The sequence below is a fragment of the Parasteatoda tepidariorum genome, chromosome 7 (genome assembly GCF_043381705.1).
Source record: "Parasteatoda tepidariorum isolate YZ-2023 chromosome 7, CAS_Ptep_4.0, whole genome shotgun sequence".
NCBI lineage: Eukaryota > Metazoa > Arthropoda > Arachnida > Araneae > Theridiidae > Parasteatoda > Parasteatoda tepidariorum.
The window spans coordinates 26,354,430-26,413,575 of NC_092210.1; the positions used below are offsets into that span (position 1 = coordinate 26,354,430).

Genomic DNA, 59,146 nt, shown 5'->3' on the forward strand with positions numbered 1-59,146 from the left:
TATATATTATATTAAAATAAAATTAATTATAGAATAAAATATAGTTAAAATTATAGCTTGAGTAAATAAATCAAACATGTAAAACCCTGAGCCGTAAAAAGAATTAAACACTGCAATGGAATAGATATTTAATTACTTTTTATTTACTACCTAAATGTGTATTGTTGTAAAATGAATATTTATGGTAGTTTTACGCCTGCACTGCTGTGCTCATGATATATTAAAAGCAACTAGATAAACCATCACCATTTTACAAAGCGGTATACTAATAGCGATGTTATCGTATTCGATAATTAACGTATTTGATAATTATCATCAAAGATGATTATCATATATATGTTTATATTGAACATTATTCTAAGTCTTGACATTTTATGTGATGCATACCTTTCCTCCAACTATTACAGAATTTTTATGGATCCAGAAAATACTTTTTACAGTAGAAGCGTATATTATGTGTAAATACTTTAATAAATTAAATTGAAAGAATTCTGTCCACCACTAAATAGAAAATATTTAGACATACAGATGAAGAACGAATTTAAAAAAAACCGGGCCTCCAGTGGTTCCTTGAAATTGTTATAGTGCTAGTTAGCATATTATCTAAGCAATGGAAACTTACATTTTAGGAACCACTTAAATGGTACTTAATAATAATATTACTTAAATGCTCATTGAATTACAAAAATTCTGTCTACTACTAAATAAAAAAAAAATTGACTTAGGAATGAAATTTAAAAAAATCAAAGCGTTTAGTGATCCTTTGAAATTTTTATAGTGGTAGTTAGCATATCATCTAAGCAGTAGAAGCTTACTTTTTTAAGAACCTCTTAAATGCTATTTAAATATTATTGATTTGAATTAATTCTGTCTACGACTAAATAGAAAAATTTTTAACATATGCAAAGGTCGACTTGAAAAATTTAGGGTGTCCAGGAATCCTTTAAAATTGTTAAAGTGGTAGTTAGTATATCTGCCAACGACTAAATAGAAAAAATTTAAACATATACAAAGCTCGACTTGAAAAATTTAGGGTGTCCAAGGATCCCTTAAAATTGTTAAAGTGATAGTTAGTATATCACCTAAGCAGTAAAAAAAAACAGCCTTTTTAGGAGTCACTTAAATGCTATGTATTTCAACCAAAAAAACAACATAACTCATTACATGTGTTCGAGGTGTCGAATTAATTTGGTGATCAGCAATGTTTCATGTTTATTTTTTGAAAAATCTATTTATTTTAAGCATTCCAGCTTCAATTCCTTACCACTGGGATATATATTTCATGGGTTAACTCCAGAAAATTTTCAAGGGATCAACTCCGAAAAAAATTTCATTAAAAAATCTATTTATTTTAAACATTGCGGCCTTAGCTCTTTACCACTGGAATAGATATTTTTCTCAATGCTAAAATGCTGAAAAATATGGTGTATATAATAGCGTCAAAACAACACTATTTTTTTTAACTATTTATTTGAAGCTTAAACACGGCAGGGATACCAACTTCTCATCAAAAGTTATAATAAATTTGTAGCGAATTAAATAGCAAAACTTCCAGTATAAGGATACTTTTACTTTTCAAAACAGTCATCACGAGAAGTTGCATTTCTTATGATACTTTGAATTTTTGATATGTAGTGGTGGAAAAATTGTTTAAAATGAAAAATACCAAACTAAAAATAACTTACATTTCGTTACCACTAGAAAATATTTTTTTTACAATCCGGAGGAAATCGGCATCTCTGACCCTGTTCCGACTTGCTTATATTATAGTGCAAATATAATCCTTTTTTTCCTTGAACATTCTTAAAATATTTAATTTTTTTTTTCTTTTGAAGAAAATTTACACCCGTGAAATGCTTGCGTTAAATGAACTACTCCGTTCAGGCAGCAAACATTTGTTAGCTCAACTCCGCTATTACAATTGTAACTGCCACAAAACATTCATAACCATAACTGAAAAGTATGCAACTTAAATTCGAAAACCTTCATTTTGCAACAATTTAAAATTAAAGTAGTAACTAAAACAATAAACAAATCATTATTCTTTTTTAAAAATTGAAGACCTCATTATAAGAACACTGATAAAGCACGAACAAAAAAAACTTAACAGATTAAAAAGTTGACGAACAAGACAATTAAATACATGGGATTGCTTCTTATTTTAATTGCTACTTCGATTTTAAAAATTAGTGTCTTTAGAATTTTATAATTAAGTACTAGTTTTTTGACAAAGATTATTTCGCAGTATAATTAAAGTCTTGTGTTTATATTTCTCTTCGATTATAGTTCAAATCAAGATAATTATTCTACCAATTTTTTCTTCTAAAATTTCAAAAGTGACTTGCAAATTTTTCCCCAATAAGATGATCATAACTACCAACTATTCAAGATGAAACTTTCAATTTATCGCAACTAATGTGGAATATTTTAAGAAACAGATGTCCATAGGTGCTAACTTGTACGGCAATTGAGAAATATTTTTTATATTTTAGCATAAGAGTCTTAATTTTAAAAATTAAATCTTAAATTGCTTTACCTACCAGCTCTTAATGTCTTTTTGAATCACAGATGCGAGATATTTCTTATTTTTTATTTAACGTGATATCAAAATTCAGGCGTTTCTATTTCATTATCTGATCAAGTTTCATTTCAAATGATTTTGACCACTATTACAAATAGATAGCTATACATATAACTGTAACATAATCATATACGGTTCCAACTCTGACAAAATTTCATTTCAAATGATTTTGACCACTATATAGATAACTTAAACATACATAGAAATGTTATGATAATCATATACGGTTCCAACTCTAATACATAAGGCAGGTATCTCTAATACATTCGTAAACGTGAATGAATCTTTGTGATATCTTTCTCTAACCTGTTCTTCAAAGGGGTTTATAATGGTAGACGAATGTGCAACAATAAGTAAAATTAAATAAATCAAATCCATTCAAATAAGTTTTAAATAAAATTACGGGAGTAATCCTTTTTGAATGAAATTAAATTTCATTCAAGACAACATTTAAAAATCGCATATAGTAAAATATTTTGTTAAAACCTATGCACGCTTCGGTGTCACATTGGTACACCTTCATCAGTAGGTTAAGTATCCGAACAATGTGACACCAAAAGTACATTTATCCTACTGATGAAGGTGATCGAAATGCGTATTAATTAGATTACATTTCGGTATCACATTAGTACACCTTCATCAGTAGGATAAATTAAATATCAAAGTGACACCATGTGTACATTTATCCTACTGATGAAAGTGATCGAAACACGCATAGTTTTTCATAAGAAATTTTACTATTTGGGATTTTTAAAATGTTGCTTTCAATAAAATTTAGATTTTAATCATTAAAATTTTGATCATGGTCGCTTTTTTTACCTCAATTGATTCAAAACTTTTACAAATTTGAAATTATTTTTTCGTATCTTTGTATTGCATTTGATGAATAGTACTAAATAAACAATTAATCTGTATTAACATGAAAAGTAACTTCACCACCTACCTCTGCCATATCCATGAGTATGTTTTGCGAAGCTGTTGACTACAGCATCCACGGCTTCCTTTAGGATGGTCTTGGCCCGAGCGTCGGACACCGAACCCGTCACCGAATTTGTGCGGCGGCTCGGGGGGACAGGGGGTGCGGCTTTCGTCTTATGTCTTGCCATGTTAGACGTCATTCTATTTTGAAAACGAAAATAAAAGAACAAACTCAACTACTAGTCACAACACACAAAAATAAATTGTCAAGCTGCGAACCTAAAGCAGAAAAAACACTGCTTTCAGTTGCAGCGGACGTCTTCGAATTCGAGACTCTTTCGAACAAATTGTTATAAAGTTGTTATGAGATCCTTGGGTCACTATGTATAAAAAAAAAATGAAGGAATATAGAGGACTGTTCGGGACGCTTGAACCTACAGCTCTGCCTCGAACGCCCAACTACTTGTTGTATCTTGAGTCGTCGGATTAGGAGAAGATTTACCCCTGTTTCAGATAGGTGGCGCACGAAGTAAATACTTCTATTATAATTATTCAAGGTAGGAAGAAATTTGAAGGTAAGGTGGGAACATCGCGCTCGTAGTTTCTCGCCGTGTTTGGCGATCCGAAAGAATTTCTATAACTATTTTTTTTTTATAATTATTTGCTGCAAACTAGCATGATACGCATAATGTAATTACAACTACCGCTCTTAGCTAAAGTATATTTAAATTCTCAATTTCTATTTTCAAAAGAAAGCAATATTACATTTAGTTTTCAAATTTTATACACCTTAAAATTGAGGATAAATTGTTCTATTTCAAAGGAATTATGTATTTTAAATATATTATGCGTATAAAAATTTTCTACTATAAAAGTGTAATTATATATTATAAATATTCAATAATTATTGCACGACAATTAATAATTAATTAATAATTATTATATTATAGAAATACTATATTCTTTAATATAGTACTTCTATATTCTATAATATGGTACTTCTATAATGATTAAAGGTAGGAAGAAATCTGTATTCAAAGTGGAAACATTGCGTACAGTTTCTACCGTGTTTGACAATTCGAAAAAAACTTTTTTTTAATTACTATTTTTTGAAAACTACCATGATACGTACGATAGAATAATAATTTCCACTCTTGGCAATAGTCCCCTAATGCTAAAGTATACTTAAATTTTTAATTCCTTTTTTTCAAAAGAAAGAAATATTTCAGTTAATTTCTATTTTTTAACACCTTAAAACTGAGAATAAATTGTTCAACTTCAAAAGTATTATGCTTTTTAAATTTATTATGCGTATAAAATAATTCTACTATAAATGTATATTCATGTATTATAAATATTCATATTCTGCAATTAATTATTATTGCATGAATTAAATAGAACTTCAATTATAATTAAAGGTAGAAGAAATTTGGAGGCAAGGTGGAAATATTCGCGCACGCAATTTCCCGCCTTGTTTGCAATCTGAAAAAAAAAAATTTCTATATATATATATATATATATATATTGATTTATTCAGTCTGTTTCAGGTGAGCTCTACGGACATTTTAATAACTTTGCATACGAATGGAAGTACGACAAAATTTATTTTACAGGAATTGGTAAAAAAAAAACAATTTCTATCAACAGTAATTTTGATCACTGAACAGTCCCAAATGCAACGTATATTTATAGGTTGACCTCCTTGTTTTCTCAAGACTTTACACTTTTTAAATCCTTAAAAAAACATTTCGCACATCAATACAGAAAATTTCAAAATTGATTAGATAATTATTAAAAATATTTCGCCTGTTTTCTTTCACCAAAGAATTCAGGAAATCATTTATCAATGTGATAGTCCTCATGCACATATTAAAAACAGAGTACAGGTGTCTTAAAAGGAAAGATTTGTTCAACCTAGGAATCTGTTGTTGTTTTTTAAACAAAGGTACACATTTACGCATTGAATTTATCAAATAATATCAATGTATTTTTTTGAATAGCAGTAATTTGCAAATTTTGCAAGGTATNAAATATTATTAAATATTATAAATCCTCTATAATTAATAGTTATTTAACGAAGTAAATAGTACTTCGATTCTAATTATTTAAATCTTAAAAAAAGTTAAATTCTGAGTCCGTATTTTTGAAAATCAAATTACATTTTTGAAATAGCTTTCGAGTTTTATGCATCATAAAATTTAAAATAATTTGCTCAGTTGTAAATATATTACACGCTATGAATGCATTATACATATAATTGTATTCTATTACATTCTAAATGCTCATAAACATTTTTATGCATTACAAATTTTGTATAATTAAGTGCTACTGCAGGATGTAAGTTTTTCTATTATACTTATTGCCCATATCTGAAGTAGAATTAAATTGTATTTCGAATGTTTAAAGGGAAATAAATGTTAGAGGCAATTTTCGAATTTTATACGACTTAAAATGTCGAATAATTTAAATTGTGGAATGGGTTTTTGCACGATTTTGCATGTGTTATTCGTTATAACTCTATTATGAGTTTAAAAGTATTATAAATCTTCTAAAATCAATTATTAATTCCAAAATGAATGTTTTCAGTGTAATTATTCAAGATAGGGAGTTATTTGAAGGCAAGGAGAGGGAATAGAGAGAACACTAAAAAATTCCGGATCACATTACTGTAAAAAATACAAGCATTCAAGGTGCCTGTACTTCTTACCATAAAATCCATTTTCTCGGAACATGTTACGCAATAAAAAAACTGATGTACCCTAATTCTTACCGCAATAATTACCGTTAAATTTATTGAATCACTCTACTTAAATAAATATTGCTGTAAAAATTTCAATATAATATTTTACGGTAAAAATGGATTTTACGGGTGATACACATAATAAAAAAATCTGGATCAAATTACGGTATAAAGTAACGGCTTTTTGGGTGCATCATCTCTAAAACCCGTTTTATCGTAAAATCTATTTTTACCGTAAAATATTATTTTTATTTAAGTTTACTTCCTGTTCCAATTTTGTCTGCTAGAAACAAAATTAACTTTATATATTAAAATAGGAGATCAAAATTTTAAAGAGTTTCCGAAAGCTAATGAATTAAAATTCAAATATGGACTATAAAAAAATCGAATAGAAAATACCCAGTCGGATATCTTAAAAAGCCTTTGGCCATTTCTTACTAGCAATCAGTAATCATACAGAACAAAATTTTTGCTGTAAGGGAAGGGCCATTAGGGGAGGGTACGAGTTCAAATCGATGTCAATCACTTAACCAATAAATCATATCAGAATGTTTTATGCAACTGAGATTTTTTATTTGCTCTTAATAACTGAACTTATCATTGGAATTTAAATATCAAATAGAAGATATTTGTCTCATAACTAGATTTGTATGTATTACTATTAGTCGGTATATTTTCCTCAAACCGTTATATCATGAAAATATATAGCTTGGCTTGGTTGTTATTAGTTCGTTTTGGTTCCACTTCTAAGACTCGATCACTTCTTCAATAACTCTAATCACCGACCCAAACATTTATCCGTGATCATTTCAGTTTGTATATAATCTGCTTGCTTATTTTATTAACCATTCAAGTTTTTTATTCGGAGAAACTTTTTATTTATTTACTTTTTCAATTTAACGTGTATTATTTTACGGTAATTATAGTTTTGCCCTGCAATCAGAGAAAGTAAATATTTAATTTTAGCACTGTAGAGATGCTGCAAGTTTAAAATAAAGTAACTGTCAACTTTGATTTTTATTTAATTTTTAATTTATAAATGAATTTTTTTCTGATTATTTTTGATTTGTAATATATGACTTTGTTATTTTTAAAAAAAAAATATTTTGTCAAATAAGTCGATTTTGGGGTGGTGCGCTTTAAAAATTTTATCTCTTCCCCAGCCTACAGCCTAATCATCCTCCGTAAATAGTTTTTACATTTTTCGGAAAACATAACAATGTAGGAATACGTTGTTATCGCTAAGAACTTAACTGTTATTTAAAATTAGCAACATTAGTTTGTGACTATCTTTATGCAAAGCAATTCTGGCCCTTGTACAAAATATGGAGAGAAAAAATAATGCATTGAATTTACCTGTACCATATACCATTCATGCATGATTTCTGTTATTCATGTAAATAGAAATTATATTGTTGAAATGTAATTAATACTGGCGTAAACTTCTTGTTGCGGCATAACATTCCTATAATATTATAAACAATATTTGAAATGTTATAATTATTAGCGTAAACGTTCTGTTGCGCAAAACATTCCTATAATATTATAAACAATATTGTTGAAATGTTATTAATATTAGCGTAGGCTCTTTGTTGCGGCATAACATTCCTATAATATTATAAACAATATTGTTGAAATGTTATTAATATTAGCGTAAACTTTCTGTTGCGCATAACATTTCTATAATGTTATAAACAATATTGTTAAAATGTTATTAATATTAGCGTAAACTTTCTGTTGCACATAACATTCCTATAATATTATAAACAATGCTAGTTGGCCAGAGAGTTATAAAAATGTAAAATGCTTTTGTAGTTTATAAATAAGTAATCTAAAAATAATTAATATAATTTTTTTGGTAAAAAATGGTGAAAAATATTTTTAAAGAAAACAAATATTAATTCTTAATATATCTATTTCAAAATATCTTAATTAGCTCTATTTTATAACACAAAACTTTTAATAACGATAATAATAACCAAAATATTATAAATATAGCACAATCCTAAGGAACTTCTTTAAAATAAGGATACAATTTAAACGGAAAATTTTAAATTGGAAAAGTGTGTACAAACATTATTGGTATATATATATATATATTAATAAATCCTAGCACCAAGATAAATATATCTATTTTTTCTTTCAGTAAAAGATAATTCCATACAGCACGTGTTTTATTAGTATTAAATTAACTCCATGAAAAGTTTATAAAATATATATATATAACAGTAACTATTTAATAATTAGTTGTTTCGTAACTTTGCTCATTAATCATTTAATATTTGCGAATTGAAAAGCGGGGCAGAGGAGACTGATTTTAAGAAAATTTTCCCGAAATTGGAGTCTCAAAAATTTGCACGATTCTTACTGCCAGTAATTAAAAGTCAGTTAAAGTTTTTGATGTTATAAAAATTTAGACAAATATTTATTGAGCAAAACTATTATTCTAAAGAATATTATGACAATTATTTGAATCATTTAAATTATAACTTATCACAAATTTAAATTGTTAAACTTGAACATTTTTGAAGATATTTTATTGAACCATTAAAAAAAACACAGAAAAATTTTAGTCTTTTGAAGAATCGATGTATAACAAAGGAATAATTAATCTGAATACTTCCTAAATTCCAAAACTAAATTTATTTTACTAAAGTAAAAAATTAATTAAAAATATATGTGAACAAATTTAATACATGATTTGCTATCGTTTTCTAGTTTATGAATATTAATCTCTAAGTAAGAATATTATGTTGATTATTTAAATTACAATTTATCACGAACTTAAATTGTCACATTTGAACATTTTTTGAACCTATGTTTTACTGAACAATTGAAAAAGAACACAAAAATTTTTAAAACTTTTGGAGAATCATTGTAGCAAAGAAATTAATATATAATTTTTTGTTTCCTAAATTCCAGATCTAAGTTCATTTAGCTGAATTGAAATATTTATTAAATAAATATACAGATTAATTTAATATATATTTCTAATCATTTTCTAGTTTATGAAATATATCTAAAGAATTTTCTCGTAATAAGACGCTCATATGTGTGGGAGCGTGCACTGTTAAATATTGATGTCTAACTCTTTTCTAGTCATGATTTAGCACTATTTCAATATTTTGTATAAATATTTTTTTAAAATTTATTTCTTCAACTATTATCTTATAATAGGAAGTGTAATTTTTCTCTATATTAAAAAATCTTATTAGACCAGCTAACGTCGCTGTTTTGGGTGTTCAACTTAATGTTAGACTTAGGAATTTGAAATTAGACATGTGTTTAGAGAAGTGTAGTGGAAGTGTAATGAATTAAAAATAATTAACATTCAATAGTTAGTTCAAGAATTATTTCGTTAAACTTGTTGCAGAAATTATCATTCGTGTCGGTCTGCAGGCCAGAGGAATGCTACTACAGAGTTGAAGTTAGACGCGCCGAAAAGGCTATTTTCGTTTATAAACATAATTTGAGCTTTTTTTTAAATTCCAGTTAGTTAATTAGTTCGAAAATTATCACAATTTTAAGAGCTTTTTGTTGTGACTTTCATTTATTTATTTTTAATTTAAATAATGAGGCTGTAGATTCATGATAGCAAGAAAATTTGCTTATAGGTCTTAATATCTTTTTTTTTAAAGTCTACACTTTACTTGATGTAAAAAATAACAACTAAATCAAGTAATAGAACACAAATTGTAGTTACATATTGTTTATAAGTAAAATAACTTTTAATTTGCTACGTCTTATTCTGTCTGTATATTCCTAGGTTTAAACATTAGTTTCAATTACACCAAACATAAATTTTAAACACAAATAAAAATTAAAGCAATAAATTTTCTTACATAAAGACTTTTTTTAAAAAATAAATAAATACAGCCTTTTAAGAAAAATAAGTAAAGCCAAAGATGAATGAGAAGCAATTGCAAGGGATCGAGATTGGAGAACAATACAAATAGATTGCGGAGCCTTTAGTTAATTGAAATATCCTTAACTTTAATCATACTTTAAAAATAGAAATGTATCATTTATAATAAATTTCTACTTACTTGTCGAATTATCACTATCTAAGGATTCGGAAAAAAATTTCGATTGTATATAAAGTCTGGAGTTGTAGTCGGAGTCGAGATCTCGCAACTGTTCGGAGTTGGAGTCGAGCATTTTTTCTGAGGACAACACAGTTCTTTTGAAAAGTCAACTCGCTAAGGCCATTTCCAAAGTAAAGTATTTGTAAAAACGATTAAATGTCAGATTAATCAAAAGACATTTGTGAAGGACTTTTTGAATTCTCATAACATGGCATTTTATTTTATTTTATAACCGGCCTTAAACAGCCCACCCAATTCTGAGTTTACGACTATCAATGGTTGGCTATCTGGAGTTGCTCTTAGAACAATAGCATTATGCCTGAAGGGGGGATGGCGGGTATATGTCATCCCCTATAAATAGAAATCTCTACAGAGCCCCCTCAATATTTCAGACAAACAAAGTAAATTTTCATGAACTATCATCCATTTAAATTCAAAGTTAAAAACGAGAAAGAGATACAATAATTAATCTTTTATTCGATCACTTTGTTTTATAGCCGACGTTGAACTGCCGACCCAATTCTGAGTTTACGGCTCTCAATGTGCAACTACGTACCCTTGCAAATTTGAACCAGAAGACAAGGAAACTCCTGGATCAAGCATTGGGACAAACTAGCTTACGTGGAGGACTTCTTAATGAAACTTACCCGCATTTGCGTTATATGGAGAGGAAAGCGACGAAAACCTCCCACAGTTAGCCCGACTGCAAGGGGATTCTACCCCATGGTCCGTCTACCACTGCCGATATTTTACGTCAGCACGTTGATCGGTGGAGCTTTATTTGTACCAACCAGATACCGCCGGGAATCAAACTTGGATCACCTATTTGGGAGGCAAACGTACTACCGCCTGAGCTCAATATGAATTCATAAAAACTTGATTTTCACATGTGGTTATTAGAATAAAAGGCAATTAAGTGTAATAAATGTATTAAAAAATTTAAAAAATTCTTACATGTTCACACACTCCTCTTGTCAGAACTTTTAAACTCGTATTCATTGCTATAACCTGTCATCTTATGATTACATTTTAAAAAGCGGAAGAGTTGAAAAACTAATTAATTACATAATTGGCATTGCCATAGTGTAAACCTAAAATGAAGAGTTTTGTTTCTCACCTTTATTTTTCCATTTTTCTTTGCAAACTAATAGTTTTATATTTCAAATCACTTTTGTTTTCTTCTCATTCACATCTGGGAATTCTTGAAAATGGGAGCCTGTTTTTGAGAGCTTGAAATACATCGACTGTTATTTTCAATTTGTATATTTTTGAAGCGAAAGAAGTTTTTAATTAAGCAACATTGAAATGGAGTGATTTAAATATTCATAAATAACATGCTATTTGGAATTACTTTCTATTGAAGGAATATATATANGTTAACTCATTTGGAGGCGAATTCTCTATTTCCTCTCACTCCACTGCTCATAGGAAAATGATTGTGAACATGATAGACAGCATTTATTGAGAAAGTGTGAAATTAAAATTAACAGTAACTGCGAAAAAGGGTCAAGATAGATAAATATATATAGTATAGTATAGTATAGTCGTTACTTTATAAAGTATATATAAGGTAACGTCGTTGGGTAGTGTGGTTTAACGCGGTTCCCAGAGGGTTTAAAGAGGGTTCCCAGACACGGTTTAAAGACACGGTTCCCAGAGTAGAACACCAAAATCAAGCATCACTGGCTGCTGTCAGTAAGCGGATGGGTAACCATTGGAACGAGGGCTCGCGATATCGGTCCTCTTTAAACCATTCTACCTAAAGGTAACTGTTCTAATGATTTAGAGATCAGGTCGTCGGGCTACCAAAGCGGATGAGTCATCACCTCTGTAGAGGATCAAAATTGCGATGGCATGTCATCCGATCATCCTCCGGGATGTTTCACAAACCGTCGCCAATAGCTCATTATGCAATTCCAGTGTGACGTAAATGAAAGTTTGCCGACGGTAAGAGCTCCCCATGCCATAAAGTCTGAGTCCGTCTGCTGCTATGGAAGCAAGAATAGCGCATTTGAGATAGGGTAGCTTCTCTTCACTCTAGGGCAGACACAATAGATGGAAGAAAAAGATACCCTTTCTCACTCCGACCAGAGCCAAAACGAATGGCTAGGGGAGTTTTTACTCTAAACAAACTATACCTACCTTAAGTAACGCCGGTAGAATATGTTAAATTTCTAATTTTTATAATAAATGCATGCAAAAAGCTCTAAACCTTACCACCAATCAAATTCGGAGTTCGATTCAAATTAAAGAATCGGGGAAAATATAAAGAAGAGTGAATTTTGATTTAATGACCTGAAGCCAATCTTCATAATTCGAGGGGTTTACTTAGGATATTCTAATTATTTAGTATTAATTAAAAAGTTAGTAACGAAATTGTTGTTGTTGTAGTTCATTTACGTCGCACTAGAGCTGCACAATGGGCTATTGGCGACGGTCTGGGAAACATCCCTGAGGATGATCCGAAGACATGCCATCACAATTTTGATCCTCTGCAGAGGGGATGGCACCCCCGCTTCGTGTAACGAAATAAAACACAAGCAGAATTAGTTTTGTGAATAAATATAACTTCTTTCGCCGTTATTTGTGTTCTTACTTTTATATTTCCAATTTAAAATATATGTCTTCTTTGCCTTTTTAATGCGCTAATCTATTATAATAAGTGTTAACTTATATAAATAATTGTGAAACTCGTTTAATCAAAAAATTTTTATGCCAACACTTTTTAAAATAATTTATCACTTATTCCAAAATCACCAATTTTTGAATTTACATTAAAAGTTATGGAACTTTTGCTTTGTTCTGCTTCTATTAGTTGTAAAACCTTTTATATTGTACTAGGAGGTATATAGGTTGAAGTTAGCGACTGAGCGAAATAAAAATAATTTGAAAATTTAATATTTTGTGTGGCCGGCTTATAAAATTACCAGCTTCACAAAATTATACATATTAATAACCACCAAATATTTTAATGATAGAAAATAGTGCCGCTGAGTTAATTGCAGGCAGGCACTTTATATTACTGCAGACGATTATCAAAAATAAAGAAGAATTTTCCCTTTAGCAAAAACAAAATAGTGAAAAACTTGAAATCCTCATTCTGCTAAATAAAAATGATTTCTATAATTTTTGACAACCGTTAAGATTTTTTTTTCCTAATAAGTGTGTTGATAAAATTTAGAAATTGGTATTTTTATTAGATTAAAAAACTATTTTTAAAATTTTTAAATTTAATTAAGAAATACAAATGAGTATTTGTTTTATTAACCCTACCTATGCAATACACTAATGTACTAATGCTGTACAATACACTAATTGCATAAATTCGGGTACAAGATACAAATCTATATGATTCTCTAACCACCAGAATTGATTTAAAGAAATAAGATCTTTTTCAAAAAATTATGAATATGAAATATTTAGCCGGTTGAGAGATATTTCTTTTTACAAGATTACTGCTGCCATCTATTAGCCATTTAATGACACTAGACTTCATTCTAATAATAAAGCAACTTGCCTATGTATTCTGATTTAATTGGAACATTTTTCTTTAATATTTAAATGTTGCTAATATGATAGATTCAAAGATGCTAACTTGTACGGTCACTGGGAAATATTTTTCAAAGTGATAGTAAAACATTTAAATTAGGCTATATTTTCTAAAAACTCAACTACCTCACCGACACTTGAGCTTTCTGTCTAATAGAGCTCATATGATAAACATAATATCGAATTATTGATTTGTTGTAGTAGATAAAGCAATATTATTTCCAAATTTTATAAACCAATACAAAACTGATACTACCACTAAGAAAACATTTTCTTGGTCGATCGTAAAATTTGGCAGCCTAAAGTCGTCAATCAAAAGAACTACTAAATTTTGAGTTGGTGGTTAACTAAAATAATTATAACTCATTATTTGTTAATTAAAAACAGGCATGACAAACGTGATTTTAAAATTCGCAAAAGCATATTCTTTCATAAGAGTATCTTCGATTGTTAAAAATGATGAAACTATAGAGTTGTAATTGTAGCAAAAATTAAGAATTACTTTTCCACCATAATAGTTTTTAAATTTTCTAGTAAGTAATCAATTGTTTTGATATCTCATTGATTAAAACTAAAGCTTCCTTTTTTTATTAATAGTTTTATACTTTTATGTCTATAAGTGCATAACTCGTCTCACTTTGTTTAAATTTCAAATAAGTTTTAAAATAATTAAATGGTTATTATTGACGGTTTTTCGGATTAAAACTAATCACAGTGATAGCATAATTTATTGCAGCTTTATAATCTTATAACAGAAGATTCAAAGAAATATAAACTGTTGACGCTTTTTTTTAAAAAAATTTTGAATTAGTTTTCGAGTAATTAATTAAATTTTAGTTGTTTTGGTGTTTTTCAAAAGCTAACAAAAAATGTGCTTCTTTTTTTTAGTATTGTGTGGATACAACTATTCAAATATTCTCCTTTCATTTAAAATAAATAAATAAATTGGGATTTTTTTTAATGAGGGGGCTCGATTCCCAGAATATTCTATTTCTATACGGTAATCGACGAGATTTACCAATCACCAAATTATTTGTACAAGAAAAAATTGTTTTCATCTTAGAAGTTTTCATCTTTCTCCTTTTATGTATTTATTAATCAAATTGTTTATTAATTGTGTTGTTTATAACGAATAGAATAATTAAATATAAAATCATAAATTATTTATATACTAGAGGAAAAAATTAACATGTTGTGAAAATATTAGCAACAATAGTATTTTTATTTATTTACTTATTATTAGTATTATTATTTTTTATTTTTTTTATTTTTATTTTTTTTGAAGGTAGGGAATTGCACCTTACTTTATTCTTTAAAGACTACGGTTATTTATTTCACTTATTCGAATTTGACAAAAAAAAAAAAAAATAATAATAATAATTTCTTCTAAAAGAGTACAAAACATTTATATTCAATATTCAGGCACGTTAGCTGAATTAAATAGCATAGCAAATCTATTTCTCTAGCTGTTAGTGATTTTGGTTTTTTGAACTTTTTTTTAAAAAAATGCTTTTTTTGTTGATATTATATCTAAGAAATCATAGTTATTTCTTATTTGCCAACACATGAACATTTTGAGAAATTTTTTCGAGTGAGAGCGAAATAAAAATTGCAAGCAGAAATTTCTTTTATTTCATTAGCACCTAAAACCACATCAACGATTTTTAGATACTTTATGTATATTTAAATTAATTCGTCATATGATCATGAACATTTTAAATCAAATTCATTGAATAAAAAATAAAATATCAAAGCATAAATTTTGCTACCACTTTAAAAAAAAAAAAAATCTTCTGGTTGAAATAGGAACATTTTTTCATCTATGGCATGGTATGTATAGCTAATACTTGAGCCGATTCTGATGATTCTTTATTACATACTTAAGAGCTTATTTATGACTCGGTCGAATGAAGAATTTCATTCGGCAAAATGGAAAAATAATCCCTTTCTAAGATATAAAGTTCGCGGCACCCCCGGGTAATGTTGAAGTGGAGCTAATTTGCAGCATTTTTAGTAGCCCTGAGAAACCTTAGAACCACCTATTAATTTTTCAAACAGTAGCAACCTTGATTACATAACAGTGTTATGATAACACTCAAAATTTTTTAATTACTTAATTATGATTCGTGAATCAATTCATCTGAAAACACAAGCAGATGCTGACTTACATTAAGAAAGATATGGCCGCTGTTATGACGATAATTTCTGAAATACAGGAAATTCCGTCATGGCCTCTCCTAAATTTGCATTTTTAGAATCCTTCTAAAAAATAAAGTTTCGTAAATTGCACGTAAAATTTTGGAAATTCATATTGAAATTAGAAAAAAAAAATCTTTTTATTTTGACCAAATCATTATTGAGCTTTAGAATTTTTTCAATAGCAAAGGTGGTATTAAGTAATTAATAATCAATTTATACATTTAGGTGGTTCTTCGTGCAAAACGAACTTATTATAATCCCACTTGACAAATAAACTAGTTTTTGATGATTTTAATCTCTTCTTTGCTCTCCTCGAGCACATTAAAGATTGTTTGGAATTTGAAAACATTTTCGCATTTTTTCTCCTCAAACTTGAATATTAATTTCCGACTAGGGTTCAGAAGTGAATAATTAAGTGTGCAGGTTTTTTTTTTTTTTACTTACTGTGCATAGGTATTATTATTTTTTTTTTCCTTTCCTTTTTCTAATCAATAGAAAAAAATTTCAATTTCAGTTTCATATTAGTACTAATTTAAATTAAATTTAAACTTCCTACCACCCACATTTCAGCTCCAAGATCTTTATTTATTTTTCACCACGTTTATATCAACTTGCCTTCGTGTATGTCTGTTCGGGTGGAATTTTGTAATCGATTTTAAACTAAATTCCCGACTAACTACAGACTTCAAATTTGGCACATAGTTCAGAATTGGATGACAATGCATGAAAATGAAGAGAAAAAAGACATACAAAGTGAAATAAAATTTAAATTAAGGAAAAATTATTATTTTCGCGATTGTTTTTTGTTGTCGATTCGATTATTTCAAATTAGTGTCACATGTCAGTTGAAAAGTTTTGCGTACAGTGAGTGAAAAAATTGAGATTTTGGAAGTGAGTACAAAAAAAAATGAAAATAATATTTTTAAAAACGACGTTTTTGTAGTGGAGAATAATAATTTAAAAAAAATAATTTGAAAAACGAAAAACGTGGGGCTCATAAAATACATAGCACTACATATACACATGCGCATTTTCTTACTCATACACATGCAGAACCACATACACATGTGTATACACAAACATATTTCACATCCACATTCAGATACAATTACAGATATACATTCACATATTCTCATGAGCACACACACTGTTTCTGTTATGTATTTCATGCGCCCCACGTTTTTTGTTTTTCAAATTTTCGTTTTTTAATTATTATTCTCCACTGCAAAAACGTGGTTTTTAAAAATATTATTTTTATTTCGATTTTTTTTATAATTAATCAAGTGAATCTGAAGAATGTTTTTTCCTTTGTCCTTCTTGCTTTTTTTTCTTTGTTGTTTGTTAAATTTTTATGGTAAAAATCAAGCTTATAATTAAATCATCGTAATTATAATTGTTAAAAACTTAAAAAAAGAAAAATTTAAAAATATATATATGTTTTAATTGCAGAGTGAGAAATTAACTTTTTCATCCCCTCCCTTCACAAATATATAGGTTATAATTTTAAGCAATCTTTATTGGTAACAGTGGCGTAGCTACCAAGGGGCTAGGCGGGGCAGTGCCCCGGGGCCCTCAAGCTCAGGGGGCCCTCGAATCCTCAACAGAAATCTCGATCGAACTGAACTTTTGGAAATTTCTCCCATTTTCAAAATAAATATGACAGGTTGCAACCCCACTTTAATCATGACAACTCAGTTGAGAGAAATTCAAAAGTTATGCCTATGGAATTCCCCTAAATTCTTTCTGTAGGTTGGCAATGTTGTCAATTTGGCGGATATGATGTGTGCGTTTTATTATTCATCGATGTGCGTTTTATTGTGAATTCGAGTTAAGATTTTTTTTTCGAGAACGGTTAAAAAATTANATTTACGTCGCACTAGAGCTGCACAATGGGCTATTGGCGACGGTCTGGGAAACATCCCGGAGGATGATCCGAAGACATGCCATCACAATTTTGATCCTCTGCGGAGGGGAAGGCACCCCCGCTTCGGTAGCCCGACGACCTGAACGCGAAGTCGAGCACTTTACGGTAGCACAGTTCAGCGAGGACCAATACCGCACACCCTCGGCCCCTACGCAGACTGATCCAAGTGGTCACCCACCCGCACACTGACCGTAGCCAGTGATGCTTGACTTCGGTGATCTGCTGGGAACCACTACATGAACCTTTTGAGAAATTTTTTCGAATGAGAGCGAAATAAAAATGGCAACAATAACTGCAAGCCGAAATTTCTTATATTTCATTAGCACCTGAAACCACATCAACGATTTTTAGATATTATATGTATGTTTAAATTAATTCGACATATGATCATGAACATTTTAAATCAAATTGATTGAATATGATAAAACTGGAAAATTTTTAATTACTTAATTAAGATTCGTTAATCAATTCATCTGAAAACACAAGCAGGCGCTGACATACATTAAGAAAGATATGGTCGCTGTTATGACGATAATTTCTAAAATACAGGAAATTCCGTCATGGCCTCTCCTAAATTTACATTTTTAGAATCCTTCTAAAAAATAAAGTTTCGTAAATTGCACGTAAAATTCCGGAAATTCATATTGAAATTAGAAAAAAAAAATTTTTTTTTTGATCTAATCATTATTGAGCTTTAGAATTTTTTCAATAGCAAGGTGGTAGTAAATAATTAATAATCAATTCATACATTTAGGTGGTTCTTCGTGCAAAACGAACTCATTATAATCCCACTTGACAAATAAACTAGTCTTTGATGATTTTAATCTCTCCTTTGCTCTCCTCGAACACATTAAAGATTGTTTGGAATTTGAAAACATTTTTGCATTTTTTCTCCTCACAAACTTGAATATTAATTTCCGACCCTTAGGGTTCAGAAGTGAATAATTAAATCTGCAGCTTTTTTTTTTTTTTTTTTACTTAATGTGCATAGTATTTTTTTTTTCTTTCCTTTTTTGAGGATTCTAAAAATGTATAAATGCTTGATTTACTATGAATAGAAAAAAAAAAAAGAATAACAAAAATCATTTTATTGCAATTTTACTTTCATATTAGTACTAATTTAAATTAAATTTAAACTTCCTACCACCCACATTTGAGCTCCAAGATCTTCTTTATTTATTTTTACCACGTTTATATCAACTTGCCTTCGTGTATGTCTGTTCGGGTGGAATTTTGTTATCGATTGTAAACTAACTTCCCGACCGACTAGCTACAGACTTCAAATTTGGCACATAGTTCAGAATTGGATGACAATGCATGAAAATGAAGAGAAAAAAAACATATGAAGTAAAATAAAATTAAAATTAAAGAAAAATTATTATTTTCGCGATTGTCTCTTTATGTCGATTCGATTATTTCAAATTAGTGTCACATGTCAGTTGAAAAGTTTTGTGTACAGTGAGTGAAAAAATTGAGATTTTGGAAGTGAGTACAAAAAAATAAAAATAAAAATAATATTTTCAAAAACCACTTTTTTTGTAGTGGAGAATAATAATTAAAAAACAAAAATTTTAAAAACGAAAAACGTGGGGCGCATGTAATACATAGCAGTACATACACATTTTCTTACTCATACACATGCACAACCACGTATACATTCACATACACATGTGTATACACAAACATATTCCACATACACATTCACATTCAGATACAATTACAGATATACATACACATTTCTCATGAGCACACATACTGTTATGTATTTCATGCGCCCCACGTTTTTCGTTCTTCAAATTTTTGTTTTTTAATTATTATTCCTCACTACAAAAACGCGTGGTTTTTAAAAATATTATTTTTATTTTTATTTTTTTTATAATTAATCAAGTAAATCTAAAGAATGCTTTTTCCTTTGTCCTTGCTTTTTTTCTTTGTTGTTTGTTAAATGTTTATGGTGAAAATCAAGCTTATAATTAAATCATCGTGATTATAATTGTTAAAAACTTTTAAAAAAAAATATTAAAAATATTCTATATGTTTTAATTGCAGAGTGAAAAGTTAAATTTTTCATCCCCTCCCTTCACAAGTATATAGGTTATAATTTTAAGCAATCTTTATTGGTATATAAATAAAAATTATAAGACGCTAAATCAAGCAATATATAAATAAGAAAAAAAAATCACAGCTTCTTATATGTTAATCGAACTAATAAAACAAAATATGGTATACTCCAGTCCATGCAAAAATTATTTACTTTGGCGTATCTTTGCTTAAAAAATACTAAATCGATTTCCTGTTTTTTATTTTCACATTTTTAGTAAACTTCTTTACTTAAAAAAAAATTTTTTTTAACGGTAAATTTATTAAATTCTAAAAGCTAAAATGTACAATACAACGAAAGAACAGAAACAATGAAAGATTTTTAAAATCTATTCAGTATTATCTAAGCTGGCCATTTTAAAGGATAAAACATCTAACTCCTTTAAAGTCTTATTGCTTTTAAAAAAAATAAAGAAAAATATATCGATAGATATCGCAAGATAAAAAAAAATCATCAATTTAATAATTAAAAAAAAAGTTTTTTATAAATTTTTTCTTATATCCATCAATTAAATTAATTAAAATTTTATAAATGATATAATGCAACAAACAAAATACAAGAAATGTAAGAGCTTTTACACTATTCCATACACGACACAAATAAAGCATCATACATTGCTACAAAAATAGTAATAAATCATAACATTTCACTTCGGCCTCAGTCGATGTATTTCAGTTATTCATCAGTTAAAAATTATTATTATAAAGAAAAATTCCAGATTGTCTCCTATTACCCATTGTGCAACTCTAGTCCGACGTAAATAAAAAGTACCGTATAAAGATAAATTATAAAATAGAAAATAAAATAATTAAAATAATAATAAAATAATTAAAATTAAATAAAAATAAATTAAAATTTAATAAAATTAATTAAATTTTTAATATAAATAAATTTAAATTTAATAAAATGATTTAATAAAATGGTTAAAATTAAATTTCTAATATAAATAAATTAAAATGTAATAAAATGATTTAATAAAATAGTTAAAATTAAATCAATAATAAAAATTAAAAATAATTGAAAGAAAAGCTTTTGATACATCTTTCCAAAAAATACATATCTATCAATTAAATTAATTGAAAATTTATTAATGATTCAAAAGAATAAAACAAAATACAGGGAATGTAGAAGCTTTTACTTTATTCCCTACATGTCATCATCATTTATTACTATAAAAATAATAATAAATCATAAGATTTCATTTTGGATACTTTCGATGGATTTCAGTTATTCATAATAAAGAAAAATTTTGAAATTATTTAATGAACAAATGAAAAAAAAAATCTTTTAAGAAATAGAGCTTAAACAACTCAAATGTTTTAATCGATTCAACAGAATGTAAACATTGATCACGAGGGCATAACTGTCAGATCATGTAATGCCGAGAAGTTAGCACTATGATTCTCAGTTTCAGACAGATGTCAAAAGCAGCATTGCATAGCAACCTTGGATGCCGTTATATTATTAGGGCTAGTAGTCATATGCTTTCATCCTTTTTCCTCCAATCCTTAACCAGAGTTTGACACACGTGACTCGAATCAACCAATAGTGCAACTCCAGTTTCAAATGGCTCTGTCTCTTTGTCCTGAAAATTAGGAGATGTAAACTTTGATATTTTTTCGTCTATTTAATAATCAATTGTAATTTTTTTAATAAATTTATTTTTAAGACATCGCTTAACATGCACTTGATACTATTGAAGTGATTCATTTTAAAATCCAGGTAAGTTTTTCTTTATTATCACGTGCTTTAATGTCACTGACCAACCACAGTCTCGTACTAAATTTTTAAAATTAAAACATAAATATAACATCGTGTTGACAGTAATGAAAAATCATATGCTACAACCACTTTAGGTTTCTCGGTTCATCTGCTAGGTATGTATTATTCCTTAATTTCGTTTGAAATATAGTTACTATTATTTTAAATTATAGCACCCCTGTGAAAATGGTTGAAAATGAATTAGTCGAAATTGACAGATAGTCCCTTATACAGAAAAATAATATATTTTATCACATTGAGAGTAGGTTTTAAAAGTTGAACTTAACTTCGTTATTTGAATTTAACTTCTGTATTCATGTTCTTTTTTAATCAATATTTTTACTGGGGACAATTTATGTAAATAACATTCATTATTTACTATTTTTTAAGTGTATGGTGACAGATATTTTGTTTCGTTTCTAATATTGATATTATATATTTTTTAAATTGTTGGTTTTACATTTAACTGCATTGTTAGTTTTACTATAAACTGCATTTATGGTCTCATTTAAACCTAGAACATAATAATTATTTCATCTATGGTGTTGGCAGAAAAGTAATTATGATTGGCACAAATATTGGTTTCTGCGATCGTTTAAAGATTTAAATAGTGGTTCCAACGTTATTTCTTATTTGTTTTTACGAAAGTACTTATCCACTATTATGAATAATTCAAACAATACTTAATTAGCTTTTAATTACAATGTGTAATTAATTTTTAATTATAATGCTTTGTTTTAACAAAGTTTCAATTATTTGTGTGTACATTTTTATCATTGAATTTATGTTCCTTTATATTTTTGTGGTATGGTTAGTTATCATATTAAAACTGTTTATCGTATTTAAAGCTCTGTTCAAATGTTTTCTTTTTTTTTTAATCATAAAATGTTTAAAGTTTTTCTACAGTATTTGTCAGTTTTCTGTACATTCTATTATATCCAAACTGTTCCAGACTTTATTCCATTGAATTTAACAGTAATCAGTTATTTCTAAACAGTTTGCACATATTGTTTTAATATTAAACTGATATTAACATTGCGGCATCAAGTGTCTTTATAAATGTGGTTTTTTTCTTGGTTCAAGACTTAATCGTTCGTAAAAAGTAATTAAAAGAGTTTTTGAAAAGTTGATAGTTAAATATTTGCTTGTAAACAACATTGCTTGTAAACAACATTTGCTTGTAAACAACTTGTATCAATAGTTAATTGAATTGCTTGCTTTTGGTGATATCACATCTTATAAGCTTTTCTATTTGCTTTTCTGGCATAGTTAATCTCCGAACGTCATATACTTTGATTTTTTAAAAATAGTTGTAAACTTGGTAAAAATGCTGTGTTATTACTAGCAATTTGAGTTTTCATTAATTAAAAAGAAATTGCTTGAAAGACATAGGAATTTGATAATGAGAGTTAATATGACTTATATGCTGTATATTTTGAATGAAGACTTTTAAAGCATTGATGAAAGTCAAACTAATTAATACATACATCACTAGGTTTTGTTGATTTTTGTATGATCAGTATAATATATATTTTACCAACATATGGTATAAAAATATAGTAATATTATAGAAATTCTTTAATAAATTAAGTACCTTTATCTGTAGTTAAAAACAAACATATTAAATTTTCATTATGCTGTTTATTTTGATAATAGGTTAGTTGAATTAACATAAACTTTTAAGCTGTTAAAAATACACAAACTGACTCCAACTGCATATTTTTGATTGGCAATTTAACAATGTTCACAATAAATATCCAAAACTGTTATTTTCTATTTTCCTTTTCATGAAGTTTTTTTGTTTTATTTATTCTTTGCTTTTTGCTATAGTAAGAATAATTGTTTCTCTTTTATATTGTAATATTTTTATGATGTATTTAACCTTAAAAAATTATAGCTTGAATAAAAATTTAGTATTATGAATAAGTTACTAAAAACTTGCTAATTGACTACAATAAAACTTCTAAATAATTTAAGTAGGACGCATCTTTGATTATATAAAAACTTAATTTGCTTTAAAAAAAAATTCTGAAGGTGATATTAAAATTGATGTAATGTTGAGTTTAAGTGAAAATTCCATTCGCAAGGCGAGCCAAATGTGAATTCCAGATTCGTCAGGCGTTCTTCACATCTAGTGAGTTTTAAGATTGAGTGCCTATTTTTTATGCAAATTAAGTTTTTATATTAACAAATATATCTTTCTGCTTCAGTTTCATCGGATTATTCATTTAATTTAAACCTAAATAAAAATTTAATTATTGATCTAATGATGCATATTCCATCTAATGACTAACTTAAAAAAAATATGTAAATGTTTGCCGTCTGGGAGGGGCTATAAATTTCATAGTTACTCTCCTTTTTCTTTCTGTTGTATTGTTTTTTCAATTTCTTGCTTGTCTCTGCCTGGAAGTCTCCAAAATGTGGCAATAATTTTCTCGCAGGTACCAATATGGAAATCTTCCAGGTTTATATTGTTAATGAAATTTTAATGTTTATAAAAATTTGAAAAGTTAATGCAGTTGCATTGTGAACTTATTATTACTTATTTCTATTAACTTATTATTTTAATTAAAGTTCTTTGTATATTTCTAACCATTTCATAATATATGTTTATATAATAATAAATTTCAATAAACTAATAATTATTTTAATATCACATCAGCTAACAAAAGCTGAATCAGAGGTCATTAAAATCTTAAATTTTTGCTGATTATTTAAACATTTATTATTTATTTTTTAAATAATAAAAAAAAATTTATTCAATATAAAAATATTTATTTACAAGTGTAAAATGGCTGTGAATCTAGTTTCGATAGTAATCAATTTTTTAATGTTGATATTTTTTTTAAAATTCATACTTATATTATCAACAGTGAAAAAATTAAATTATGAGAACTCTTTGCTTTTTTTTTAAATTTTTTCTCAAAAACCCCTTGGTAGTTTTGAAATTTTTCAGTTTAAAACTGCTTTTATATCCAACTGTGATTAATAGTGTACTAGTGCTTTTTATTTAATATTTTTCAGACTATTATATTTAGATTATTAATAATAAAGAAAATTAAATAATGAGTACACCATGCTTTATTTTCTTTTTAACATTACACCTTATAGAATTTTAATTTTTTCAGTTGAAGATGACGTTCTTTGACGAGACCTTTAGCCTGAGGGAAATGATAGATTCCGATATCAGGCATTACAAAGCAGAAACTGGAGAAGGGGACATATCAAGCCTTGGTGCTTCCCATTTAGATTCTACCACTTCCCATTCTCACCACCTAAACTCTATTATAGATTCCGACCTGTCCGACGATGGGGGAACTGGTTGGATGGATAGTTCACAAATTTTCAATACCAGTGCCGAAATAGACGAACTATCATGTGTCGATCCCCAAACTGTTCTTCCAGTTTCTATACCTGTTTCTATACCCTTATCTTCCAATGACAGTTCTAATATGTTAACAAGTAACAATACTTTGACAATTTCCACTTCCGGAAGTATAGCTGTGACACTACCAATTCAGGTGATCACCTCCAATTCTGACATGACAGATGCCAATTTGATCTCATCAATGCCAACTCCGTCCCCAAGTCCGCACAACATGACTTCACAACAGCTATTTTCTGAACACGATACCGATACGAGTCAAGACAGTGATAGTCCTAAACCAAAATTCAAAAATAAAAACGTCAAATCTAATCAACAGCACAGTGTGGTCGAAAATGCTTATCCTAAGCCAGCATATTCCTACAGCTGCTTAATAGCGATGGCACTTAAGAATAGCAAAACTGGAAGTCTTCCTGTCAATGAAATTTACGATTTCATGACGTAAGTTATGCTACTATATCTATAGTTTTTCAAAAATTCAATTGTTTTACTCATTATTTTGTGTTTTTGTTAAATTTATAAAAAAATAACTAAGAACACGCATAAGTTTCTTTAATACTGTTATAAGTTTCTTTTTTAATGTGATGTCTTTTTTATTTGTCTCATAAAATCTTAATTTTTCTCTACTTTGCAAGTGTGATTTTTAAATTTCTCGTTCTAATCATGGAGATGATTGTGCTCCGGAAAAAACTGGTTTTTCTCTAACCGTGATTCGGAAGTTTCCAGAAATCCAAGGTCCAGAAGTTTTAGGCAATCATCGAACACATTTATGTGTAATATTTCTTGTATATTTTGTTTAAAAATATTAGAACTAGAATTTATACTTGGCATCTCTTTCATTTGTAAATAATTTTTCTGATAGAATAATAAATGTGTTAAGAGATAAAAGTAAACTTATACATAATTATTCATTTAAATTATGCTGCATAGAAGTTATTTAGAACTTCAAGTTTTGAAAATATTGATTTAAATTTATAAAGACATTAATTTTTTGAAATGCGTCGTTAATGATTTTGCTCAAGAAATTTTCAGGATTTCAAGTTGGGCTCACAATCTGTTTTTTTTTTTTTTCTTCCCCTTAATTCATTTAAACTATATTTGCATTTTTGGAATAATTTTTTATTTACACAAGTATTTTTTGCCATTTTAGAAGTGTTTAAATATTTTAGCTTGTGAAAAATATTATACTACTAGTTATGTTAAACCTGTCTTACTTATTTGTTTGGAATTTTTGTTCTAAGTTTTATTTAGTGCTTTTGCTTGTTTCAATTATCTGGAACAACTTTATTTTCTACCTGTGAAGTTTTTAATATGTCTTGGAAGAAAAAAACATTTTTTCCCATGGGTTTTTGCTACCTATAAAAAAGTTTTTCTCCTATAGTTTTTACTGTTTTTGTAAAAAGAACATTTTAAGAAAAAAAAATAGTTTATATTTAAAGCAATATTGAAACAAGAAATTTGAACATAGTTTAAATATTCTTGTAAAGATTGATTATAATTATAATCATTTTAAAGACTAATGTTCTAAAAATTTTGTACTTCTGATAAAAATATTTCTCTTTAAACCTTTTTCTGTCATAGAAGTGTTATGGATTCTCTATTATACAGTGAATACTCATTTTAATGCTGTATGGCATATTTTCCTGATCATTGCCAAAATGCAAATATTAAGTTTACAAAAATTGTATTTTTATAACAATTTATTGAAAAAAGTAATTTTGATTTACATTTTTTAAAAGCCCTTAAAGGTGCTTTTTTTTATTCGAGATTTGTAAAAAGTGCTTAATTTTCTATCTTTTAAAAGAGATTTTTTCTTTGCTCTGTCGATTGTCATTCTAAATTACAAGATATGCACTATTTTCAAAATTTTCTCTAATATTTATCAGAAACCAGTTATTTTATCATCATGTGAAGTTTGTGAAAAGGTTTTTGAATTTTATTGACTTTACGTTCATAAATTAAGAACTTTAAACAAAAGAAAAAATAATTTTTATTACAGCACAGATCCTAATTATGATTTTTATTTTAAAAAGTGATTAAAATATTTTTTAAGTTCTTAAAGAGTACTTAAAAGGTGCTTATTTTTTGTTGAAAATCTGGCTTCACATCCTTAGAAACTATTCTCATCAAGTTAAGTATGTTAAACTATTATAGTGTGGTTATTACATTATGAGTTATTTAGCACTCTATTATAAAAATAGACTTATTATAAATTTATGCTTAAATTTTCTTTATACTATAAGGTCACTCTTAAATTGAAAAAAGAATTATTGAATTTTCAGAATAAAATTTTAGTTTATCAGTTTTGCATGTCCAGGAAAATTAAATGTCACCTTAAGCTGACTATAAATTTTAACTTTTCATAAGGCTGTTTAGTTTTGTAAATTATAACTTCTTAGTTTTTTCTTATTACTGTATTTTTTAAGAGTATTCTTCCCCAAAATTGTCCCGATTTTCTTTTTGGTTCACTATGAAGCCTGTTTTGACATTAAGTTTATCATGTATTGATGAATAAAATTAATTTTTGTCCAAAATACATTTGTGTGCTAATATATTTTCAATTGTCTGGTCTTGTGACTTTATAATAACGAAAACTTTGGACTTTGGATGTAACATTTTTATCGTAGTTTTTTTTTAAATATTTATATTTGTTATTCTCATAAGTTTAAAAATCTTTATACTTAAAAAAATATTTTTTATATTTGTATTTTCATTTTAGCAGAGATAATTTTTAAAAAATTTGATCTTAAAAGTACACATACAAAGGGAAATAAGTGAAATAATCTAATTTTATTAAATGATTGTAAAAGCAAATTTGATAGGGAAGATCACTCAGTATTTTACAGTGCCATTATCTATCTCACTACTGTATATTGTTAGATGTTCCAATAAATCTTTTCAAGTAAAAAAGAAATTTTTTTTTAAAGAAAATTTTTGGAAATTTATGAAATTTTTTTATCTTTCTGGTTATTTTGATATTTTCTTTATGTATATGCTGTTGTAATAAAGTTAAGGTTTACAATGAAATAAAATAGCATAAAAAATTATCATTATTATTTTAATATTTAATTTTATAGTTTTTGATTCATATTGAAAACCTTATGCCTAATTTCTTTAGTTTTTAATAGTGAGAAAATTAGCCTCTCCTTATTATGAAAAAAATTAGTTTTAAAACTACAGAGGTGAATCCAATAGTTAGTTTCCACTATTCACTTGTTTATTACTATTCTTTCTTGCTGCAAGCAGTGCATTTGGTTAGTGTTAGTATTTAGAGTAGTGAGACAAAGTTTGTTTTTCAAATTATCATTTTAATTTAGAAGTTAGTACATTGTTGACAAGGTAATAAGTGATAACGATTAATAAGTAATAAAAATTCTAATATTAATTTAATATTTTTAACCTCTCAAACCTCATGTTTACTATCTTTTCACCATTTATGTTTATTATTAAATAACTACATGTACTATCTTCACTATTTAACTGTCGTTTCATTATTTATTGTAATGAACTAAATGACCTAAAAAATACTGTACTCAACCGAAAATATAAGCGATGAAAAGCCTGCAGCACTCCCTAGTGAAGAAAACACAATCATATATATTGTTGCAAATCATTTTCACATAGCTTAATTTTTATTTCAATAAAAATATTTTATTGTAGATATAGAGCATCATAAAAATGTAATAATTTACATATATTTAAATTATTAAAAAAACATTCTCACAAAAGTTGACTGTGATAAGGTTATGTTTTTGTTTCAATAAATTTGTCTTACCAAAGTAAAATAATTAAGGCAGGTTAATAGATAGTGATAAGAAAAATTTATGTGAATTTTAATTAAAGTATTTATTGAAGTACTGCTATTACTGTTATGTGTTAAAGATCTGTTATGTGTGTGGAAGATCTGTTATGTGTTGATTTGCAGAGCTTTGGATTAGAATCGTTTGCAATAATGTTCTAATAAACTTTGTTATTTTGATCAAAAGATGTCTTTTGTTTTTGACAATTCCAATTAAAGCAATGTTCATGTTTTCCTCTTATTTTTATGCACTTTTTAGATAATTATTTTTTTTAAAAAACAAATTTTCTTTTGCAGGGAAAATTTTCCATACTTTAAAACAGCTCCTAATGGGTGGAAAGTAAGTTTTTGTGCAATATATTGTATTTTAATTTTTCCTAGTTTTTACCAGTTTTTCTACTTTTAAAAATGCAGACCTTTAGAAGTCTTGAAGGTTTTCAAACTTTTCTATATAGCTGTGACATTTATAATTATAAGAAAGTGTTTAACTATTTTAAATGTATTTATTTTTCTCTTTAGGGTAAAGCATTCTTTATGTCAGATTTTTCTGTTTATGAAACTCTCAATAAATATCAAACTACAGTTGAACCTGTTTATCTTGAACATCTTTATTTCTAAGACCTCTATCTCAAAATTTCTGAAATTCCGTACATTTACTGTCTAAAATCTGTATTTTCCATGTTTATGTTGATTTTTTTTTCCTTAAAAACCTCAGTTTCTTGAACTTCTAATGATTGAGCCCTAATGCGAAAACTTTCTTTATCAGTAGAACTTGCAGACAGAGATGAATTTCGTGAACCCACAGGAAGTAGGGATGAACAGATTGGGGGTATTTCTTGGAATTCCCTGCACTTTAACTAGAAAGGAATACAATGATTCTGGCAGTAAGGGGTTGATGAGTAGGATGGAGTGACCACCAGGGGATAGCTTTTCAACATCGATAAGAAAACTAGGAATAGAAATTCATTTTCACCTCAAAATTGTGACTAATGGATAATTAGAAGTTTTAAAGTGAACAATAGAAAACAGTTGGTCCGCAAACTTGTTGATGCTATCAGAATGACTGTTATGCCGAGAGAAATGTCTCTAAAAACTATCCTGGCTTTAAGAATAGCTGTGAAGATGATGAACAAGAGGTTGAGGGCATCAGTAAAGAAGATAAAACTGTTGACGCTGAAAATGCAGGGCCAGATTTGTAAGAGTGGAATGCAATAAAATCTGGATTTAATATTGACATTATTTTTTAAGATTTTTACAAGTAGGCAACATGCGGAACATGAGCCGATGCGGAAATCATAGATAATGTCAAAGGAATATCAGATGAAGATAGGACTTTTAATAGAATTTCTTACTTAAATTAAATTTTTTTAAAGTGCCTGCATAAGTCGAAACATCTTTATCTCAATTTTTCCCTTTTCCCATGAGATTCAGGATAAACAGGTCCAACTGTATTAGTAAGATACTAAGATATTAAAAATTAAGTATTTTTTAAATCACTGATATTTTTCTTGTTCCCAAGCTTATATTTTTCAAACTTATACTTGACTTATATTTTTCTTGTTCCCAAAAAAGGAAAATAAATAAATGAAAATAAACTTTCCTACTGTACAAATGATTATGATTTTGTCGTAATCAAATGTAGTTGATAGAGTTAACTTTTGATTATTTAATAGTTTTTATTTCTATGAACTGCTGAAGGACAAAGTTTTTTATTTCCTTATTTTACAGAAAAAATGCAAAGTTTCGTAAAATCGTTTTATTGGAGTTAAAATTCTATTTCTAATATTGTTTCTTTTCTTAGCACAGTGTTTTTTATACTCTACAAAGAAGAGTTAATATTATGTTATTTTTTTTGTTCTAGTAATTTCAAATTTTCTTTCTTCTGCAGCTAAGTATGTTAGGTTTATTTAGTAGTTTCAGTTTAGTAGTGCAAGCATTGCACTACCTTGTATGAGTTGTAGTTTAGTAAATTGTGTTGATAGAAGTTTATTTAAATTTTTGTTCTAATAGATTTTGTAATTTATCTTCAAATATCCAACGAATAAAACTGTTTGCAGTTTTTTGTTTATGAACAATAATTATTTTATTAGTAGTTATGTAAAACGTGTGTTTAATCCTTATAATAATATGTGAAACATATAATGCCTAATATGTAAAACATATTAGGTAGATTTTGATATACATCCAACTTTTTAAAAAAAAAAAAATTTCGTTTTTTTTCTTTACAGAATTCTGTACGCCATAATCTCTCCCTCAATAAATGTTTTGAAAAAATTGAAAAACCTTCTGGAAACAGTGCACAAAGAAAGGGTTATCTTTGGGCTATGAATCCAGCAAAAATTGAAAAAATGGAAGAAGAGTTACAAAAATGGGGAAGTAAAGACCCTGCAGCTATTAGAAAAAGCATGGCTAATCCAGGTAACTCATTGGATTCTAACTTAGCAGTGAATTTATATATTCTTGAGAATTTTTTCTTCCTAATCTATTTCACAGAATTTTCAGTGCTAGTTTTTTTCTTTAAAAAATTGCATGAAATTTTATTGTTTTCCATTTTTAACTGATATTTGTTAGAATTTTAATAAAAGATATATATTTCCAATTTTTTGTTACATCTGAGGATATTGATTAATTAACCCAAAGTTTAATAGTTTCTACCAGGGAGCTGGAGATATAAATCCTTGCTAGCTCTAGAACAGCAGTTCCTAAATTTGTGTTCTTGGGAGCCTTAGGGTTTCGTAAAAAGATCACAGGGGTTCCATAAGTTATTTTGTAGCATTAATATATAATTACTTAAATATTTTAAACCATCCATTTTTATATTTGATAAAAAAAAAAAAAACTTTTGAAAAGAATTTTAAAAATTCTATTTTTTATATTTTGCAATATTGCTTATATATATGCTTATTTTATTCATATTTGAAAAATTATTTAGTAAGAAGATAAAAGAAAGACAAATTTATTCTAGCCTGTACTCCACACCTGTTCAATTCAAAACAAATAACATTAAAAAAGCTCAAATTATTGTTTAAAAAAATATTTTTCTTAATGTTGAAGCAAAAAAAAATTATTACATTAATTTAAGTAGGGTTATGTACATTTGTGTATTATGTATTAACATTTATAAGTCAAATGAAAAATAACAATTGATATAAGGGCAGATTTTAAGGTTTATTTTAAATAATTAAAAAAAAAAGAACACCCAGCTTTCATTAGGGGTTTTGAGTGAGAAAACGCGCCCAGGTTTTTTTGTGAGGCATATGGGCGGGTCAAAAACCCTGATTTGGAGAATAGTATTTGTAATCCACATATGAGGCATATTATTCCATTAGTATGTAAACATCAGGGCTCATTATGGTCATTAATAGTGATACATTGAGTTAACCAATTATAAAATTTTAATTGCTAGTTACCTCATCAAGTAACATGATAATTATTTTTTGCTTTCAGAGAGGTTGGAGTTGATTGAGAAAGGGGAACTGAGAAATGAAAGTGATCCTGAAGTTGAAGATATGAATATTTCCCAAGTTGCAGAAGAAGAAAAGTATACTCATGAAGAAAAAGAGAATGAGATGAAAGTGCAGAATATGGGCAATGAGATGCTTAATAATGATTTTCCAGCTCTTGGGGAATCTGTCAACATAGATGCCTGCATTGATTTAGATCTTCAGGTATAATTTGTTACATTTCAATATCAAGATATGTTATTTTCCTATTATAATTTCATCAGACCTTTCTTTAAGATACAGTGTTTATCACATGTTTCCAATTGTTGAGATTTAAATATATTAAAGCATATATTTTTGTTCGGAGAAAATGCTACCTATAAGTGCCGAAATATTAAATGCTACATTAAAATGTTTACAGCAATAATAAATATTTCTGCTCTTGCAAAAAAGTAGCTCTGTGACTAGAAAAAGGCATTTCTTCAATATATTTGAAATAAAATTTAAAATAGTTTTTCTAGTAATAATAAGAATTTTATTACAGCCAGTTATGAAAATTTTTATAACATCTCACCATTAAAGTTTTGTTTAATATTCATCCCATCCATTATATCTCAATTTTTTTTTAATATATANAAGCTTGAAAATGTATTTTCAACAAGATTTATTAAAATATTTGAAGCTTGAAAATGTATTTTCAACAAGATTTATTAAAATATTTGAAGCTTGAAAATGTATTTTCAACAAGATTTATTAAAATATTTGAAGCTTGAAAATGTATTTTCAACAAGATTTATTAAAATATTTGAAGCTTGAAAATGTATTTTCAACAAGATTTATTAAAATATTTGAAGCTTGAAAATGTATTTTCAACAAGATTTATTAAAATATTTGAAGCTTGAAAATGTATTTTCAACAAGATTTATTAAAATATTTGAAGCTTGAAAATGTATTTTCAACAAGATTTATTAAAATATTTGAAGCTTGAAAATGTATTTTCAACAAGATTTATTAAAATATTTGAAGCTTGAAAATGTATTTTCAACAAGATTTATTAAAATATTTGAAGCTTGAAAATGTATTTTCAACAAGATTTATTAAAATATTTGAAGCTTGAAAATGTATTTTCAACAAGATTTATTAAAATATTTGAAGCTTGAAAATGTATTTTCAACAAGATTTATTAAAATATTTGAAGCTTGAAAATGTATTTTCAACAAGATTTATTAAAATATTTGAAGCTTGAAAATGTATTTTCAACAAGATTTATTAAAATATTTGAAGCTTGAAAATGTATTTTCAACAAGATTTATTAAAATATTTGAAGCTTGAAAATGTATTTTCAACAAGATTTATTAAAATATTTGAAGCTTGAAAATGTATTTTCAACAAGATTTATTAAAATATTTGAAGCTTGAAAATGTATTTTCAACAAGATTTATTAAAATATTTGAAACTCGAAAATGTATTTTCAACAAGATTTATTAAAATATTTGAAACTCGAAAATTTATTTATGTGTAAAAGTGATAACTTTATTTATTTTTGTTGATGAAGTTTGACAAAGTCAAAATTTATTTTAAAAGGGCTAGAAAAAATATGCAAAATATACATTTTTGCAAGTTCCTTATAATAACTGCTTTTTAATTGAAAAAAAAAACTGTCTAGTTATCTTTTGCACAAAGTTTTTAAATTTTTGAAAAGTCCATAAAACTTTGGGCTCCTTGAATACTCCTTGGATTTCTTCTTCTGATCTCTGTATGGACCCTGAAATCAGGAGTATTTAGTCAAAAAGTATCTGAAGTATTGCCTTGTTCTGAATAGGTAGAGTGATACGTGATATGAAGATGACAGATCAGAAAAGAGTTTTTAGTTTTTATCAAATGTTAGTTTTTCTCCTCTGTTCTCCCTTTGCAGAGCTCATTAAAAAGTATTTATTTTAAAAAATCAACCCTAATAATTTCTTAAAGATTTGATAAAAGAAATATTCACTTATATAAAGATTAATTGTCCGCATGTACGTCTACTCAGCTTAGTTCGGTGAGATTATTGCACTCTCGTGCAAATCTGCTGCTTTTTGCAAGATATTCTCAATTTCAGGTTTCATTTTCCACCCTCTGATATTGAACCAAAAAATCTCTTTATCATTTTATAATGGCTAATATAATCAAGAAAAGAGTTCTTTCGCAGAAACTAGTTATTTTATCATGATCATGTAAAGTCTAAAAATTATTTTGTATATAATGTTTAAAAATAATTTTTGAGTACTTAAAAAGTACTCAAAAGGTGCTTATTTTTTGTTGAAAGATTTGGCCACGCACCCTGTTTAAGGTTGACAAATGTATATCCTTCTTAAATGTTTAGTTTTGTGTAATTTCTCCTTTTCTGTTTATTTTCTTAATTTTCTCACTCTTTTTTTCAGACAGTTTCTACCAGTTAATTTTAATTATTATTTTAGCGTGTTGCACATACAACCGAATGAAACTCACGTAACATTAAACTTTACACTTTATCCAATCATTTACCTCACTAATTTTCGTTTTACAAGCTTTAAAAAAGTGACTAAAAGTGACTAAAGTGACTAAAAGTGACTAAAAACGATGACTAAATTAATATTCCATTTGCTACTTATTTTCAGAAGGGAATCTGGGAAGATCTTTGTGAAGATAGACTGCAGTTTCTCAATGACAGTCCATCAAGCCCTCTCTCTCCAAAAAACTCTGAAACAATGGAAGATGAATTATCATTAGAGTCCACTCCGTCCTCACAGAAGCCCTACTTAGCCAGCTACATATATAAGCGTGCATCAGGATCCAACAACAGAAAGTTCTCTCCCATCAAATCTGGACCAGGCAAGAGTCCCGCATAACGCTAAAAAAAATTAGTTTGTGTTTTTTTTTATTTTATCTTTTGCATCTCTGCATTTGCGACTAGAGAATCAATTCTCTCTTATGCTGTTGTGTGGTGATTCTCAATGAGTTTTTAGAAGAATTTCATTACTTCTGACAGTTCATGTCGCATACATTATACATCCACTGACTTAATTTGCATTTAATGTGTAAAAAAATTTAAAAAATCTATAGCATACCTGTCTTTTAATATGATTATTAGATGTTATCACCTGGACCCTTTATTGATGACTTGAAAATTTCAAAAATGTGATAACTTTTAATTTGTATTATAAAATTAACAGGAAAAAAAGCAAATTCACTTGAAATTGTATCATAAATTGCCCAATTTTCCTCCCTGTATCAAAAGGTGATTCTTTTCAACCCCTGATTTTGATTTATTACTTGTTTAGAGGTTTTTAATTTTAAAAAACGACTAATGTATGAAAAGAAATGCTTTTATTTTATCGTTAAAAATTTACTTTTTTTTCCTAATATTACCAATATGATTTTTTTTAATCCATTTTTTGTAAAGATGCTACTAAAGGTTTCCTAATGAATTATTATTTTTAAAAAATAGGATTTTGCTTTTTCCATTTCTATCGCAGTTTTTTAATGTTATCTTTTTTATATCATTAAAATAGTGTCCAATTCCGGTTAAATTTAACTTTAAATTTAGATGTTAGAAGAATAAATATTTTATAAAAGAATGAGATATTTGTGTAGAAATTTTTTAAGAGCTTTATTTTGATTTTTTTTACTGTAAATAATTACCTATTTTAGTATTGCCAATTTTTGTATAGTGTGTAGTAAATTTTTTTTTTGTTAAATTATGACAGGTATGCTGGAAAAAATTGCTCTCTTTCTTATAAAAGAAAATATATATATATTTAACATGTACTCTATATACTGTTTCCCAATAGTTAATTTCCATGTTTTTGACAGTAAGAACTGGAAAAACAAACATTAAATTTTATTTTTATCTAATGGTTTTTCATAAAAATGTACATACTGTTTGCACAAAATTAATACTAATTGACATTTTATGTTATATTTTTAATCCTTCCATTTTTTGCATTTACTCTCCATTCATTATCTCTTCCATTTTAACCCCAGTTTCAGTACTACTATTACATACATCAAGCAAAAAAGGATTCTTCTTTATGAAGTAATTAATGTGTTTTGTTTAAAAGTCTGATATAAGTTTGTCATCCAATATTTCTAGATTTAGCCATTTTCTTCTAGCCTTTTAATTTTAACATTTTATAGGTTTCTGTGCCATCAAAGTATTTTTTAATTTCGCTAATTACTCAATTTAATTGCTCAGAAGCTTTTACGCATTGCTTATGGAAACAGCCTGTGGTTCTATTCTTGCTGTATCAACCTTGAGCAAAAGATTATGTGAGCCCCAGGAATCTCAACACATTGTGATCAATAATTTTCTCCCTTTTATCAAAAATACAGCAAAAAAAATTTTTTTTTTTAATGGCAGGCACTTGGTTGTTGTCCCGTTGGCCACAGGAATGCCAGAACTGCTACTCTCTTCTCGACAAAAATTAACTTTGCTATAAATATAGAAACCAGTCCTGTTTTTTTTTTTTTTTTTTTTTTTTTTTTTTTTTTTTTTTTTTTTGTATATTTTGTAAAGCCTCATTTCACTTCAGGCATTTTTTGACAGTTTGATTTTCATCATATTTTCACCTGCATTAATTATTATCCATTTTAACATTTCTTTTTTCCTTTAATTTTATTGTTATCAAATTGATAATGATTTAAATTTCTTTCCTAAGATTGAGAGCTTTATCACATGGAATATTTTTCTTATTGATCAAGCAAACGCACAAGCATAAATATTTGTGACAAAGACCTACAAGTCTTGAGTGTTTTTTTTTTGTTTTTTTCGTATCAGTCTATTCTTAAGTTCAGTTTTTCAGATTGTTTTCTAACAGGAAATTCAGTTCTATCTTTTTTTAAAATGTTTTTTTAGGATTCAATCATTATTTTTAATTTTCACTGCTCACTTTAAATATTGTGCTATTAATAATTCTAATGCTATTAATATAAAAAAGACTAAGTAAGTGCAACAACAGCTAAGTTGATGACATTAAGTATCGTTAATTGTTCAAGAGCAATTGGCAGAATTATTTCTCTTTCTGATCGTATTTATTTTTAAATGCTTATACATATGTGATTAGTATACTTAGTATTATAGAAATTGATTTCTCATTATCGTTGTGAATTTTGTTGTATAAACATCTAAGTGTAAGTTCACAGAACAATTTTGCGTTATGAGCTTAGGTGAGTTGTTTTACTAATGTTATTTTTTTTCTTTGCTGTAATAAAATGATCACTTTTAATTAAAGTTATCAAGTGTTCAGTTTTGTATGAAAGTATTAAGAAAATAATGAATTTAGTATATTTATCTAATTATTCCTATTTTATCTCAAGGAATCATTGGTTTCATTACAATGAATTGGGGAAGGTAAAAGGTTTACTGCAAATCGAAATTTGAATATCATGTCTTCTTCAATTTCGGGGAAAATCTTATTATATAAATGCTAGAAATTTTGATGCGAATATTTCACTTGTAGCACAATTAATGTCTATTTCTGCATTTTTTGGAAACAAACTTTTTTTTGCCTAAACCCACAAACTCTATATAAACTTGAAACATTAAAAAATAAATTGTGAAGCAAATTTTTTATTTTTTTTTTCTCTCCAAAATTTAAGGATTTTCAAAAATTTTTCAACTGAAATATTTTTCCTTTTAATTTGTTATTTTAAGTTAACTGCTTGTTCTCTTCTGATATATAAATGGTATTAAAATTGAATCTATATTCTGCACCATCTTGTAAAATATCTATAGCTCAGTATATAAAATTTTTAAGATTTTTATTCCTTTTTAGCAAATAATCACAAGTGTTTTTTTTATTACTTAGAAATCTATTAATTTTAATGCATAAGGACATAATAAAAGATTACAAAATAGTGTATGCCACCTAAAAATGTTTTTATAATGGTGTTTGGTGTATTAACATTTTTTTTTCCCTTAGCAAAGAGTATTGTATCAAGACTAAATAATTATATTTTTAAATCTAGTTAGTTTTTAATCTGAAACTAAATAAGTTTAAAAAAAATTGGTACTGAAAACCTTGGTTTGATTTAGCTTATATAAAGGCCACTTTAGAATAATTTACATAGAATACCTACATTGTTGTCTAAACACTAAAAATTCAACTGTGCTGAAAATTTTTATTTAAAAACATTATCTGTAATTAATACTTTCCGAGTGGTATGTGATAAAAATAAATCATAAGTTTTAAGACAAGTCTTGCTAGAAAATTGTAATTTTATTTATCTTTATGTGTAACTTAAGCTTTATATAGATTTAAGGAGAAAAATAAAGCTAATAATTGTATAAACATCGCTTGAATTAATATTGTTAACAATAGTTCATGTAATTTCGGTTCTTAAAAGTTTGTTTTAAATTTTAGAACAAAGCAATAATTTTTCTGCTTCCTCTCCTCTCTACTAAGTATAGTAGCTTCCTCTGGGTCGTATTGCACACTACAATTTAACTTAACTAATATACAGGGTATCTGCACACCTGTAAAGTCCATGAGAAATCATGGAAAGTCATGGATTTAGGTTGCCGAAAAATCTAATTTTTAAAATGGAATCCCCCCTCCATTTCATGGTGTTCCGAATGTCTGAGTTTGTAAGTAAATCCCCACGCACAGTCATATTTTATTAAAATATGTTTTATCATGTTCTTTCAAAAAATGAAAGAAAAGACATCATTTCTAGAGCGAATTAGAAATTCAGATTTAAACTTCAGGAATTGATTTCATAATTATTGTTATTATTATTTTTTTTATCAATTTCAAATTCTAGTTGAAGCAAGCCCGTCAATGGTGAATTTTTTTTTTATTCCGAAATTAGCGCAGAAAAATCAGGAGTATTTCTTTCCTTTCCAAGAAAAGTATCTTTAGAATATAATTCTGCAAAAAAAAAAGAAAGGAAAAATTATTTGCTTTTGTATTTTTTTTCAGCTATTTTATTGCTTTAACTCTTTCTTTACTCTGTTTTTTTTTTTAAATTTAAGATCTATGAAGATGCAGAGTATAACAGTTTTGGTTATACATAGCATTTCTATAAATGTTATTAAAATGCTTTTTTTAATTTTTTGTGTTTTTATGGGAGAAAACAGTAACTTCAATAAGTCATGAAAAATTCTTGGAAGTAGTCATGAAAGGTCATGAATTTGAAAAATCTAAAATGTAGCAGATACCCTGAATATATATTACTAATTGTTTTTTAAAAAATCAATTTCCTTTTTAGAAAATTTCAATGGTGAAAGTACTTTTCCAATTAATATGTGTTTATACATAAAGCATTTATGCACAATTTTGATGATCAAAGCTTTGTTTTCTTTTAACAGGGGAAATATTGAAACTAGAAATAGTTACTAGTCGTTTTTTGTTACCCGGTATTTATAACCTATCTTATAGAAAACTAGCGTGTAATGTAATGTAGAGCTTTTGTTCACTCTCACTACTGAGTGTAATATCCTGTTATAAAAAATAAGTATCATTTTACTGTTGATTGAATTTGGAAAACAGCTACAATAATTTGTTAATTTACAGCATAGAAATTTTTCCATATTGTTTAGTTCTCCGAAAAGGGATTATTTTATTTATTAAAGACTATTTTTATTATTATTTGTTGAGATATTTTTATTAATCGAAAACATATAATTTTGAATCTTACTATGAAGTGTACCTAAAATATTGCATGTACGCAATTAATTTTTTTTTTCAGTTTTCTCTTTTGTTTATTGCACAATTTTAATGTATTGTGTGGAGAAATTTGACCTCTCAAAATTATTTAATTCAAATTTTTGTGTCTCCCAATTTTAAACTACTGAGAAAAGGGTATATATCAATATTCTCAGCCTGGTTATGTTGCCATATTTCTCAGTTTTAAGTAAATCAAAGTCTGTTACGCAGTTGTAAATTTTGAACTCTTGGAGTTTTCCATATTTGTAAAAAATTTTCCCAGTGTTATTTATTGTATTTATTTTAGAAGCAAAATATCAAACTATTCAATGCTATAACTTTACTTTTGCTTTTAATCACTTCATTTGTAGATAAAAACCAATGAACATAAAACTCATCAGTATTTTTCACCACATAAAAGCTTCTGTAAATAAAGTAATCTCATCAAAAATTCACTTTGTAAATACATATTTTATAAAGAAAAATCGTGACTTGTGATTTATGTATAATTTATCCAAATTGTATTTTGAATATGAGTGTGTATCGTCTTTTCAATTGTCTTTTCTCTCCTGGCTTTTATTTTCCCTAGAAAGGAGCTGCCCTTATATGTATATTATACATATTGTTATTCATTTTAAATATTATGAATAAAATATGTGACGCTAATATTAATTTATATTGAATATATTAAATGCACTCATAAACTCATTAGGAATATATCTCTGTTTAGCATAACGGTCTAATACAGTAAACCTAATGGTCTAACACAGTTTTCCTTTGTTTGCTGTGCATTTTTATTGGTCGGAAAATCACATAGTAGGATCCAGTTTTCCCACATTGATTTCAAAGTTGTTTTGGCTGTCATCAGCATAAATCTCATAAAGGTATTATTTTCCCATAAGTATATATGGATTCCTAATTTAAAGGTATTTAACTTTACTGCTATTATGTTTTTGATTTTGATTGTTTTCTAAATTTTAGAGTTTAAAACTAAATGAATTTTTATTTATCATTATAACTTAATTCTATATTACATTTTAGAATAAAGGTATTTAAATGGGTTTCTAATCTTATCCGTTTTATAATTATTTTTTGTGCAAAAAATATTTTGACTATTATAAATTACAGTTTAAAAAATTCATTAAATGATTTAGAATTTAACGATCTGCTGCATGCACAATGTGATGCATACAAAAATTGTATTTTATACATCCGTCCGTTTGGTTAGCGAAAATATTAAATTATGGTTGTGATTTCATCAAATTTGTTATAACAATCTAATTTTAATTTAAAAGGTTATTTTAAGAAGTGTTTCTTAAAAATCTCTTATGTTCACTAATATAATCGAATCATATGAGTAATATTTGGAAGTGGGGACACACGCATGTACAAACAGAATTCTTGGTGAATAATTTCAATTTTCATCTAAAAAACTGTTTTAGGCCAAGAAACTACAATTATTGTGAAACAATCATCAGGGTTTGTGAGCAGTAGCGATTATCTCCCTAGTACATTTTTAAGTTATTTATGTTCTATATTGAAGCACCTATTATTTCATCTCATCAGAATTCTTCTGATTACCAAAGTGTATTCCAATTTTTTTTGTATTTTTTAATACATATTTAGTATTTTCTTTCTCCCTTTTCAATAATATTCTATATTTATTAGTTCTCCCATAAAAATATTTTCTATATTCACTTTTATAATTTAGTATATTCTTTTTGTCATTTGCAGTGATTTCAATTGCTAAAAAGTCCTAAAAAAATTCTGTTTTAGTCTTGGTGCAAAATTCTAACATTTGCCTCACTAGAATAAGTGAAATATTGGTGTTAGTTTGTTTGAGTTATTTCGTGATCTGATTCAATATTTAATGTATGAAATGCAGGTCGTTTGAATGTTTTTGAGTACAGTTTATTTTGACCATCCATTTATGCTTCCGTGTTTGCTAAAAGCAAGCTTGTTGTATTATTGATGCAAGAAAAATATCATTAAGTTTAACTGAAAAGTCAATTTGTGAATTTCACTTTTTAGTTTGTTAAAAATAAGATTAAGGAAAAAGTTATTTCTATCTAATTTTGATTTTTCTAATAAAATATTCCAATGATCCGTTATTCCAATCCCAATTACTTTAGTTAATTGAGGTCCTGTGTGTGTTACAAAAAAAAAAAAGAGAGACTTAAATGCTTGAAAAACACTTCTCAAACTTCAAAATCCACTAATTTTGAGAAGTCTTCATTATTTATTGTTAAATGTTCTTGTAGTAATGTATAAAACTCAAAGAAACTTGGCATTTTTTGAAAACACAAAATTTTAAATGTGAAAAAATTCTCTCATTCAGAATTTTAAAGGAATGATAAAAAAGTTTATGGAGTCTTATACTTATTTTTTGAGGATTAATCCTATAATAACATTAGGATATGAAAGGCTACAAAATGAGTACACCACCAAAATATTATGTGCGGGCAGCCCCTGTCTTTTTATGTAAGTGCATTAATGTAAGACTGGTAAAGGGACCGTATTTATTCTGTTAAGTGTATAATCTTCACATTTCTTCAAAAACAACAAAAAAACTTATCTCTTCTTAATCGCCCTAGAATAGTAGATTCTGCTGTTTTTGCATGTTAAATTTCCTGCTTCTAAATTAGACGTTGCAAAAGGTTATTTTCAAAGTATATAAATTATAATAAATGTATTGGAGATAGAATAATAAAGATTTTATCTAGACTTATTTTAACCCTATATGGCTTAAATTTCTGCTTTAGTGGAGACTTAGAGGTAGTTTTAATACTTTTTCTTTTCTATTAGTAAAAATTCACATTAAAATGCATGCATGAAAAAAGAAATTTATGTTCCGAATATTTGGAAGAATTTTTTTTCCCCCCTTACAATTAGAGATGGAAATTGGTGCATGTATAAATCTGCATTGAATTTCCTTTAAAAAAAAAAAATAATAATAATAATAATTGAAACGAGTGAGAAATTTTTTTCTTCTTTCCATTATTTGATTTGTTAAGGGGAAATCATTTGTTCTAATATGAACATTAGCCAACTTTCCAACTCTATTCCTAATAATTATTTTTGAGTAATTACTTGTTAAAAATGTGTCATTAACATTTGATTTTAATTTAATATTTATAAAGCAAAAGTAATTTAATTGTCCAGTAATTAGCCAACATTTACATAAGTTTATTCTCTATTTTATTTTATTGACATCTACAAAAAAAATCATAATTCATTTTCCTTTACATTTGAAATGTTAAATCAGAATCATTGCTTCATCTTCTGTAAAATATATCATGTAAGCATTTGAATAAAATTAACGAATAAAATTTACAATTGTTTTTAAAGTCATATTTATGTTCCTTTTTTTACACCATTTTTGTATTTATAAACAAATGATCTCTTTTTATTATCCCCATTTGTTATGTTTATTATAACATTTATTGTGATATTGCAATATACCATGTGTGAAATCTCATAAATGCATATTTTTGATGAATTTATAGAAGAAGAAAAAAAAAGTTGTGTTACATTTTAATCCGTTTAAAAATTCATGTGTTTAAATCAAGTGACTGTCTTTTGCAAAAGTGAAAGAAAAAAAATTGTGACATCCAACAAATTTGTAACATTTTGAGTGTTAATCTTCTACTTTTTTTTTTTTTTTTTTTNTTCTTTTTTTTTTTTTTTTTTGACTCATTAGGCTTTTATTGAAGTTGCATCGTGTAAATATTGTGTAATAATGAACTGTAATCCAATAAATTTTTTTATCTTTTCTGTAATTATCGTACTCTGTCTCTCATTTCTCTAGTTTATGCTTTTAACATTAAAGTATAACGTAATCCTACTATCAAGATTCGTTGATGTTCATATCGAATATTGTTTTAAATTAGTTTTTCGGTACTTTTTGCTGAAAGTATGTGCTGTAACGCTCCGTCGATCGGCACCAAAAGCGACGATCTACGGACTTTACTGACCAAATTCTTACCTTTGCTTAGAATTGGGTGTTTCTTTGTTTACACCTGTTTGAGTGAACGCGCAATCTGTCATCAGAGAGCGGAGTTATCAAATGCAGCTTCGTTTTACGCCGCAGTTTAGAATTTGCTTTTATTTTTAACTTAGAGATAATCATAATACAGTAAAAAGCCGATTATCCAAACACCGATTTACCGGATTGCCCGATTATCCGGATAGTTCAAGGACCATGTGTTTTTTTTTTTTTCCACCCTTCGGAAAAGAAAATCGAAGTGCTTTATTATATCTCATAGTCCTCGGTAAACTTGGAACCTTACGTTCTCTCCGCCCAATTTCAATGTAGGTAGCATGTAGTTTCTATTCCGGAACAGGTTTCTAATAATAAAAAAAAAGGATATATTTGTGATATGCTACACTGCTGGACAATTGCTAAGGACGGATAACACTATCATCCGTAGCAACCACAAAATGAAAGAAAGCAAAATGTGGAAAATTAGAATAAGTGCGGGATATAGTAAGAAGAGGTATGGGTATGCAAATTTTTTTTCCACGTCTGTTCATCACGTGATAGCGCTGATAAGAGCTTTAAAGGTTTTGACGCGTGTGGAGAGCTGTTGTTTCAAGTCAAAGTTTTACAGGAAAGATTTAGTTGACGAACTTGAAATTTTAGGCATGTCTTCCCGATATCACTTAGATGATTTTAAGCGTGGCCGAATTATTGTAAAGATCGAAGAAAGGCGAAAAATAACAGATGTTGCCAGGGAGTTCGACATCGCTCACAGCGTTGTTTCACGGCTGTGGAAATCATTTAAAACTACTGGAATGTGTAGTAGGCGGCACGGGGGAGGTCGTGTTAGAAGTACGACGCCTGCAGAAGACAGATACCTCGTCCTATCAGCAAAAAGGAACGGGCACACCACAGCTCAGCAGGTGGCAAGTCAGTTTCTTGCTGCCACAGGAAAACAGATCTCCCGAAAAACTGTTGCCAGACGTTTGAGGGGAGGAGAACTATACCTCCGCAGACCTGTTGTGTGTCCCATAGACCAGACAGCACCGTACTGCCTGTTTGCAATGGTGTCGTGAGCATCACAATTGGACTTAACAGGACTGGGCATGAGTAATATTCTCAGATGAGAGTAGGTTCAGTCTGTTATCGGATTGTAGACGCCAACTGATCTGGCGCGAGAGTGGTACTGGTTATCGTTCAGAAAATATCCAGGAAAGGGACCGATATCCGACATGCAATGCCATGGTGTGGGCCGGCATCATGATCAATGGCCGCACGCGCCTACATGTGGCTGCGAATGGGACTATGATGGGCCAACGATACATTGATGAAGTTCTACTTCCTCATGTTCGTCTTTTCTGTGGTGCTGTCGGTGATAAATTTGTTTTTATGGATGGCAACGCAACATGTCATCGAACACTCGCTGTTCAGGATTGTCTAGACAGCGAGGGTATTCAACGCCTCGTATGGCCATCACGTTCTTCAGATCTAAACCCCATTGAAAATGTTTGGGATGCTTTGGGGAGACAACTTGCTGGTCGAAACTATCATCCGATAAACAAGAACATCCTCATCCGTGCACTGACAGAGGAATGGGATAAATTGCCTCAACAGCTACTGGATAATGTTGTGCAAAGTATGATACGACGTGTAGAATGTTGCATCACACTCCACGGTGGACATATCCCGTACTGACACCTTTCTTCTAGTTGCCTGCTGACATTTAGATACATTGTTCCATTCTTCCGTTCGCAGCATCAAATGAACATTTTTTTTCTTTCAGATGTTTCACAGTTTTTGTACTTTCCATAACAATGAATATTCTTTATTCTAATGTCTGAACAGTGTGGCAACTATATTTTATCCTACTAGCCCTCATGTCCCGCTTAATGTTATGCTACATTGCAATTTGTGATCCGTCCTTAGCAATTGTCCAGCAGTGTATAATAGGCACTACTATGATTACTAATCCTAGGCCTGGAAAAAGTTAGAATGTAAGTTACTTAAAAACATTCTCATTGCCATTTTTTAAAGTTGTCCAATTGTAGGGATCGGCGTTGGTCCGGATAATCGACGCTCTGCTGTAGTTCACTTTAGTTAGTTAGTGCAAATCTGGATATGTTTGAATAAACCTGTCGCTCATACTTCTGTTCTGTTTTCTATCGCTATAAGTTTTCTAAATTTTTAAACCTAGACTATTTTAGATATGTGTTACTCTAAACAATTTATCTAGAGTAGTTGAAAATGATGCTATTAAGGATTAGTTCAAATATCAAAAATTTTTCATAAAACTTATGCTTTAGCTCCTGTCCGACACCTACAAAAATTGTGTTAGAAAAAAATGCTGTAATTATAGTTGGCTAAAAAAATTGAGTGACATTAAATTGCACCTTTTTTAATGTAGATTGTATGCCGATTTCAAATCTGCCGTTTTTCTCTATCATGATCATGAAAGGTTTTAAAGATATTGACACAAAATATCGTGCGATTGACTAATATCCGTTACGGAAAAAAAAGATTTTTGCCACAGACACAAAGAACTTGTAAAAAGTTTTGCAATGCATGGGAATTTTCGCTACGCTTATGAAATTCAATACTTCATTAAAAAAATAGAAAATTTATTTAATTGATAAATTTATTTACTTTAAAAGTAATTGGAAATAACAATCGACATGGTTCAAAAACTGGCACCCATTTTCAAGACATACTAGACGTGAATGAGAAGAAACGCAAGTGATTTGAAATATAAATTGTAAAGTTGCCAACGAAAAATGAAGGTTAGAAGCAAACCACAGTAGCCGAGAGAGAAAAAGATGAAAAATAGAACAAGAAAAACCACAGGATCTCTTCCAATCTGTTTATTTTTGAAGTAGACGAAGTTTTTAATAAAGTAATATCTTACCGCTTCTGTTTCTTAGAAATATTTATTTAAAAAAATGAAATTGTATTTTGATTTTTTAGTCAAATAGATTTATCTTGACGTTTGCTTGTACAAGGTGAGTAGCGTTTTTAAAAAGTGCTTAAATGTGCTAATTTTCGTTTTTTTTAAAGCCTTTAAAGGTGCTTTTTTCATTGGGTGTTTTTAAAAAGTGCTTAATTTTTCCCTTTTCCAAAATGAAATTTTTCCTTTTACCATGTTGAGTTTCGCTACGAATTATGCAGAAAAACATTGTTCTACGTATTCAACGTTTTCAAAATTAATTCAACCCCAATCTGTTTCGGCGTATCGTCAGTCCGTAGCATATTAAACGCCATTCGATTTACATGATTCAAAAATTTTGACATATGTCAAAAACAATGCCGAAAGTTTTTTTTTTTTTTGACATGACTGTTAAAACCGTAAATTGTCAAAAACTTTCAAATCCTACCTAATTGTGATTTTTTTACAGTGCTTAAAAATATTATTTGAGTGCTTGAAAAGTACTTATTTTTTGTTTAATAATTTGGCTACGCACCCTGTTATATTGTGCATTCTTGAGAGTATTTAAAAAAAAAAAAAGAAAAACTTGTATTTCTCTTACATGGTGCTGTTAAATCGTGCTATGTTTCATAATCTCCGTTGACGATACTGAAATTTTTTTGCAAAGCAGATGCCGTTAAAATGGCTGAATATTGTTTATTTATTTTTTTTAGTGCGCCTTAATGGGGAAAATACTTATCCCAGTTTCAATGTAACTACTACAGTTTTTAATATTGTCAAAAGCTATGATATTGCAAATGATACTAGCTTGGTCTGATGTTTGAACAAATAATTGAAAGGAATATGTTATAATGTTAATCTCACTCTTGATAAATATTTGACACGAGATATAAAAAAAAATTGTAAAAATATCGCTTATTTTAGAAAATTTTACATTTACGATTCTTGCCCACTGTAGAAATCTATCGAAATTTTCCAAAACATTTGTCTTTAACAATGCCGAACACCGTGTAACAACATTGATTTACTGGGCCAATCAATCAATTTTAATGAAGATATGCGGTAGTTAGACGTGGAAAAAAAATAATAAATTTCAAATTGAAGGGAAGTTATAGATACATTCTTATTTTAAATTACTAACATTTTTTGGGAAATTTCTGGTGATTTGTATGCGGATTCATAGACACTTGATTTGCGTGCTTCAAGAAACAATATTTCACTTGTGTCCAGATAGCAACACTAAGTAAGGTAAACAAAGGATACGATATACTGTGTTCTACTCATGAAGCTAGTTTTATTCTCCTGTTTCAGAACTATTTATCAAGTTCGTCAATAAATTGTGTTGCTAGTCAGAGCCTGACTTAGGCAGGGGCATACGGGGCAGTTGCTCTGGAGCCCCAAATCGAATAGAAAGTTTATTTTACGTTTTCTTTAATGAACTTATTTTAAACAAAATATCAGAACATTGTAAAATCCGTTAGCTTTTTCATTAATCTATCGTATGAACACAAAAAATCTATATTTTATAAATCCATAGCTTTCTAAGGTAGAATTTAGTTAAATTTTCGCAATTACGATAGACAAATTCGGCGAATCAAAAGCCTGTATTTTTAAATATTGCAATTTCGGTATGTTCACAAAAATACTGCCTTCTGATTGGCTTAATTAAGTCATCGTAATTGCGAAAATTTAGCTTAATTCCGCCCTAATGTCAGCTAGGATATGAATTTTTCGCATCTAGATGACAAAGTTAGCAATCAGAAAACGGTATTTGGCATGATGGATAAGATATAGAATTGTCAGAAAATCAATGAAATGGACAGAATGATATTTTGTCTGACTATTGAAGGGGAGACTTTATATCTATTTTAGGTTCCAGTCAGTTTTCTTGTTATATATTTATAATGAGGTAAAAAATTGAAATACCTCAATAGAGTTAGGCTCTTCATTACTGAATTAGTGAAGCAGAGGGGGGGGGTGGCAATTAGGCTAAGTCGGGCTCTGTTGCTATTTAAGGAAATAAATAAAAAATTATTTTTTTCCCTTCAAAATAACCATTCATCGCAATCAACAACGTGGCGCAATTTAAGGATAAATGGAATAGATACCTATGCAAATACTTTTAATGTAATTGATGAAACAGAATTCATACTATAGAAGGTATTGTTTTATACTTTTGAAAAGTATGCGTGAAGTTTGGCGAGAATAATTCTCAGCTTTCTGTGCGGAATGCAGCAAACCGTACACCTCTGTCTCCTTCCTCTCAAATTGCTCTTTATTTTTGCGACCATGTATTATAAAACATTAAATTGATTTTTAAAGAAAAGTACTGATGATACAACGTTTATCGTTAGTAACAAATTAATAAATAAGTTTTGCTAGTTCTGTGAACATTATGGGCACATCATAGGATCTTTGCTTTTCCATCCAATGTACTCATTTTTGTTTTGATCTTTGAGCCAATCATAGAGGGGCTTGAAGTATTCCAAGATAGCAGATGCGTCCATCTTGTCCGTTTTTCCCTTTGTGATTACTTTCATGGCTTCTCTCCAAGATACAGAGCTTCCCAATTTCAACGTGTCACTAAAAAGAAATTCGTTGATTTTTAAGCATCGTTTTCATTACATCAATAAAAAAAAATTATTACATTGATTGCACTAAAGACTAAGTTTCATTTGAAATCACCTGACTACTAATATGAGTTAAAATAATTAAAAAAAATTATTGAACCAAAATTTATTCATGTTTAGACTTGAAACTCCTGTATGAGGAATTTTTAGCTTTAAAGAAAATTTCTCATAGGGTGCTATCGCTACCTTTTAGTTCTTTCAAACAAATATGCGTTTCATGGATGGATCGTAAAATCATGGTGAGAATCAAAACTCAATCGAAATCTGCTTTAATCACTCTTGAGGAAGAATGGGATAATAAAAAAAAAAATTTGAAAACCAGTTTAATTTCCCTGTGAAACTTGGAGGCGTTTCTAAGAAACTACTTCAAATCCTTTTCCCAGGGGTAATCGATCACTTTTGAGTTTCGCATTTCTCATTAAAAAGCCTTTTTCCCACAGCTTCTTTGTCTTTTTTTCATCTTATTAATTTACCATTATGTATGTACTCTTTTTGACAACAATTCTAAATATATATATATATGTAGAAAGGATTCATTACAAATGTGATTGATTACTTTACTTTTGTTGTTTATAAGATTCCACATAAAATAGAACACATTTAATTAGTAATTAACTGTTGCTGTTGCAGTCTTTCTGTTAGAGCTGGCTGTTACCCAAACCTACTAGGACCCAAACCTTAAATAGTGGCAGAAAAGGTAATTCTTTTAAGAAATATATAGGATAAAAGAAAAGTAAACTCACAATTGCGATAAGGTAATTTTTTACAAAAATAATTAAATTAATTAATGTTTGTTGCCCATACCTCCTAGGACCCAAGTCCTAAATAGTGGTAGAAAACGCAATTTTTTTGAGAAATGTAGAATAAAAGAAAGTAAACTCATAATTGCGATAAAATATTTTTTTAACAAAATATAATTAAAATTTGTTGCCCAAACCTCCTAGGACCCAAGTTCTAAATATTGGCAGAAAATGCAATTTTTTTGAGACATATATAGTACTAATATACTCGTAATTGCGATAAAATATTTTTTTTCACAAAAATAATTAAAGTTATTAAAATTGTTTTAATTATATTTTAATCATTACATATTAAAAGGATAAATTTAAAAATTAAATTTTTGATGCGTATTTATTAGGATTTTTTTTTTTTTTTTACTTTCTTCACAATTTGATCCTAAAATAAAATCTTCTAGACTCAAATAATAAAGTATTTATATACCATAAAACTGACCAAAAGGTTATTTGAATCGAATTTCTAACTGTTCTTATAATTTTTCATTGTAATTAAACTTCTTCCAACAGGAGTCCCTAATTAGTACCTCTCGGTCACAGTGGTTTTTCTTCTTTTTTTTCTCTCAGCTACTATAGGTCCCGTAGTGGACTGATCGTTAAGACACGGTTCCCAGCAGATCACCGAAGTCAAGCATCACTGGCTGCGGTCAGTGTGCAAGTGGGTGACCACTTGGATCAGTCTGCGTAGGGACCGAGGGTGTGCGGTATTGGTCCTCGTTAAACTGTGCTACCGTAAAGTGCTCGACTTCGCGCAGGTCGTCGGGCTACCGAAGCGGGGGTGCCATCCCCTCCGCAGAGGATCGAAATTGTGATGGCATGTCTTCGGATCATCCTCCGGGGTGTTTCCCAGACCGTCGCCAATAGCCCATTGTGCAGCTCTAGTGCGACGTAAATTAACAATAACAACTCAGCTACTATAGTTTTTCTAGTTTTGTTTGTCACCTTTATTTCAGTATATTTTGTTAGCAAACTTTACGTTTTTATACTTCAAATCACTTTTGTTTCCTCTCATTCACGTCTGGTAAGTCCTGCAAATGGGTGCCCGTTTTTGAGTGCTTGAAACTTTTCAACTGTTATTTCCAATTTGTATATTTTGCGATTGAAGTTTCTAATCAAGAGGGCAAAATCATCAGTTATTTAATTTTTTTATGCATAGACAAGCCTTTCATAGACAATTAGTCTTAGAATATTACATATTTTAAGATTCTATTCAAATATTAGAATTTTTTTTCTTTTTTTAGGTGGTAAAATTGCGCCAAGTGTTGTCCAAGAAGCTGGGTTTCCAAAGAATGTACAAAAAAATGATAATAATAATAGATTGTACCAGAGAAAATTGAAAAAAAAATTGATTTAAAAAGAAATAAAAAACTAGTCGCTTAAGGGCTTACGTATCAAATCGGCTTAATAAATAATAATTTTGAGTTACGCTTTATAAATAATAATTGTGAGTAACACTTTAAAAAATTATTATTATTTTTAATTTCAGAAGAAATTTTTTATGAATAAGATTTAATTCTGATAATAATAGGAGAATATACCTTAGTAGTTTTCCAGCATTCTTATTTTGATAAATGTCACATTTATGCAGAGGTCCTTTGAATCCGGCTTCATCACAAAGAGCTTTATGGAATTGAAACTGGATCACAAAACTTACAAAGTACCTGCAGAAGATTAACATAACATTTATTTAATCGAATGTTGCATTGAATTTTAACTTGGATTGAAGTTTTGATTTTATGGTTATCTCACTTAAAAATTGCATCGATCTTCTCGATGCAATTTTTAAGATTGCCTTATATTTTTTGAAATGACTTATAATAATTTTAAAGAGTAAAACACTGTTTTAGTTCAATATTTTTACTTTACTTAAGTCATGTCATAAGACATTTTTAGCGCAATTTTCGCACTTTTAAGGGCATTTTTGCACTTTTTAAGGGCATTTTTTTGCACTTTTTAAGGGCATTAGTTGAGATTTTTTAGATCATCAAAATCCGGGTTCTAGTTATTATTATTTACATTCAGACCACCGTTCAGGCATTAAGGCCTGTTTATATGATCCAAGTTCTTGGACGAAGATTGATTGAAACTGGTGAAAACTTGTTTAGCTTGAAGCTTGGATCATCCAAGTCCTTGGATGATAGTAGAACATGTTCTACTTTCCCTCCAAGTTTTTCCTCCCTTAATTAATCATCTTGTAAAGTTTTGTGACGTAAACAAGCAGGCATCAGATTATGTCATTTTGTTATCCATTTTTATATATTTTAATTCAAATAAATTAATCTTTTAGGGTGTATTTGTGTTTTTATAATTTTATTTGAATTTATTTAGTAATTTTGAATTCATGTAAGTATGATTCTATAATGTTGAACATGAACAATGTGCATGTGTAGGTTTTTCATTCGACCAATCAGCAACATTCAAGAACTTGGATAGTGTTGACGCATCATCCAATTCCTTGGAGAGAGTAATTCCCCCAAGTTCTCGGATTCAAGAACTAAGACTGTGCTAACAGATATGCTCAACAGATGTGCTTTATAGTCTATGCTCAAACTTTTTCATCGGGTGAAGTCTGATATTTAAATTGTTTAATTGTGTCAATAAGTGGTAATTTTAATCAAAAATTTTTTTTTTTAAAGTAGAGTTAACAAACCACAATTACCTAATGTATGGAACATCTGCAATTACGTGGTATTTTGCAGCAGCATCTAAATCCTTCTCAGTTCTTAAGACAGGTGGACAAACACCTTGATATTTTAACCTACAAAAATTAAATAAATATTAAAAAATAAAATAAATTACTTAACACGAATATTTTTCTTCCCCGAAAATTATGCCATTCATAATTTTATGAGTATTTTAAGGAGACAGAATAGATGAGCATCGAATTTGAATAATTTTGAAGTTACCAAATTATAAAAATCATGAAATATTTATTTATCATTATATTTTTGCTTGTTGCTGTTTCTTATGGCACTTGGATATGCCAAGTACGCCAACCGAATTAAGTCAGGGGAGGTGCGCCTTTCGTTTGACAAGAGAGCACCACTAGGGTAAAAATACGACTTAGCTCCGAACCTCTCGGATAGATAGCAGCTCCACTCATTCGTGAGGCCACTTTCACAATATTGACATAGATCTGAGGGGGAAACATTTTTCTCCGGATCCCTGTACCCATGGTACTGCTCAGCGACCAATCATGGGACTTTCGTTTCCACAGATTTTGCAGGCGAGTATACCACACGTATTCGGTGGATCTTGGTGTAGTCGAAAATAAACTCCGGCTTCTCTGGACCAGAGTCCGATTCTCTGAGCTACCACGATCCATTATATTTTTGATTGTTTCTGATAAATGGAATGATCATATTGGCTCTACCTATGGCAACACTTCGCATGGCATTCATCATTAGCGTGTGGAGAGTCATAAGAGAAGGAAGTACGTTGGTTTCTGTCTTGATTTTCAAATAGATTAAAAACTTTTAAGCTGGGAAATCATAGGGAACAGAAAACTACATGTACATAGTTTAGAACATAGTTCTAAAACTACATGTTTAGTATGTAATAACTACATGTTTAGAGCATAGTTCTAAAAGAAAGCGTTGTGAAAATTTAAAAAAAAAAAATTGACAATTAAATACGGAAAATATCGTAGAAGAGGGGAGGATCAAGACATGGAACCAGTCTACTCTCCAAATGGCGTATTCGAGCGTTGCGATCTCGAATTATCGCATAATACATGAAACGAAAGAAGCAAATACATATTTTCAGCGCTCTTAAATTTAAAAAAAAGAAAAGGAAATGGTGTGGAGGTGTTGTCTAAAGTCAGCCGTTAGATATCAAAATAGATTACCTCAAATTCCACCATGCAGAGTTGAGTTGATTAGTCTTAACAGAACCATCGAATACTCTCCATCTCCAAGCATCAATTAGAAATCCAAATGGTACAAACGCTATTTTATCCAGAGCCGTTTTTAACAGATTGTTTATTTCTGCCTCTGAAATTTTTTATTTTATTTTTGTGGATTAGGTAAACACAAGGATTTTCGAAACAAACAGAATTTGTTTAAAATGAATGGAATAAAAACTTCTCATGTTCTTTACTTTATTTGAATCATTTGGCAGCATGTTCGAAATTCCTGTCACAAGATGCAATTATTAACTGTGTTAGAGTTAAACTTTTGAGATACAAAATATAAAACTTTTTCAAGAATCAAAATATAGTGAAACTAAATATGAAATTAGGTGGAACTAAGCGTATTAAACCAAAAATATTGACATAGTTATGGTATAGATTTCCAACTACCGATTCCCAGAAATCTTCCTTTTAACAAGAAGTAAGCAAATGAAAGTTTCTTTTTAAGAGACCTTTTGGTGTGAATGCGTGGCAACTGTAATATACAGAATATTCCACCATCATTACCCGCGCGATCAAAATGTATCGAATCACTAGTGGGTACGGCGGGGCGAAAACATCAAAACTATTTTCATTACCTGATGACACGTGGAGTCCTTTCTGTTAGCTGCAACAATCAAGGCCGTTAGATTTAATATGCATTTTTTTAATCGCTTAAATACTGGAGTCCCAACACAATTACTTGTTTTACTTTAGTTTTAACAAGGATTCTAAAAACATAAAAGCTTTTTCTACGGAACGTATATCAATTCGAAATGCATGATTTATTAAAAGTAAGTTTAAATGGTTAGGTAATGATATAATGTTTTCGTGCTTATTTTAGTTTTTATATGTGAAAAATTTAAAAGGATTAAATAGTTCAATACAAGTGACAATGAAACAATTTGATCAGCATGAGAATTATCGTAATCCTGTGTTGCGCACTGTATGCCTTATGAAGGAATTTCCCTTTGCCGACTGTCCAGAGCACTGTCATTTGTTACGAAGTTCGACTACTTCAAGTTGGTGTGTGAGATCAAAATTTAGGATAAGATATGGTACACACTGATCGAGATATATCAAATGCTCTTACTCTTTGAAATTTATTAATATTATATCATCATTATCGTGCATCTATAGCAACTTATAGCTTTAGACTCTAAGGAAGAGAAATTCTTCTGTTAGTAAGGTTAAATGTGTAGTGAAATGAGGAACGATTCAGGCTCAATTCACGAAGCGATTGGAAAAGACTTTCATTTCCAAAACATTTTCTGACGTTGCAAGGATTTCTACCATAAATAACACCATGATTTGTGCTTTTTTGGTTTCTAATAATTCGTGTTTGCAAGGAGGAATGGGTCGCGGTGGCTCAGGAGCTAGAGTGCTCGTCTTCCAATGAAGTGACCGGGTTCGAATCCCAACGGTGGCTGATAAATTTGAATTTCACACCAACCACAGTGCTGACGTGAAATATCCTCAGTGGTAGGTAGACGGATCATGGGTAGGAGTCCCCTTCCCGACTGTCTAACCGTGGGAGATTTTCGCGGTTTTCCTCTCAATGTAACGCAAATCTGGTTAGTTCCTTTAAAAAGTCCTCTGCGAAGGCTAGTTTGTCCCAATACTTGATCCAGGAGTTCCCTTGTCTTTTGGATTGGGTTCAGAATTGCAATGCAATGGAGTTGAACATTAATAGTTCTAAACTCAAAATCGGGTCAGTCGTTCAACGCCTGTTTAAAATTAAAATAATCGAGATTTCTTATTTTCAATATATGCGTATATTATACCAGTTTCTGCTCTTAATTACCTGGGTCATGATTGACTTCTTTCAACAATCCGATTTTTTTCATGTGATCAGGAGTAGCTACAGATAAAGCCAAGACATCACCAATAGCTTCATGAAAGCCTATAAAATTAATACAAAGTAAAATAGTTAATTTCACAAAGTTTTATTAACTAAAACTTATATAAGTAAACCCAATTAAATTTGATTTTGTAACTATTATTCATATACTATATATACATATATATATATAGGTGTCCCAGGATTGTTAGGTAAACTTCATGGGGAGGTAAGGGACATCGCAAGGATTCAGATTTGTAGAACAACCCATGCTCAGAAACGTCCTCGTTCACCGTTAGGTGGTGTTGTTCACAAAATGGATTGGGCGTTGTGGTCCTGTTTCCTGACCACCACGCTCTCCTGGTTTAAGCTGCATGGATTTCTTTTTTTGGGGTGCACTGAAAAGCGCTGAGTACACAACACCTGTGGATTTAGAAATAGATGTGGTTGAAAGAATCGGCTGTGCTGCAGCGGGGGGATATCCAACAAAATCCAGTATATTTGTGCGAGTCCGTCAATCCATGGTCCGGCGTCGTAATGCATGCATCGCTAGCAATGGCGGAAACTTTGAAGATCTTTTGTGACATCTTCACTTACAATCTACCACAGCACATGTAATATCTTTAACGAATAAATATTTCAGATGATCTCCAATCTTGTGTCTCTTTGTTTCCTGCACCTCTCTGTCTTACTACTTTCTCATGAAGTTTCCGACCATGGGTTTCTATGCCATTCTAAATCTTTGTGATGTCCCCTACCTCCCGTTAAAGTTTGTCCCAATAATCCTGGGACACCCTCTATTTTAGTTACCTGAGTTTGCACCATTTCTAAATACCACAGGTTGCACCTTGTACTGCAAAAAATATTCCACATGGCCCATCTCATGATGCACAGTTATAAGATCTTCCATGTCAATTCGGGTACACATTTTGATCCTGTGAAATAAAATTTACTCATCTAGAGTTCATTTGTAAATAATAATTATCACAATAATGATAAAAATTCAAAATAATGTTTACTATTCTAGATTTAATAAGTCTCTTTTATTATTTTACTATTTGTACCAGGCGGGCGTTACACCGTCTCCCGTCTGAATTTTATTTAAAGGAAACGACTTATATCGAAGTACCACGGTGGACTGATCGCAAAGATACAGTTTCCAGTACGTAAAGCACTTTGATCAACCTGCGTAGGGACCGAGGCTGTTCCTCGGTATCAAGTCCTCGCTTAGCTTTTCTATCGTAAAGTGCTCGAGTTTGCGCGCAAGTCATCGGGTTACCAAAACGGAGGAGCCAATCCTTCTGCAGAAGATCAGAAATGTCATGGCATGTCTTCGGATCATCCTCTGGGATGTTTCCCAGACCGTCGCCAATGGCCCATTGTGAAGCTCTAGTGCGACGTAAATAAAGTACCTACCTACGCATATCGAAATTAAAATAACAAAAATCATTTTAACGTAGCTTCCTTTCATAAGTTAGGGGAGAAAATGACATTTTCACGTTTCGTTCCAAATATGTCGAAGTGCTTTTGGAAACAATATTTTTTGTTCTTCCGTTCGGAGCTTACACGAATATATTGAAAGGTTTTTTGACTCATGAGCAGGCCACATAGACCTGTCCATGTGAGAAGCAAAGATTTTCTGAATTTAGTCCACATACTTGTGCTTTGTTGATGGTCATGGCAAAGGCGAGACGAACCTATAACCTTTAATTTTTCTAACAGCTATAAAACTTACATATTTTTGGCTTTAACACTTTTTAGTGTTATTTCCACATGACAGCAGACTATTTAAGAATGACTTAGGATAAATAAGGTGAGGTTTTAAGATAAATGAACTCTAACCTCACGTCACCATCATTGTAGAAATCCCACGCAGATGCATGACACACCATTTCTCGATCAGTAGGTTTTTCTATGATTGATTTTTTCCAGAATGTAGGTGTCATTGGTATCAAGCCGAGAGAGGTAAAGAACTCTTCAGAAACTTCAAACATATCCCGAGCATTCAGTTTCTAAAAAAATAATAATAAAAAAATAAAAATTTATGCTAATATTTTGAAACAGTTCTCAAAGAATTGCATATGTCGTTATTTAATTCTTAAAAGTCAATATTATGAAATAAAAGTTAAGATTCTAAAGCACATTGATTCTAAAACCCAAAGGAAGGAAATAAAAGAAATAAAAAAGAAGAAGAATCGCCTTGAAAAATCTCTGCACTAATGATCCAATTTTCACATTAAATACACATCCTTTGGCTCAAAAAGCTAACCTTAGTTTATTAATGAGTACCTGGTTTTAATTAAGTATAAAATCAGGTATGGAAATTTTATAATTAATAAAAAATTTACCATTAATAAAAAAATTTATCTTTGAGAAATTAATTAAAATTTTATAATTAATTTTATGATTAATTTTATAATTAATTATGAAATCAGGTATGGAAATTTTATAATTAATAAAAAATTTACCATGAATAAAAAAATTTATCTTCGAGAAATTAATTAAAATTTTATAATAAATTTCTCCAAAAAAGCGTACTTTTTCTGATAGTTTGGATTCTTGACCATCAAAATATCTTGAAGGGGGCCACTATCTGCAAGAATTTAAAAAATATTTTTCTCTGAAATTATTTTTAAAAATACGAGTTTGATAATTGCATGCATAATTTTAGAGATTTCCTTCAAATGTTCCTAAGGTATGGCGAATTACGCAAAAAGTAAAAAACCAATTTTAGGAGATCCTAACTTTCGACCGCTCTGAAGACATAACTATTGAGTTGGGACTATATTTTCCAGGTTATCATTACCTCCCTTCCTTATTTCAGTAGTCAAGAATCCAAATCTGAAAAATATATGTTTACTAGGAGGCTTCGCCCCCTGCTCGCTGGCGCTCACCAACCCCCGGAACTGCTTTCGCAGTTCATAAAAGATATTTGAATTATGAGC

General features: G+C 28.9%; 3 protein-coding genes across 5 annotated transcripts in view; 1 reads left to right on the top strand and 2 right to left on the bottom strand.

The window, feature by feature from the left end:
- The window catches only part of LOC107456324 (Limb expression 1 family member lowfat), a 171,568-nt gene extending 167,560 nt beyond the window's left edge, over positions 1 to 4,008 (bottom strand). The window contains exon 1 of the mRNA XM_021144480.3: positions 3,525 to 4,008. Within this exon, the coding sequence (XP_021000139.1) occupies positions 3,525 to 3,699 (175 nt within the window). The 5' untranslated portion in view covers positions 3,700 to 4,008. The remainder of the gene's footprint in view (positions 1 to 3,524) is intronic.
- A 17,457-nt stretch (positions 4,009 to 21,465) lies between these two features.
- LOC107447480 (forkhead box protein N4) lies at positions 21,466 to 36,943 on the top strand. Of its 2 annotated transcripts, none has more exons than XM_016062410.3 (6): positions 21,466 to 21,819; positions 24,987 to 25,684; positions 29,340 to 29,382; positions 31,271 to 31,460; positions 32,490 to 32,710; positions 35,122 to 36,943. In XM_016062410.3, exons 2-6 carry the CDS (start codon positions 24,993 to 24,995, stop codon positions 35,350 to 35,352), a joined length of 1,377 nt encoding a protein of 458 aa, XP_015917896.1. In that variant the 5' UTR covers positions 21,466 to 21,819; positions 24,987 to 24,992; the 3' UTR covers positions 35,353 to 36,943. The 2 variants fall into 2 exon arrangements, with proteins under 2 accessions (XP_015917896.1, XP_015917895.1); XM_016062409.4 differs by having other exon boundaries at positions 21,654 to 21,974.
- Positions 36,944 to 49,300: 12,357 nt separating this feature from the next.
- Positions 49,301 to 59,146, bottom strand: part of LOC107441685 (angiotensin-converting enzyme) — a 25,307-nt gene continuing 15,461 nt past the window's right edge. For both annotated transcript variants that reach the window (XM_043045170.2, XM_071183209.1), the window contains exons 8-14: positions 58,044 to 58,213; positions 57,012 to 57,136; positions 56,166 to 56,264; positions 54,320 to 54,464; positions 53,132 to 53,230; positions 52,011 to 52,133; positions 49,301 to 49,631 (exon numbers count right to left, since the gene is read on the bottom strand). In XM_043045170.2, coding sequence (XP_042901104.1) covers positions 49,442 to 49,631; positions 52,011 to 52,133; positions 53,132 to 53,230; positions 54,320 to 54,464; positions 56,166 to 56,264; positions 57,012 to 57,136; positions 58,044 to 58,213 — 951 coding nt within the window. In that variant the 3' untranslated portion in view covers positions 49,301 to 49,441. The remainder of the gene's footprint in view (positions 49,632 to 52,010; positions 52,134 to 53,131; positions 53,231 to 54,319; positions 54,465 to 56,165; positions 56,265 to 57,011; positions 57,137 to 58,043; positions 58,214 to 59,146) is intronic.

Excerpts from the sequence above, each read along its gene's own strand:
- LOC107447480 (XM_016062410.3), top strand. The coding sequence starts at position 24,993 with ATGACGTTCTTTGACGAGACCTTTAGCCTGAGGGAAATGATAGATTCC. Across the intron at positions 31,461-32,489 it reads AAAAAGCATGGCTAATCCAG|AGAGGTTGGAGTTGATTGAG; the intron begins GTAACTCATTGG and ends TTTTGCTTTCAG. Across the intron at positions 32,711-35,121 it reads GCATTGATTTAGATCTTCAG|AAGGGAATCTGGGAAGATCT; the intron begins GTATAATTTGTT and ends ACTTATTTTCAG.